The sequence below is a fragment of the Dermochelys coriacea genome, chromosome 1, assembly GCF_009764565.3.
Source record: "Dermochelys coriacea isolate rDerCor1 chromosome 1, rDerCor1.pri.v4, whole genome shotgun sequence".
NCBI classification, from domain to species: Eukaryota; Metazoa; Chordata; order Testudines; family Dermochelyidae; genus Dermochelys; species Dermochelys coriacea.
In genome coordinates, this window is record NC_050068.2 from 214,613,012 (window position 1) to 214,685,100 (window position 72,089).

The following is a 72,089-nucleotide window of genomic DNA, read 5'->3' on the forward strand; positions in this document are numbered from 1 at the left end:
TCCGTGTAGTTCCACGTGACGCCATTGCCACAGTTCAAGGCAACAGGACCCGTATTTCTCCCTCAGTGGTCCAACAAGGGCACCTGCTCTCAGGCTTGCAGCCCCTCAGCCGTTGCCTTTTTTGGTGGAGACCTATGTCTCATTCCCTTCTCACCAGGGTATTTCCAGGCTGCACAGTTTCCTGGCTTTACTGTGTTATTCCCCAAAAGAGACAGGCAGCCCAAGAACACCTGCTTGCTTTCTATTCAGCGATTGATAACAGTGATTGTCAACAGGTATGAGCACCACACAGTTCTTTCTATGCAAGCCTATTTTATTCTTAAGGTAAAAGCATTACAGAGAAAACATGAACAAGAATAAAAGAATCTACACATATGCTAATAAGCTCACCAGAATTCATCCCAACTGTAACATGGATTCTAGCAGTTGAAGAATCTTTCTTGGGCTTCCATGTGTTATGAAGTAACTTGTAACCCTCTGGTATATTCCCTGTAACTTTACATTCCATTCCTCCAGATATTCTAATCCCAGGTCTGCCATCCTCTTCAGGGAATGATATTTGTTTGAGTGGGACTCCTTGAAGAACAGTAAAAGTTCTGAAGTGAACAGCCTTTATTAATAACACCAGTCAGCGGATGAGGTAAGACAAGAATTCACGGTCAGCTCCTGGAATCTTATGCAGCACACCTTCCTTGGGCCAAGGCTAACTCACAGAATAATAGAATCACAGAAATATAGTCAAGAAATATTGCCAAGAAATCATCCACACTATACTGAGGCAGGACCATCTTAGACAGCTGTTTGTCTTACCATTATTTAAAATTGAGGCCTTAGCTTAAGAACAGGAGCTCAGACTGTCACAGTGAGAGAAGGCCCTTATACAGGTAGACAGTGATTTTTATTCTTTCTTTTATAGTTATAGAGGTATATAACTAGCTAAATGATAAACATATACCTAAATTCTTCAAGTATAGGCCTTTGCGGACAGGCCTGAATATGTATATCCTAACATTTGGGGGCAACTTTTTGTTTCAGAAAGTGGAGAAAGTAACCAGGAATATAAAGTAAAATATAAAATGTCTGACTAACCGGGAGGAATTACTTGCAAATCTGAAGGTGGAAAGTAACTTGTGTGAAAGGAATCATGAAGTGATAGATTTCAGCATTCTAAGGAACAGAATAAGGACAATGGATTTTTAAAAAGTCAACTTTAACAAATTCAGAGAACTGGTAGGTAAGACCCCAGGGGAAGAAAATCTAAGGGAAAAGGGAGTTTAGGAAAGCTGGCAGTTTCTCAAAGAGACAATATTAAAAGCACAAGAGCAAATTATCATGATGTGAAGGTGTCACCAATCCTTGCTGTGGTCTTTTGTGAATCTCTGTTGCCCCCTGACTGACTTTCTTTGGTTAGCCCCTGGCTTCTAATTAGGATGAATGGTCTGCTTCAGTTCCTTTGGGATGCACTTCTGGAGGCAGCTTGCTGCAGCAGTGTTACTCCTTTGCTGTCCCAAGCCTTTCTGCCTCCCTTCCTTCTCTGAGCTCTCTCCTTTTATAGCAGGCCCTGTTTTCCCTATTGTTTGCAGCTGTGGCTCTGTGCCTCCATGACTGGCAGTTGTGGTAGCTGCATGGGGGTGTGATCAGGCTGCTTCCCCTTAGGAAGGAGAGGCTCCCCTCCCCCTTCTGCCTGTTCTCAGTATGGGTTTTGTAGATCCCATTACAGAAGGAAAGATAGGAAGAAGCAAATATGGCCCCATCAAGTGCTCTTTAACAAACTGAATATAAAAAAGGAATCATACAAAAAATGGAACATGGAGAAACCGTGAAGGATGAGTACAAAAGAATGGCACAAGCATGTAGGAACAAAAACAGAGAGGTCAAGGCACAAAATGAATTATACCTAGCAAAGGACATAAAAGATAATAAAAAGGGTTTCTGTAAATACATTAGGTGCAAGAGAAAGATGAAGGAAAGTGTAGGTCCTCGGCTTAGCATAAAGGACAGCTAATAGCAGACGATATCAAGAAGGCTGAGGTGTTTAATGCCTATTTTGCCTCTGTCTTCATAAATAGATAATTTGTACCAAATACTTAAAAACAATTAATCTTAACAGCAAGGGGAAACAAACACAAGCCAAAACAGGGAAAGAGCAGGATAAATAATAGATAAGTTAGATGTATTCCAGTGAGCAGGGCCTGAGGAAATTCATCTTAGAGTACTTAAGGAACTAGCTGGAGCAATCTCAGAATCATTAGGAAATATCTTTCAGAACTCCAGGGGGAGTCCAGAGAACTGGAGAAGGGCAAACATAGTACTGATCTTTAAAAAGGGGAACAAATATGAGCCAACACTGTGATGGAATTAGAAAAAAGTCTAATATCATTTTTGGGTGTATTAACAGTAGTGTTGTATGTAAGACACCGGAGGTAACCGTCCCTCTGTATTCAGCACTGGTGAGGCCTAAGCTCCAGTGCTGAGTCCATTTCTGGGTGGCACATTTAGGAAAGAAGTGGACATATTGGAGGGAGTCCAGAGGAAAGCACCAAAAATGATAACCTGACCTAAGAGGAAAGGTTGAAAGGACTGGGCATGCTTAGTCTAGAGCAGGGGTTGGCAACCTTTGGCACGCGGCCCATCAGGGTAATCTGGTGGCGGGCCACGAGACATTCTGTTTATGTTGACCGTCTGCAAACATGCCCCCATGCAGCTCCCAGTGGCCCCGGTTCGCCGTTCCTGGCCAATGGGAGCTGCAGGAAGCAGCGGGCCACAGGGATGTGCTGGCTACTGTGTCCCGCATCTCCCATTGGCCGGGAACAGTAAATCACAGTCGCTGAGAGCTGCAGGGGGCTGTGCCTGCGGACGGTCAACATAAGCAAAATGTCTTGCGGCCTGCTAGCGGGTTACCCTGATGGGCTGCGTGCTGAAGTTTGCCAATCCCTGATCTAGAGAAAAGAAGACTGAGGGGCGACCAGATAAACAGTCTTCAGGTATGTTAAGGGCTGTTATAAAGAGGCTTGTGATCGACTACTTCTTGCCCTTTCTTCTGTGAACATGGAGAGCAATCAATTTAATCTGCAGCAAGGGACATTTGGGTTAGATATTAGGAAAAACTTTCTGACTATAAGGATAGTTAAGCACTGCAATAGGCTTCCATTCTTACCATGGGTAATTTACTGGTGTTGAGTGAGGTTATCATGCTGTCTACATAGTACAAGGGAGATCTGAATAACTTAAAGTCAAAATAATATAACAATATGATATACCCCTAAAAAGTAAATTGCAACATAGTTTTACAAATTAATATATTATACCTTTTAGGGACAGAAAAGGCCAAGTTCTACCCACAGTTATGCCATCAGGCAGAATGTCTATTATAATATTAGAACAACATGTTATGTTATATGTAACATGTCAAATATTTTTTCTTGTTAAAAGTCATCTTAAGTTAATACGCCGCCCCTCCCCCCACAAAACACTGAAAATCTTGACTCTCTAAAGAGTCACAAAATATAGCAATTGAAAATATCCTTATTTCCAACATCTGGGTTGAACACAGGTAATGTTTGCACTGACCACAAAGCAGAAAAATCCCATTTTCCAAGTTAGACTCCAAAGCAGAAAAATCAGATACTTAGGAAGAAAGTGCAAAGATCTGGAATCTTCAGAAGGAAGACAATGAAGATCTTACACTGTGGACAGGAAATTTGATGAGATGTGTTATGGCTCATGAGGCTGGAGCCAGTGATTTAGACCCCAAATTCATGATTCAGCAGGGGTCCACCAGAAAGTCTGTGTTTCATATTTGTTCTGGAAGCCCCTACACCCCTTCTGGCTCTTAGGTGATGTGGCCAGTTGGGGTTGTTATGCCAGAAGCTTGTCAGCTACAGTTGTCCCTGGAGACTCTGCAAAGGGGGTGTTTCCAGAGCATGGAGGACAAGCCAATGGAAGTGCCATTTTCATCATAGGTTTGGGTGTATGTGTGTGGGGGGGAGTGGGGTGGGCGGGGGGAGAGTATAAAAGAATTAATCTGGTGTCCATGCCCTGCCCCATAAAGACATAATTAGGTTTCTAAATAAGTGGCCTGATTTTCAGAGGAGCTAATCATTTGCAGTTCTTCACTGATTTACAGCCCATGAGATTTACTCTCCAGCAGTTACACAAGGAGTACGCCAGCACAGAGCCTGTCTCTCAATATCTACTTTGCTCAGACTCACAGTTGGCAGCCAAGACCCCCACTGCTATGCGCAAAGCCAAACAGAAGATCCCCAAAATCCCTGTTTCAGGATTCCCTCCTCACTCTGAACTCTAGGATACAGATGTGGAGACCTGTATGAAAGACCCCCTAAGCTTATTTCTACCAACTTAGGTTAAAACTTCCCCAAGGCACAAATTCTTTGCCCTTGGAAGGTACGCTGCCACCACCAAGTGATTTATACAAACTCAGGGAAAGGACCACTTGGAGTTCCTACTCCCCCCTAATATCCCCCAAAGCCCCCGCACCCCCTTTCCTGGGGAGGCATGAGAATAAACAAGATGAGCACAGACCAACCTTGGGTTTTTTTAGGACACACACACACAAAAAACCCCAATCAGTTTCTAAATGAAACAGAACTTTATTAGAAAGAAAAAAGGTAAAAGAAGCACCTCTGTAAAATTAGTATGGAAGATAATGTTACAGGGCAATCAGATTCAAAAACACAGAGGATTTCCCTCTGGGCCAAACTTTAAAGTTACAAAAAGAAAACCAGGAATACACCTTTCTCTCAGCACAGAGAAAATCACAAGCCAAAACAAAAATAAGCTAACACAATCCCTTGCTAGTACTTACTGATTCTAATGGAGTTGGATTGCTTGCTTCCTTGATCTGTGTCCAGCAAGCACACAGAACAGACAGACCAAAACCTAATGTTCTCATAGAGTTCAAGGAAGGTGTTAGACTATGGACAGTAAAACACCAGTAAATGTGGAGTCAGCAGCATGTAGCACACTGTACCTTTGCCCTGGGGGTTCGTAGCCCTTTGTATCCTCTTCTGCTCAGAAGCATTATGGCATTTCAGTTCTGTGTAGGTCACCATCTCCTAATTATTTCTAGTGGGTTATAGCATAGAAATAGTTAATTTCATTCATTGCACTTACAAGGTGGACAGCTCTAATTACAATCTATAGAGCTATAAAACTATCAATGTAGTATGGCATGGGGCATGGCAGGACGTTTGTATTAAAAGGTTTTGTCCCACTGTCCAATGGTCTGCAGTAGCCTGTCAGTGAACTGGGATCAACCAACATCTGTGAATTTAACACATGCATCTTATCACCTTTTTCCAATATCTGACCCAAAAGTGTTGTTACACTTAAAGTTATTCAAGTGACTTATATAACCTTTTGCACATACTATATAATCAGAATATTACAGTTAAAAAAGCTAAACATTGAAAGTTATGGAAATATCCAATTAAGACAACATACCTGCTTGTTTACCCTTGACTCATGCAATCTGCTAATGACACTCTTGAAATGTAAAATTTCCCTTTATATACTTCAAAACAAATTAAACGTGATTCACAACACCTATATGTAAACTCATTAAACGTATCCAGTGCTATTTCCTTGATTTAAAGCTTGTTTCTGCTCCCATTGAAGTCAATAGCTATACTCCAGTTGACTTAGTGGAAACAAGCCACTAGCTACTACATACTTCTAGATGGAGACCATTTTTTTCGTATTTTTAAAGAGCATTTTTAAATGTCATCTTCTTAAAAACTGATTGCTCAGCCTCTTGTATGCTCAGTGGAAATCCTCTGCAGCTCAGGAAAGCCTCTGCGGACAGGAATAATTTTAAGATTCTGGGATGGTAAATAATTGTGGAAAATTAAGTCATTACTTTTTGATGTTGACTGTCACAATCAGGCAAAGCAGAAAGAAAATGGTACTTTATTCAATTATGAGTAGGTTTCAGAAGGGAGAGAAGAATTCAGATATCATCTTCTTTACTCCTCCCACAGCAAGGCATGACTTAAAGTCCACATCTCCTTGAACACAGAACAAACCAGCAACATCCATTGACGAGGAATGTTTTGCAATAACATAATCACAGAGCTGTGTGCCAGAGCTCTAGAACTATAACTTCTTCTACCCAACACAGAATTACAATTTCATTTTCTTTTGGGGTGGAGGGAGGCTGGACATAGTCTGGCACCTAATGCTGGAGAACTCAAGGGTGAGGGGAAGTGGTTAGCTTTGCCAGTAACAAAATAGCCCCCAGTCAGACAATTTCTGGGTAATGCGGGAACTGGATTGTGGCCTCCTTTCCTTGCTGACAGCGATGGCTGTGCTGGGGGAAATGCTGACAGCACATGTCAAACATGCAACATTACAAAGGGTGCCCCTCTCTGCTCTCCTCTTAGGTTTCTAGCAGCTCTGGGTGTGATTCTCCACCTAGTTTATACCAGTGTAACTCTATTGACTTTAATAGGATCTGTGCTCTTAAATCATTTAGACACATTTGAAAATCTCACCCTTGTCTAATTATGGATTTAGGAGCAGAACTTTAGGCACCAATGCCTACAAGAACTGCCACTTGAAATGTGCACCTCCTCCACCTGCTCCTCCCCTTCAGTGATATCCTTTAGTACAATGCACACTAAGTCCCAGTACAGACAGAGTCCTGGGGCCACATTATGCTCTGAGATGCCATTACATCTGGCGTAATTCCATGGGAATCACTGGAGTTACTCCAGGTTTACATATTCCAAATGAGGTCAGAATGTGGACTCATGCTGGAGAGAATCATAGAAGTCAAAATGTCCGACCCATATTAATGCCATTTATTTCATCCTTTGGAAATTTGTGACGAGTATTATGCAGCAGACTGGAATGGGTAAGGGATCCCTAACTGTCACATGCCAGGGGAGAACAGGAAGCTCACAGGGTCACAGGGGAAAGGAGATTCTCTTTCCTTCTGGCTTGTTGAGTCAGGGAAGCCTGTGCGGATTATGAGCAGTGTTTTCAATTGAGATATTTTTCTCATTTTTGTTTGTTCCCATAGTTATAAAACATAAAGAAAGGGGATGAAAAGGGATTGGGCCTGGAGATTGCTTCCCTTCCCTGGCTGGTGAAACAGAGACCCTCTCCCCACCACTCTCGTGGTCGATACAACAATCCTGCACTGAACTCAGACTGGAGCTTATATTTTCATATGTTTATCATAGGATTCTATCTAGTACATTATCCAGTCTAATTTTAAATGTTAATTTAATAATGTCTTGTCTCTGAATTCCTTCCAAACTGCCCACCACTTTCTGCCCTTTTTTAAAGCCTTGTTTATCTAAATCCTTGGGTCAGGGACCATGGCCAGGTATGTTTCCTCGTGTGTTGTTGTAGGGAGAGTGAGGTCCCATCATGATGTCATTTTCCCCCTTTTATTTCTTCTTCCCACTTGCTGGAAAGCTCTTTTGCTGTGACCTGGGTCTGGGTCAAAGAGTTCTAATTGTGTAGTACTATCTCTGAGAGGTTTCTGTTGTACACAGTTCCTGGGGTAATCCTTGAGCTTGTGTGCATTTCCTCAGTAAGCCATTAACATTGTTTGGCCTTTTTTACTGTTGTATGTGAAAGGCTGCTTGTGGGTGTTTTCAACCTCACAACATGTTTCAAGAAGAACCGGAGTACTTGTGGCACCTTAGAGACTAACAAATTTATTAGAGCATAAGCTTTCGTGGGCTACCGCCCACTTCATTGGATGCATAGAATGGAACATATAGTAAGAAGATAGATAGATATATATATAGATATATATACATATAGAGAAGGTGGAAGTTGCCATACAAACTGTAAGAGGCTAATTAATTAAGACGAGCTATTATCAGCAAGAAAAAAAAACCTTTGTAGTGATAATCAAGATGGCCCATTTAGACAGTTGACAAGAAGGTGTGAGGATACTTAACATGGGGACATAGATTCAATAATGACCCAGCCACTCCCAGTCTCTTTTCAAACCCAAATTAATGGAATCTAGTTTGCATATTAATTCAAGCTCAGCAGTTTCTCATTGGAGTCTGGTTTTGAAGCGTTTCTGTTGCAAAATTGCCACCCTTAAGTCTTTTACTGAGTGGCCAGAGAGGTTGAAGTGTTCTCCTACTGGTTTTTGAATGTTATGATTCCTGATGTCAGATTTGTGTCCATTTATTTGTTTGCATAGAGACTGTCCGGTTTGGCCCATGTACATGGCAGAGGGGCATTGCTGGCACATGATGGCATATATCACATTGGTAGATGTGCAGGTGAACAAGCCCCTGATGGCATAGCTAATGTGATTAGGTCCTATACATAGCCAAACTTCATAACTTCACATACCATGATAGCAGATACAATCCAATGAGATATTAATGTCTGGAAGATCAAGACTTTTAGAATGATATCTCATAAGACACACTTTGTACAAAACATATCCTAAGTATATGACAGTGGTGAATATTAGGGTGCCAGGGTGTCACAATGGCCAAGCCACTTCAATTCTCTGGAAGGGAATGAAGTGGTTTGGGTACAAGAAAAACAATCCCCAGTCTTTGCCTGAATTATAACCAAATGTTTCTCCATTATCTTTTTTCCTTGATCCTTTGTCAGGGACCACAAGTCTTGAACCCTAGCCCACAGGGCTCTTAGTTACTAATCAGCCCTGATTTATCACACTGCAACCTCTTAACAGCTTCCAGAACAGCATCCAAACTCTGACAGAAGACTCCAGTCCTGGGATCTGATTGATGGATTGCCGGGAGTACTGATTGGTCCCCAGCCTCTATTTAACTCAAGCACAGGAACAGGATGTTGTCCATGTGGGTGAGTTCTCCTTGCTCAGGACTGCTTCCCCCTGCTCCTCCTGCCTGACACCTGACTCTCAGTTTTGCCCTCTGGGTTCCATTGGACTCTGACCTCCAGATATCTGACCTGGCCTCCTGCTTTCACAACTAGGTCAGAACACCCATGCCCCAGTCATAACTGCCTTTTTCCAATTTCCTTCTCAGATTTTTCCATTTGCTCCTGTCATAAATATAAAGGAAAGGGTAACCATGTTTCTGTATAGAGTGCTATAAAATCCCTCCTGGCCAGAGGCAAAATCCTTTCACCTGTAAAGGGTTAAGAAGCTAACCCTGGTGGCACCTGACACAAAATGGCGAATGAGGGGACAAGATTCTTTCAAATCTGGAGTGGGGGGGGGAAAGGGGTTTGGGCTGTCTGTGTGATGCTTTTGCTGGGAACAGATCAGGAATGCAAGCCTTCCAACTCCCGTAAAGTTAGTAAGTAATCTAGCTAGAAAATGCATTAGATTTTCTTTTGTTTAATGGCTTGTAAAATTCGCTGTGCTGGAGGGAATGTGTATTCTTGTTTTTGTGTCTTTTTGTAACTTAAGGTTTTGCCTAGAGAGATTCTCTATGTTTTGAATCTGATTACCCTCTAAAGTATTTACCATTCTGAGTTTATAGAGGTGATTCTTTTACCTTTTCTTTAAATAAAATTCTTTTTATAAGAACCTGATTGATTTTTCATTGTTCTTAAGATCCAAGGGTTTGGGTCTGTGTTCACCTGTACCAATTTTTGAGGATATTATTATCAAGCCTTCCCCAGGATAGGGGTATAGGGCTTGGGAGGATATTTTGGGGGAAGATGTCTCCAAGTGGTCTCTTTCCCTGTTCTTTCTTTAAAACGCTTGGTGGTGGCAGCATAGGGTTCAAGGACAAGGCAAAGTTTGTACCTTGGGGAGGTTTTTAACCTAAGCTGGTAAGAATAAGCTTAGGGGGTCTTTCATTCAGGTCCCCCATACCCTAGAGTTCAGAGTGGGGAAGGAACCTTGACAGCTCCCTTCAAACTTTTTCTGGACAAAAGGGGTTCAGAAATTACCATCCTTATCTATTCACATACTGGAACATTTGTAACAAAGTTCCTGCACTGGCTGGGTGAGTGCTGGCGTTTGGTCCAGGAAGCAGTTCTGAGAGGAGAATGCAAATGAGTTTGCAGCAGCACAAGCTTGGATGTTCTGTTTGTGTTGTATCCTATTGTGGTAATCAAGTCAGGCTGTGGACAGTCCCACAGCTATTATGTTGTGTTGGGAAAAGAGAAACTTAATCATGAAATGAATGAACATCTGAGGCTTAAATTGTCCAGTGGAGTTTGAGGGGAGAAGACTAATAGATTTCATTTATACTTTAGCTTTGGCAAAACATGAATGAAATTAGGTGCATGAGAACAGTAAGAAAGTGATCCCTCCATTTAGGAATCCCAGGAGAGAAGGTGGGTCAGAGCTCTTGGTTACCTCACTTACCTTCAGATATTTTTAAGAAAAGGGAACTTCATCCTCAAGGAATTGGGGAGGAGGAGGACTTTAGTAGTGGCTGCATTCCCCTTGTGGGCCAGTGGCTTGCCTATTGGACTACATGGCACTGTGCTGAAAGCAGAGGGCATGCTCCACATCTCACTAGATTGGGATAGTGATGCTCCCTTCTCCTTGGGTTTTGCAGTGAGGACTCACCAGACCCAGGAATGTGAAGTGTGTCAGGAGTAGCTGGTGTCTGAATGGGGAGTTGCTGGGGATCCCAGTCTTCTCTTCAATCAGAGGAGTGTAGCAGCATTGGCTGCCCCCCAAACAACCCCTGGAGGCCAGGGGTAGCTCTGTGATACCCCATTTTAGTTTCCTCAATAACTCAAAAAGAGGCTTTCACAAGTCCAACAACCCCTTCCTGGGGGCTGGTTAACATAAAATTCCAAATAAACCCAAAAAGTCGACCACCCAACCTTAAGATGGACACAACCCCTCTTCCCTGAGATACTCTCTCTTCCTCTGAGCTGCTGAAGAAGATTCATGGCCTGGCCTGTCTTCTTCCAGAAAGGAAAACAAAACTTCCAGATGGTCCTTTCTTTCAAGCCCCAACTCCCTTCCTCAGGGATCACTGCAGGAGACTTCACAGTCCCCCTTTGACTATCCAGAGGCTGGGTTTAATCACATGAGTTAAATCATTCTTTCCACATAGTGAGGCAAATCGGCTGTGACCTATCTTCATTTAGAAGCAGCAACTGCACTACCTGATGGAGTGAAAAGAATTGTTCCAGACAGGAGCTCCTTAACCACTTCCTCCTCTCTAAAAGGAGATCTGTCCCAATGTTGGCACCTCTCCTCTCCAGAGGGAGAGGTAAAGAAGGGTTTATTTTATATGTTCCCTATTCCCTGAAGGGGAAATCCAATCTTAGCTATATCCTTTTGAGCGAGCAGGTCCCTTTCTGTGGTATGTTTATACAGCATTTAGCATTAATATAATGTATCCCCATTTTGAAGATGAAGCACAGAATTAAATAATTTTCTTAAGGCCATGAGAAAGTGGCAGAGCAGGAAATTGAACTCCTTCCATTGCTCTAACCACTTGACACATTTGCTCTCATTAATCTAAAAGATTCCTCAGCCACTTGAACTGACCACTCTGACTAGCTGGTGAATGTTCCAAATGGGTGATATTTCTCCCCATAAACTGCTCCCCACATTGAATGGCCAAGTCCTGTTTCCTTCCATAACAAACTCATCAACAGTTTTTCTGTGACCAAAGTAAAGAAGGAAAAAATAAAGGTAAATTATACTAATAGTAAACATAGGGCAAGATCCTCAGCTGGTGTAAATTAATGTCTCAATCAAAATTTAGGGACATTGATTATTCCAAGATTTCTTTTTCTTCAGAGAACTTGCTAGAGTATGATTCCATCTTTTCTAGGTTTCTTCTTGTGCTGGTTAAACAGATTCCAACTAAGCACTTTTTTCTTACAAACACAATGATCATGATGTATGCAACCATAGGACTGGGCTTTGCCATCTTTCAAAACCACACAGTCCCCTTCATAGTAATTTTCACTGACTTGAAACCTGAAAGACACAGTTTACACTTAGTTGTGCAAATCACTTGGTGATGAGTGTTAACAGTGGGATCATTTGGAGCTGGGAGCCGGGGGCTTGTAGCTGGGAGCCGGGAGCTGTTTAACCATGTGAGATTGAGGTTGATGTTTATGAAAGTGAGGGACTAATAGCATGGCTAGCATCAGCTATAAAATATGCTGTGTTGTAAAAGTTACCCCCCCAAGCTCTGCCTTTGAAAATCAATTCTAAACTGTGGACCCTCTTGCACTCCAACCCCAGGGTACTTCTTGTGCCCACATTGCTAAGCCATGTCAAATGGTGTAGTCATTTTCTGGTGTAAATCCTTTGGGACTTGGATGAGCGATCACCAAACTCACTGTTCCTTCTGAAAAGGTTAGAAATTTCTGATCTTGGGCAGCAGAATTTCCTCTCTTTATTCGCCCCCCCACCCCGCACCCCTGACATCTGTGTACCAAATAGGGTAAGAAACAGAGAGAGATGAACTTTCTAAATGTGCTAGAGACTTACAAGCCAGTGGGAAGTGCTGCACCATCCTCCCACACCCAGGTCCCATTGACTGCATTACGGGATAATCCAATCCACAAGCGACATGACAATGATACCATGAAATCCTATATGGGAACAAATACTAATTATTTCACTTCAATTCCATCCTATGCCATTTCCTGTGTTAAAATGTCTAACCAACCACTCTTTTTTTTCCCCAAGAAATTTTCCAATAGATTTATTAAAAATCATGTTTCCCCCAAACATTTAAAGACACACCTACTTCCTGAAGAATATAAAAAAGGCCATACTGGGTCAGACCAAAGGTCCATCTAGCCCACTATCCTCTCTTCCGACAGTGGCCAAGGCCAAGTGCCCCAGAGGGAATGAGGAGAACAGGTATTCATCAAATGATTCATCCCCTGTCGTCCATTCCCGGCTTCTGGCAAACAGAGGTTAGGGGCACCAGCCCTGCCCACACTGGTTAATAGCCATTGATGGACCTATCTTCCATGAATTTATCTAGTTCTTTTTTGAACCCTGTTGTAGTCTTGGCCTTCACAATGTCCTCTGGCAAGGAGATCCAGAGGTTGACTGTGCGTTGTGTGAAAAAATACATCCTTTTGTTTGTTTTCAATCTGCTGCCTATTTATTTCATTTGGTGACCCCTAGTTCTTGTGTTATGAGGAGTAAATAACACTTCCTTATTTACTTTCTCCACACCAGTCATGATTTTATAGACCTCTATCATATCCCCCCTTAGTTGTCTCTTTTCCAAGCTGAAAAGTCCCAGTCTTATTAGTCTCTCCTAATATGGCAGCCGTTCCATACCCCTAATCATTTTTGTTGCCCTTCTCTGAACCTTTTCCATCTCCAACATATCTTTTTTGAGATGTGGGCAGACCCTGCATTTATATAGAGCACTGGTTCCCAAACTTGTTCTGCCGCTTGTGCAGGGAATACTCCTGGCGGGCCAGGCCGGTTTGTTCACCTGCCGTGTCCGCAGGTTCAGCTGATCGTGGCTCCCAGTGGCGGCCAGTATGTCCCTTGGCCCACACCATTTCCAGGAGCTCCCCTTGGCCTGGAGCAGCAAACCGCGGCAACAGGGACCCGCGATCAGCCGAACCTGTGGACGCAGCAGGTAAACAAACCAGCCCGGCCCGCCAGGGGCTTTCCCTGCACAACCGGCGGAACAAGTTTGGAAACCACTGATATAGAGGCATTATGATATTTTCTGTCTTATTCTCTATCCCTTTCTTAATGATTCCCAACATTCTGTTCACTTTTTCAGCTGCTGCAGCACATTGAGTGAATGTTTTCAGAGAACTATCCACAATGACTCCAAGATCTCTTTCTTGAGTGGTAAGAGCTAATTTAGACCCCTCATTTTATATGTATCATTGGGATTATGTTTTCCAATGTGCATTACTTCCAGCAGCTCCCATTGGCCTCAACATTGAATTTCATTTGCCATTTTGTTGCCCAGTCACCCAGTTTTGAGAGATCCTTTTGTAGCTCGTTGCAGTCTGCCTGGGACTTAACTATCTTGAGTAGTTTTGTATCATCTGCAAATTTTGCCACCTCACTGTTTACCCCTTTTTCCAGATCATTTATGAATATGTTGAATAGGACTGGTCCCAGTATAGACCCCTGGGGGACACCACTATTTACCTCTCTCCATTATGAAAGCTGACCATTTATTCCTACCCTTTGTTTCTTATCTTTTAACCTGTTACCAGTCCATGAGAGGACCTTGACTCTTATCCCATAATTGCTTACTTTGCTTAATAGCCTTTGGAGAGGGACCTTGCAAAAGGCTTTCTGAAAATCTAAATACCCCATATCCACTGGATCCCCCTGGTCCAAATGCTTGTTGACCCCCTCAAAGAATTCTAGTAGATTGGTGAGGCATGATTTACCTTAACAAAAACCATGTTGACTATTCCCCAACAAATTATGTTCATTTATGTGTCTGACAATTTTGTTCCTTACTATAGTTTCAACCAGTTTGCCAGGTACTGAAGTCAGGCTTACCGGCCTTAACTGCCAGGGTCACCTCTGGAGCCTTTTTTAAATGTTGGCCATCACAATAGCCGTCCTCCAGTCATTTGGTACAGAAGCTGATTTAAATGATAGGTTACTGACTATAGTTAGTAGTCCTGCAATTTCACATTTGAATTCCTTCGGAATGCTTGGGAGAATACCATAGGCGACTAGTAACTGCTGATAGTAAATGGTTTCAGAGAAGCAGCCGTGTTAGTCTGTATTCGCAAAAAAGAAAAGGAGTACTTGGGGCACCTCAGAGACTAACAAATTTATATGAGCATAAGCTTTCGTGTGCTACAGCTCACTTCATCGGATGCATTCGGTGGAAAATACGGTAGGGAGATTTATCCGATGAAGTGAGCTGTAGCTCATGAAAGCTTATGCTCAAATAAATTTGTTAGTCTCTAAGGTGCCACAAGTACTCCTTTTCTTTTTTACTGATAGTAAAGAGGCACAATTTAAAGGTTATGGTGGTATTGCATTGCCTCATACATGGTGCTTGCAGCATGGCCCAAAATTTAGCTCTAAGAGACCTTACAGGGACACTGTAAAACTGACTATACACAAAATGCTATCAATACATAAAATAAACAAACTGAAAAAAAAAGTAGAGGAGACGCTTCTCCCCTCCCCCCCATACCCCTTAATCTCTTTTGGTTTTTGTAATCTTTCTTGTTAACTTGTCACTATAGTAGATACAAAGTTTTCAGACAAAAATGTGATTTTCAAGTTGACATTGTGGATTTAGCTGTGATCCTACATTTCTGCCCACCTGGAGAGGAATGCAGGACTCCTAGACCTGTAGGGAATTCCAGACTGACTGTCACAGGCCTGGTGTAAAGCAGGACTTGGATGGTGGCCATCTTAATAAAAAGTGTAAGTACTTTTGCAACCCTGCTTTCAAGAAATATTACTCTACAGCCAACCTTAGGTCTTTCATATATATTGAAAACTTGACAAATCATTATCGATCAAGCAGTTTGTGCCCCAGGAAGACCCCAGAAGAAAGTATGTTTCCAGAATTGCTGCAAGTGATCTGGTCCATACACAAGCAGGGGACACAAACGTAATTTATTCCTGTCTCTCCCTATTTGGGAAATTGTGTTCTCCCTCAGACATAGAAAAACCTAAAAAGAGCATCTAGTGGAAAAATGTCTACAGAGATACTCCCTGCTCTTAGTAGAAGGAGGAATTTGTATAGTTTATTTTTAAGTTGGAACAATTACTACATATTTGTACCCCTATAATAGATACTTTGACAAGAGCAAAATAAAGCTGACAGGCATTCATGGAACACCACCTACGACTGGAAAATTACTCTTTAGAGCTCCTGAGATTAAATAAGAAACTGGGAGGTTCTATTGAGCTCAGGCGTGAAGGAACTCTCATGCTTAGTCTATCCTCCTGTAAATTGGAAGGGATAGCTAGATGCACAAAAGAACTCTGTTTGTGTAGCATAACTGTTTGATGCACTCTTATGGCTCTGTCATACACAGAACATAAGAGTGCATCAAACAATAGTTAAACATTATAGGCCTATATTTCTTCACACTAGTGGGGTGAGTCTATAACAGGGATTCCCAAACTTGGTGCATGACTTGTTCAGGGTAGCCCCTGGTGGGCCGCCAAATGCTTTGTTTACCTGAGCATCCACAGGTACGGCTGCTCGCAGCTCCCAGTGGCCATGGTTCGCTGTTCCTGGACAATGGGAACTGCGGGAAGTGGCGTAGGCTGGACCACCACTTCCCACAGCTCCCATTGGCCGGGAACAGTGAAGCATGGCCACTGGGAGCTGCGAGCAGCTGTACCTGCGGACACATAGGTAAACCAAGTGACTTCTGGCCTGCCAGGAGTTTTCTCTGATCAAGCCGTGAACCAAGTTTGGGAACCCTTGGTCTATAATGAGGTTGAGGACCCATACCTTAAAAGGTTCAAATGAGCAACATACTTGAACTTAATATAAAGACATAGCCTGGCGTTAACCATGAATATCCTGCTAACTCCTGAGTTTTTGACTTGTAATAAAAGGAATATTTCATTTGCAGAAAAAGTAAAAATAAACGGAATGATGAGGCAGCTGGTAACATACAATTAAATGCAGCACTGTAGTGCACTATTAGAAATTCAAAAAATAAATGCATATTTACCCACCTTTTCTGACCCTGCCTCCAGCATTCATATAAACAGTGAAACTCAGGATTTATTGTGAAGATGGCAGTTTAACAAGATGAACAACAGATGCTGCTTAGTTTACTAAGATTTTAATTTTTTAATTTTGTTTTTAGTTTTGCTTTATTTTTAATATGTAAGTTGGTTAGAGAATTCATATTGCATAGAGTTAATTTAATGGCTATTTTAAATGTGTATATATAAATATATATATATAAAACTGAACACCCTCAATTTTAAATCTAGATGGTCTCCAAAAATCTGTCATACTTGTTTCTAATAACAGTAACACAGAAATATAAGAATTGCCAAATTACCAGACTGGATCAGACCAGCGGTCAACCAAGTCCAGTATTCTGTCATCAACAGTGACCAGTACTAGATGCTTCAGAACAAGGTTCAAGAAATCCTGCAGTAATTAGTTATGGTGCAAGGTGCCTCAGGGAAAGTTTACTCCTATTGCCCAATAGTAGAGGTTAGTTTATGTCCTACAGCATGTTAAGGGTTTATATCCCTTCCAAAATTCCTCAGGGTATTTCATTTAACGTATAATTACTATTATAACTTGGATATTCTTACTATCCATAAATGTCTAATCCTTTTTGGACTCGTTCTCAGCTTCTGGCCTCAGTGAGATTGCAGTGAGTTCCACAAGCTAGTTTTGCATTGTGTGAAGATATAATTTCCTTTACAAGATTTGAATTTGCCTTTCGATTACATTTAATATCCCCTTGTTCCCACAGTATGAGAATGGGTGAACAGAAATGCCCAGTTTACCATCTCTGTACCATTCGTTGTTTTCTACACATTTATCAGGTCCTCTTTCATTCATCTCAGCTAGGATTTTCAAAGGAGCCTAGGAAAGTTGCATCTGATGAAGTGGGCTGTAGCCACGAAAGCTTATGCTCTAATAAATTTGTTAGTCTCTATGGTGCCACAACTACTCCTGTTCTTTTTAGGAAAGTTAGACACTGAAATCCCATTGAAGTTCAATGGGAGTTGGGCAGCTAAGTCCTGGGGCTCTTCTGAAAATCCTAGCACATCTCTCTGGTAAACATGCCAGTCTTTTTAATATCTTTACATATGAGAGCTTATCCATGCCTCGGATCAATCTCAGTACCCATGCCTGAACTCCCTCTATTTCTGCTTTATCCTTATCCAATCCGATCTATGCATAGTATTCCAGATGAGGTCATACCATTGTTTTATACATTGACAATATTTTACTCTCCATTTAGTCTCCATTGCACATGTATCCTAACATTTTGTTTGCTTTTTAACCTCTGTGGCTGCACAGTGAGTGCAGGTCTTTCCTGAGCTGGCTGCAGTAATGTTCTGCTCCTTTTCCAGTTAATACAGAATGCACTTAGGTATATGACTAGATGAAATTACTTCATGAATTATGAAAAAAAATTGGTATAAAGCTTGGCTAAAATATGAGTGTTTAAATACATATTAGATCAAAAGGTGATAGTGCACCTACTTTATACAATTTAATTGAGTTGTAGTAAGGGCATTTAAGTGTAGTTATGAACTAGCAGGCAAAGCAGTTACTTTTCTCAGGAGAAACCTTGCTATATCACAGTTAAAAAGGAAGGCAGCAGAGTCTTCTTCATGGCCTCTGCCAAAGATTTTGCTCCTTCATTATGTGCGGAATTGGGTCCTTGAATTGAAACCATATTATAAAGACACTGCAAATAGTACTCACACAAGTAATCAATGTACCAACATTATCTGCATTCCACATCAGTACTCTAATTGATTTCAGTAAGACTACTTGTGTAAATAACGTTGCACCTGTGTGGAAATGTTTGAAGGATTGGGCCCTAATCTACTAATTTAGAGAGTGCCACATTAGCAATCACAAAACTCTGGAATTGCTAACTTAATCAGCACTCATTCCTGAAGCATTTCCCACAGTCTGACTTGAGCCTGCCTTTAAAAATTCCACACATGCCTGGTAAATAAATGTTGGGGGGGAGACAAGCAAGTAAAATATTGCTTTCATTAAAATTTTGTAAATTCAGGTTAGTAGAATTTGTGTCTCCACTGTAAATTTTCATAACAATTTTGCAAGCATGACTCAAATGCAAAATGTACTCATAGTCAAGGAAGAATGAGTAACTTACACCAAGTTACCTTGATATCACTCATGTCAGTTACTCAGTTCCATACCCTTGCATAACAATTGCTTTTAAATGTTCTACAAGTGTTGGCTGCAGATATTGTTTTAAATGCCTGAAGAGCAATAATTGTTGCCTCAAAGAAGGAAATAACCTCCCGACAAATGGACCAAGACTTCCCCCTCCCCTTTAACTATATGCTCTAGTCATAAATATAAAGGGAAGGGTAACCACCTTTCTGCATGCAGAACTATAAAATCCCTCCTGGCCAGAGGTAAAACCCTTTCACCTGTAAAGGGTTAAGAAGCTAAGATAACCTCGCTGGCACCTGACCAAAATGACCAATGAGGAGACAAGATACTTTCAAAGCTGAAGCGTGGGGGGGAACAAAGAGTGTGTGTGTGTGTGTGCGTGTGCGTGTGCGTGCGCGTGCGCGCGCGTGCGTGCGTGCGTGCGCGATGCGATGTGATGCGATACGATGCTTTTGCCAGGAACAGATCAGGAATGCTCTTCATAACTCCTTAAGTTAGTAAGTAATCTAGTTAGAAAAGCGTTAGATTTCCTTTTGTTTAATGGCTGGTAAAATATGCTGTGCTGAATGGAATGTATATTCTTGGTTTTGTGTCTTTTTGTAACTTAAGGTTTTGCCTAGAGGGATTCTCTGTGTTTTAAATCTGATTATCCTGTAAGGTATTTACCATCCTGATTTTACAGAGGTGATTCTTTTACTTTTTCTTTTATTAAAATTCTTCTTTTAAGAACCTGATTGCTTTTTCATTGTTCTTAAGATCCAAGGGTTTGGGTCTGTGTTCACCTATGCAAATTGGTGAGGATTTTTATTAAGCCTTCCCCAGGAAAGGGGGTGTAGGGCTTGGGGGGGATATTTTGGGGGGGAAGACGTCTCCAAGTGGGCTCTTTCCCTGTTCTTTGTTTAACACGCTTGGTGGTGGCAGCATAGGGTTCAAGGACAAGGCAAAGTTTGTACCTTGGGGAAGTTTTTAACCTAAGCTGGTAAAGATAAGGGGGTCTTTCATGTAGGTCCCCATATCTGTACCTTAGAGTTCAGAGTGGGGAAGGAACTTTGGCAGTCTCCAAAATACGTGACCCAATTTTTCAAAAATGAAACTTATGGGTGTTTTGAAAAACTGAGCCACTTACTTAGGAACCTCAGTAAGGATCTAGGGCTCTGATCCTGTTCCCATTGAGATCAATGGCAATGGTATCCTGGAGTTCAGTGATGCAAGATAATGCAGTATGTGTCTAATTGAAGCACCCATTCTTTAAAGTATCATTCCTAATATTTTAATAAATACTCTGTTCTTCTATAGGACATTCTTCCAAAGTTTCACAGACAAGTTCATCATCACATGCCCTTCTTAACTAAGAATTATCCCCATTTTACAGATAGGGAAACTAAAGCAGAGATAAATTAAGTTGCATAAAGGAGGTCTGTGGCAAAATAATAGTAATATTTAGGTCCTATAAAGAGAAGCCAGTGTTTTAACCACAAGACCATCCTCCCTGACCTTTGAATTTCATATCAACACACAACAAACATTTGGAGGCTGCACTGGAGTTTTAGATGCTTACCAACTACTAGTAGGCTGGCCCAGATCATATGAAAAGTTTGGTTTCCTTTCATGAAATATGAGTCTGATTCTGCACTCATCCAATATATGGAACTCCGGCAGGGCCCTATTTAAAGTAAAATACCTGTTTCCTACCCTTATGGCTTTAAAGGAATGCTGTGCATTGCTAAAAGCACATTAGGGATTTCTGTCTAACTTATAGGGTGGCCGGAGGAACCCTGGCCAAGAAACCTCTCTCTCCCACAGAAATCCCCCATGGGTTTTTGCCTCCCTCAAACACCCCCCCATCTCTAGCCCCTGGGCCTGCTGCTCTCCCACCCCACCCAGATGCCCATCCAGGCCAGCCCCATGGCTCATTCTTCCCCCCCCCACGCCCAGACTCCCAGCCCTGAGCTATGCTGCCTCCCCATCCCCTCCATGATCCCCGTGAAAACTACGTGATCATCCCCAGTGTCCCCAGAGCCCCCCCCGCCTCCTTGCTCCCCTTCCTTCCTCCCTTGAGCCCTCCCATTTTGCCCTGTCACTGCAAGAAAGAAGCTCCCCTTCTTACTCACCAGCAGCAGCAGGAAGAGTGACTCCAGCGAGCTCAAGCAGGCAGGTACATACCTGAGCACAGCTGGTGGGCGGGACAGGACAGGGACAGCTTTCCCCCTGCCCCCTCGGGAATGTGCCCCTCTCTAGCGTCATCCCTGGTGAATACCATCTGGTCCTAGGGACTTATTACTGCTTACTTTATCAATTTGTTCCAAAACCTCCTCTAATGACACCTCAATCTGGGACCGTTCCTCAGATATGTCACCTAAAAAGAATGGCTCAGGTTTGGGAGTCTCCCTCACATCCTCAACCATGAAGACCGATGCAAAGAATTCAAGAGCTCACATTACAGCTACAGCCCTTCTACCTATGGATAACTGACAACTGGATTTGTTTCCTCTGGTTAATGATAAAAAGCAGCCACAGGACTTGAGCACTCTTGGCCTTTGCTGGTCATAGGAGAATGACATACCCATCTCTGTTATGTGGCAGTGGAAAGCACTGGTCTGCTGGACCTTTCACATAACATTGCCATTGATTCCTTCAGTCAGTTTTTAAATGTCTTTTATTACCTTCTCTAATTTAATGCATTGTCTCCCAAGTTTCCCTTGATACTGACCAAGAATATAATGCATAGGTGGTGTCATTTTATCAGTGGCAATATGAACATGCAATATAAAACCTACACCCATTGCTGCATTCATTCCTGGTTTTGTATCTACAGTAAGTGAAGAAGGAAAAGACATTACCAGTTCTTCCTTGTTTTCTATCTTAAGAAGTGTGGAGTCATGAGAAGAACAATAATCTTTACTTCCTTGCCATGTTTTCCATTCAGTTGAGAGGTGGTAACAGACTTCCCCATATAAGAACCAATTCTCTGGGCAAAGGTTGCATTTGTGGCCTTGAAAAAAGAAAAAAAAATTCCGTGCTCATGGCTGATGCTGATTAATACTGAATATTGTGTAACGTACTGGCTGTTCTGTGTCACCACTGCTCTACCATGAAGCCTCTTATCCCACTAAATATGCATGGGTGGGTGGGTGTGGGTGTGTACAACTGACTTCTCTTGGTTAGAATTAGACTTATATGTTCCCATTGCCATCCAGGAGCCCAAATGTCTGCACTGAAATTGTACAGCACCTCAGCCCAAGCTCCATGAGTTTGAGTTAGTTGACCTGGTCTTTTATCACAGTTGACCAGTTGACCTGGTCTTTTACCAGCAGGTCTTTTATCACAGTGTAGACATAATTTATAACTGCTAAATCCTTTCCGGCAGTACTATTGCCAAGCCAGTTATTCCCCCATTTGATTGTTCATTCCTAAATGTAGCACTCATATCTATATCACTATCTTAGTTTCCCAATGGTACCTAAGCACTCTGGAATGTAAGAGTTGTGGAATGTGGCCATGCCAAATCATTTTACTATTAAAAGAACAATTGTGGAGAAAGATATAAATGTCCCAAAGTAAGGGATACTTTGGATATACTAGACCTCTGACTCACATTAATAGAAATATTTTTGATATCAGTAGCTTGGGAAATCCGATGTACTTTCAAGGTTAGACACCGCATCAAAGTTTCTAGATGTGCCAGGGCTTCTAGGTCTGTAGACAACGTTGTGCTGCCTCCCCACATGCAGGGCATGCAGATTTTGTCATGCGATAATCTTATCCAGTGAAAAGTAGTCAATGGATTTACAAAATCCAGTGCAAGAATAATATCAAATTATAATGAGCTTCCCAACTTTGCTGTTTCATGGATGTGGTAAGGTAATGTGGTCAACAAGTCCTGGTGGACTGAAGCTTCTCCTGTGGTTCAGAACTCATATTGGCCAGACCAGTCACATTATTTTCTCCAAGAACTCTGGCTGTAGATTTTATGTTGACAACGTTCCCCACCCACCCCTCCTTTACCCAATTTTCAGATCTTCTTTTATCTCAATATTACTAGAGAGGATTTCCTTGGGAATTTGCCAGTGCTGCTCCATAATTCTCCAAACAATGATGGATAGAAAGATAAGTGATTGCTTCCTCCCAGAAAATGCATATGCCCCCGGATGTACTGAGTCCTTGTTGTCCCCATAGAGTGAAAGGTTGTAACAAAGTGTTAACAGATTTTCTCTCTCTCACTGAGGAAACTGGTCCAGTGGAAAAGATATTACTCACCCATCTTGTTTTGATGAAGTCTAGATAGATTAGCTTTACTGCATTTCCTTAGTCTAAAAAACAGCTATTTGATCAAGAAAGATCTCAGATTAGTCTGGTCCCACCACAATGGTTACCTCTGTCACGTGTCAGCTGCTGGAGAATCTCTGAGAGGTTTGCATTTTTGGCTTGGAGTAATTCTAGCTGCTGTGAGAGATTTTTCAGTGATGCACTTGCTAAATGTGATGCCTGAGTCACTTAAAAGCAGAATAAGAAAATACAATATTGCTCTTAAAAATACAGTCAGTATGCAAACTTTAGCATTATAGAGGAACGAGAAACAGAAGTTTATTTCATATTCTTTTTGCTGCCAAAAGGACTTTAAAACAACTGCAGCATTCTTAAAATCAAAATGTGTTATTTATTATGAAATATTTTTAATTAATCACTCTACCTGGGCCAATATTCTCTGCCAATGCCATCTGCTGCCCAGGAGCTGGTTACAGCTGCCCAGTTCTCCAGCTAGTTTTATGCCAGCCATGCAGCCTGTAGGGGTTTCTAAACTCCTTCAGTTGGGAAAGGCCCATAAGGGAACATCTGCCATCTAGGAACAGCTCACCTGCCCATGACACACCCCTTTATGCAGATTGCAAGGAAGAGCTATGATGGACACTACCCTATGCTAGTGGAATTCCCAGCTGGACAGATATAGGTAGTTCCCACTCCCTTTGTGTAGGTCAGAGGATCATTGTATAATAAAATATAACCATATTTATTTAGGGTGAAAGTCACCCCTCTGCATGTGCATTTCTACGTAGCACTGAACTATATTAAATAGTTTTATAAGGAGAAAGGCTCTTAGTTACACTGGAGCAAATCCAGAATCTCTCTCCTGTAGTCAGTGGCGTTAACTCCAAATTTGCATCAGTGCTGGTGAGTGCAGAATCTTCCCCTTAGACTTTTTCCTTGTAAATACTTACCCTGGATACCCAAGATCCCTGCAGTTACCAGCAATATCAGGCAGAGGATCCCCAAAATCAGTGCGGTGCATCGCCATTTGGAAGGCAAAGGGATGGATTCTAACAAAGAAAAGTGAGATGTGAACAGAAAGACAAGAATCTACTGTCACTCTGGAGTATATTTGGGTTGTATCTGTCTAAACTAGGAGGCCAAATAATTGCCAATGACCAAATATCAGTATATACCAACCCCACTCCCTATGCGATTTGGCTACGTTGCTCACCCTCCTCCCTCTCAGGGTGCTTCCGACCCAGTCTCATGCTTAGAAGTAAACAGGCCAATCACAACATACCATTTATTATTGTTTGTGCTAAAGCAGCAAAAGGAGGTCCCCAACCAAAATCAGAGCCCTACCATGCTAGGCCCTATACAAACACAAAGTAGGAGACATTCCATGCCCTGAAGATATTAGAATCTAAATTTAACAAAGGATGAGAGGGAAAACAGGTGAAGTGATTTGCCCAAGGTCATATATCAGGTCAGTGGCAGAGCTGGGAATATAACCCTAGTCTCCGATCGCCCAGCCTACTGGGCTATCTTCTGCACCACTCTTCTCTTTGTTTAATGCCCTTGTCTTCAGTACAGTTATAGTAAAAATAAATTTGGGCCATTAGCCAAATGAGTATGGGAGGTTGAAAATGCATATCTTTTTTTTAAAAGATGGAAATTTGGGTTTTCTACTGAATAGATGTAAAGTTCTTATTTTCCATGAAAAACTTCAACCTTTGTATCAAAAAACAGAACATTCAAAAACTGAAACATCATGGGGAGACTGGAAAATTCCCGACCAGTTCTAATATCAGCCAATGAAACATTTTTTTCCATTAGAAAGTGTCATTTAATTGAACCTGTTTACAAGAAAGGGTCAGTTCTGATGAATCTAACTAAACAGACAAATCTGAAAAAAGTTATGAAATTCTCAAAATAGGACATTTTGACATTTTCTAAACAAATAGATTCATTTTTTCCAATTAAAAATGACTGTTTGGAAATATATTTATTGTATACTAAAAAAGGTGAAACATTTTTAAAAAAGTCAAAGTGAAAACAAAATGTTCCAAGATTATTCAAATGAAATGTTATGTTTGAACAAATTAGATTTTTTTTTCTGGATTCTCAGTTGCAGAAATGTTTTCAGATTTTTACTTTGTCATCTTGTTTTGGGAGAGGAAAAATTTCAACATCTTGAAAACTCATGGGAAAACTGCCCAGATCTACTGAAAACCAAAAATATTCACCTGAAAAATTTGATGTAATATTATTGGCTGAAAATGGAAGTTTTCAATCTGAGAGTGTCGAAACATTTTGATTTGGTTTAACAAACCAAAATATTCTAATATAGGTTATCCAATTCAAAACTAAATATTTTGTTTTGATTTTCCTGTTGGAACCATTCTGTTTTTAGCTGAAAGTTTTCAGGCTTGAGGTTCTTGACAAAAAGTAGAAATTCTTCTGGAGTAAAAAAATTTCAGATGATCAACATATTATTTGTTGACAATCCTTACATTTAACATTGGTTACTTGATATGGGAAAAAACACACAGTCTTGGTTTTGACATGGCCCAAAATAAGAAAGTTATAATTGTACTTGAGAGACAATAAGGGAAAAGTTATGATTAACAATATTTTAATTATTTTGAAGCTTATTCTTCATTAGAAAATTAATACATAGCTCTTACAGATAGTTTGGGACACAATATAGCAAAACATGTAAATAGGGCTGGTTGTCTGTTGCGGTAAATAGAAAACATTCATGGAAATGAGTAAAAGATACAACATTTTCAAACTTTTATTTAATATTTAACCAATGCTGTAGTTTAAAACCAGTTTTTTTTTAAGTTATTCCCCTATACTCCATGATACATACAGAGAGCTTGCTTAGAACCAGGTTAAATAAGGTGACAGAGACCATCATTCCTTTTTTGAAGTGAAAAACCCAAGATATTTTAAAGATTTTGTCATGGAAATCATGGCCTTACCAAACAATACAACCTGGTTTAGATTATCATGTTCATTCAGCTAGTTTAATTGGAGCTTGAGAGTAGATTTTTTTTAAACACAAATCCAATGTGATTTATGCATTGAGGCAAAACAGGAGTGCTCCTAAGAGAAGGAAGGTCCTGTAACAGATCACCTCATTAACTACACAACTCAAATCTCCAGCCAAAGAGCCAATCAGCCCTGAATATTCAGATGACATAGATCACAAAGCACTAATTTTACTATGATATATAAGATTGTTCAAGAAGGACACCTTCATTTCATTCTACATCTCATCATACAAACTCGGACTTAAGAATCTCCATTTTCTCAACTTCCAGTTCTAGATCTGAGCTTTGCATTGTTTCTGAGCAATCAGATTGTGCGTATGGTGACACTAGTTTTCTTTACATTTCAGTTTCTTTCCTGAAGCACTGATGTGATTTTTCCAACATCTGAGTCCTTGTCTACACTAGAAAAGGTTTCCTGGTGTAGCTATACAGCAAATCCTCTTAGTGTAGATGTAGCCTAAACCAGTAAAAGAGTGGGTTTTTTTCAGAATTTATAACTGTTTCCCAAATGGAATAATCTGCACCGTCATATAGGATGATTGTCCTGGCCTGATTTTGTATTCTCTTGTCAGTTAAAAGATTTCATGTGCCCTTTTTTTGTTTGTTTGTGTTTTGGGTCTCCCCCCCCCACCCCCCACCCCCACACTTAGGACAGATTGGAGCACTCTACAATTCACACCCCCATAGTCCAGAATGAGGATTTGTGTTAGTATAAGGTAAGAAAAAAACCCATAAAAATACACTGTTATTTTGTGTGTATAAAATGATTCTCTAAAACCTTTTAGTAATAATTAGAATCATAGAATCATAGAATATCAGGGTTGGAAGGGACCCCAGAAGGTCATCTAGTCCAACCCCCTGCTCAAAGCAGGACCAAGTCCCAGTTAAATCATCCCAGCCAGGGCTTTGTCAAGCCTGACCTTAAAAACCTCTAAGGAAGGAGATTCTACCACCTCCCTAGGTAACGCATTCCAGTGTTTCACCACCCTCTTAGTGAAAAAGTTTTTCCTAATATCCAATCTAAACCTCCCCCATTGCAACTTGAGACCATTACTCCTCGTTCTGTCATCTGCTACCATTGAGAACAGTCTAGAGCCATCCTCTTTGAAACCCCCTTTCAGGTAGTTATTAGTTATAGCCAGCACTAGAACCTCTTTCGTTGATGCAGGGATGGCCAGTGGCAGGGTTTTTCTGTATCTCAGAGAGGTGGCAACCCTACTGGCATAGGACTTTTTTGCCAGTATAGCCCTAATAGTAGGGTTGTGATTTTTCCACATTCCTAACTGCTCTTGTTATGCCAGCCATACCTTTGGGCATAGACCAGGCCAAATTCTTTACTCCCAGACTGGTTACTGGGGCTGTTTAAAGACCAGAGTGCAACAAAACACTTAGAGGGCACACGATTGGGTAGAAGTCGCAGCAGCATGCAAAAAAGTTATAAGAACTGTAAAATGGTGCTGTGACATGGCATTTTAAAGGAATGTCAAATCTCAGAAACCCCTTTCCCAAATGCCCACAAATTTGGATCAATAGCCCTATGCACAGCCCTTGTAAGGCTCAGCAAATTTCAAGGCGATCTGCATGCACGTTCTGATTCTAGAGCATTTAGAAAAATTGGTTGTTAAACAGTTGACTAGTCTCAAGCTTAAGTATAGAATTGCTACCATTTCACTAAAATCCCTAGCAAATATCTTAACACCAGAAGCATCAGGAGCTTTAGGCTGTGTGATACCTTTGTTTGTTCCTGAAGGTTCATGGGTGAAGGCTGGATTCCTAAAACGAAAATTTAAAATGGTGTATCCATCCTCATCCTCCATATCCACTTCTTTGCTGCCGCCACCTTCTGAGATATAATACCATGGACAGACACACAGTAAAATTGCCTGTTAGACCAGGACCAGCAGTGACCTACAGAGGAAATGTTATGGTGTTTGAAGATAGAAACTGAAACCATACATGGGAAGTTCAGGCTGGTCATTTGAGATGTCCTTCTTTTAGCAAAATGTTAAGAGCAAAGGGACTTTTTTCTTTACAAGTTAAAGTTACACTGTTAAGATTAACAGCTCTAAAATCCAACCTCTGTTTTTCTTAAGAATTGCATGCAAGTTCTCTTTCTCCAAGTTTAATGCTGTGCTCACCACCATAGCATTTGATCAGCAATAGAGCTGTTAAGCAATTTAAAAAATTAATCACGCTTAATTGTGAGATTAATCTCACTGTTAAACAATAATAGAATACCATTTATTTAAATATTTTTGATGATTTATACATTTTCATATGTATTGATTTCAGTTACAACACAGAATGCAAACTGTAAACTGTTCACTTTATATTTATTTTTGATTACAAGTATTTGCACTGTAAAAAAAAACAAAAGAAATTTTATTTTTCAACTCACCTCACACAAGGACCATAGTGCGATCTCTTTGTCGTGAAAGTTGAACTTACAAAAATAGAATTATGAACAAAAAAACTGCATTCAAAAATAAAACAATGTAAAATTTTAGAGCCTGCAACTCCACTCATTTCTACTTCTTGTTCAGCCAATCGCTCAGATAAACAAATTTGTTTACATTTGCAGGATATGATGCTGCCCTCTTCTTGTTTACAAAGTCACCTGAAAGTGAGAACAGGCATTTCATGGCACTGTTGTAGCCGGCATTGCAAGATATTTGCATGCCAAATGCGCTAAAGAGTCATATGTCACTTCATGCTTTAACCACCATTCCAGGGGACATGGGTCCATGCTGATGATGGGTTCTACTCAATAACAATCCAAAGCAGAGCAGACTGATGCATATTCATTTTCATCGTCCAAGTCAGATGCCACCAGCAGAAGGTTGATTTTCTTTCTTGGTGGTTTGAATTCTGTAGTTTACACATCAGTGTTGCTCTTTTAAGATTTCTGAAAGCATACTCCACGCCTCGTCCCTCAGATTTGGGAAGGCACTTCAGATTCTTAAACCTTGGGTCGAGTGCTGTAGCTATCTTTAGAAATCTCACACTGGTATCTTCTTTGTGTTTTGTCAGATCTGCAGTGAGAGTGTTCTTACAATGAACAACATACTCTGGGTCATCATCCGAGACAGCTGTAACATGAAATCTATGACAAGATGCGGGTAAAACAGAGTGAAATACAGTTCTCCCCCAAGGAGTTGAGTCCAGGGCCGGCTCTAGTCACCAGCTAAGGAAGCTGGTGCCTGGGGCAGCAAATCAGAAGGGGCGGCACTCTGGCCATTCTTGGGGCAGGACTTGGATTCTTGGCGGCCCTTCAGCGGCAGCTTTTTCATTTTCCCTTCCTCGGTGGCACTTCGGCGGCGGCACTTCAGTTTATTTTTTCTTCTTCGGCTGCCACTTTTTTTTTTTTTTGCTTTGCTGCTTGGGGGCGGCAAAAAAGGTAGTGCCGGCCCTGAATTCAGTCACAACTTTAATTCACAGATTTTTTTTTAAAGAGCGTCATCAGCATGGAAGCATGTTCTTTGGAATGGCAGCCGAAGCATGAAGGGGCATATGAATATTTAGCATTTCTGGCACGTAAATACCTTGCAATGCCAGCTACAAAAGTGCCATGTAATTCCTGTTCTCACTCTCTGATGACATTGTAAATAAGAAGAGGGCAGCATTATCTTCTGTAAATGTAAACAAGCTTGTTTGTCTTAGCAATTGGCTGAACAAGAAATAGGACCGAATGGACTTGTAGGCTCTGAAGTTTTACATTGTTTTGTTTTGGAGTGCAGTTATGTAACAAAAAAAATATATTTATAAGTTGCACTTGCACAACAAAGAGATTGCATTACAGTACTTGTATGAGGTGAATGGAAAATACTATTTCTTTTGTTTATCATTTTTACAGTGCAAATATTTGTAATAAAAATAACATACACTTAGATTTCAATTACAACACAGAATTGTAACACAGTCAACCTTTGGAACTCCTTGCCAGAGGATGTTGTGGAGGCCAAGTATAAAACAGGGTTCAAAAATGAACTAGATATGTTAATGAAGGATAGGTCCATCAATGGCCTTTTAGTGGGGATGGATAGGGATGGTGTCCCTAGCCTCTGTTTGCAAGAAGCTGGGAATGGGTGACAGGATCACTTGGTGATTACCTCATTACGTTCATTTCCTCGGGGGCATCTGGCATTGGCCACTATCAGAAGACAGGATATTGGGCTAGATGGGCCTTTGGTCTGACCCAGTATGGCCATTCTTATGTTCTTAGAATACAATATTTATGAAAATGTAGAAAAAACATCCAAAATATTTAATACATTTCAATTGGTGTTCTGTTGTTTAACAGTGTGATTTAAACTGTGATTAATCACACATATATGCTCGCACTGTCCTCCTTCCCCCATAATAGGCTATAACCTGGTTATGAGGATACTCACTTCTGATCCAGGAGACAGGTTCAAGTCCCTTTTCTGAATTAGACAAATCAGGGACTTGAATCTGGATCTCACATAACCCAGGTAACCACAGGGCTATTGGCCATTCTGGGGAAACTCATGCTCTCTCTCATCAGATGTTCCTTCCTAGACATGACAAACTTCCCTGCAAAGGTTTTATGAAAAATAATAAGTTTCCATTACCATGGAAAACTTATGCTGAAATATTCCCAACCTGTTCTAACTATAAAAGAGTAAGAAATCCCCTTAAACTGATAGGCTACTTGTACCTTGGGTCCATGTGTGAAGGAGTAGTCAGTATTTGCAGTTTAGGATATACAGAAACAAAAGGAAAAGAATAATAGACTCTACAAGCTCTTCCTTGCTGTCTATCTTCAGAAGTCTGGAACCAAGGGAAAAGCAGTCCACTTTATGTGCAAGCCAAGGTTTTATTTGGTAACAGTCCTTTCCATGCTGTATCCAGTTCTTTGGGTAAAGTGTGCACTCTTCTGCTTCAGAAGAAAATACCTATTTAGGTATATCAGGTAGATCAGATTTCTGTGTTGCTGAGTGTGATGCAATTTGAGACCGGGGTCTTCTGATCCACAAACCCTCCTGAGACCTGCTTGGAAAACTGTTCATTTCTCATATTTTACTTTTCAACTTTTCCATTTGCAACATAATTATAACTAGTGAAGAGCTGAGAGTGGGCCATTTTCTTTATACCCCAAGAGTAATTTTTGAAGTTTGTTTTGTTGTATTCTGGATGCTATGGGTAAGGATGAAGCTGACTGATGCAGGGCTAATTAATTAGTTAACCTCCTGACGGACCCCATACCAGAGTCCTTGCAAGAAATGCACATGGACGCAGACACCATAAGTATACGGGAATATGCATAAGGGGCATCCAGGCTACAGTATGCTGCTCTCTCAGAGAAATAGTACATGTTTACAGCATATCAGAAGTTTGGCAAATTCTGCCAAAGACATTTTGCCTATAAGTGAAAAACTATGGTAACTGATATATTAAGTTAGCAACAATGATAAACAGGGATCCTAGTGACCCGTTTGCCATGGGAAAATGCAGAATTTTCATTTTTATAGAGAATCTTTAGGTTTTACATTTTGTAAAAAATAAAAACATATATTAACTACAGTGGATCCCTGTTTGTCCGATCTAATTGGGACTGGGACTGGAGCCAGATCGGATAAGCAAAAATTCAAATAATCTGGAGACTGAGGAAAGAGCTTCAGCCCCCGGGCAGGGATGTGCTCGCTGCCACTTCCCGCAGCTCCTATTGGCCGGAACGGTGAACCACGGCCACTGGGAGGTGCAGTGGTCCATGCCTGTGGAGAGTCAACATAAACAAAATGTCTAGGGGCCCGCCAGCGGATTACCCCGATGGGCCATGTGCCGAAGGTTGTCGACCCCTGTTATAGAGTCAAATCTCCAATAGAAGGAGTAACAAAAAATCACTAAAGAAAAACCTTTACTAAATTGCTCTCTCTCTCTCTCTCTCTCTCTCTCTCTCTCTCTCTCTCTCTCTCTCACTTTTTACACACATAAGTTTATTTCTAACCAGACATGGCAAACCCATGAAAAAAACGCAGAAATTGGACTTGGTTTTGATTTAATTGGCTTGTGAGTTGAGTGTTGCCTTGTTTTTGGCTTTTAGCTTCTGCTTGCACTCCCCTGCCCCTGCTTGCTGGAAGCCAATCAAAAAAAGAAGTAACAAGCTACAAGTCAAATAAAGGCAAGGGGCACCTGGTTCAAGTCCCCCATCTCTGCAGAGGTGGGGAAAAAGGGCTTGAGCAAGGGATCTCCCATTTCTCAAGAGAGTACTCCAATCACTGAGTTATGGGCTATTCTGATGTGAAGGAAGGTCCCTCTGTTACCTGGGGTTCTTTCAACCCAAATCTCTTGGTAACTTTCTGCGAGGTGGTGTCAGTAAATAAATCAATGGAGACACGGCCATCCCACCAATAGATAGCTGGCACAAACAGGACAATACAAGAGTGCTCTCCCTTAAAGCTATACTTTACTTAGTCTCAAGCACTTACACACATCCACAACAGATTAGTAAAACACTCCAAAAATCCAAGATTCATATTTACTCAGGCTCTTGAGGAGGTCTCAGGTGGATAACTGCAGGCATCTAGAGGCCAGCCAGCCGTCTGCTGGGGAACTTGAGAAGTATTCAATTGTCCATCAACCTCAGATTTCCTCCTCTTTTTATATCCAGCTTGTTAGTATTGCATAGCTTGTTCATTATCAGAATAGCTGACTAGAACCTAAGTTAAGTGTGGAGACGTCCAACCTGCCAGGTGGACAGTTTCCCATTTATCAGGCAGGGAATTTTCTATCAGTTAACCAGCTATATAGCAATAGCTAACTATTGCCAGACTTTCCATCTTGAAAAACCACATGCTTTAGGGAAACAATTCAAGTCAGGAGGGCACAGAGTCATGTTTACTCTAGATCACTCACTTCCTCCTCCCCTCCTGGTCTGTTAGTTGTGCTAAGGTTTCAGAAAGGCCTCATTTTAGGTGCTTTCAGCAATAAGCATAACAATTGGTATTCCAGCTGCTGGCAGTGGTTTAAACACGTTACTGGGCTCTGGGCTATCAAAAATCTGCTCCTACACCTCATTCTCTTGTGCTGAAGCTCTTTAACTGTGGCAAAATAATGAACAAGAAATTGGAGCAGGGGGTTTGGACCCAATGTTTCTCACCCCCTATGTGAGTCCCCTTACCACAGGACTACAGTCATTCTCACACTCTTGTGTTGGCCCAATGGTATCTTCACTATTTAGACAAAGTTGGAACGGTTTCAACAGGAGATAACGGGGGAGCTCTATATCAGCATATTCCACAGCTCTGGTTAGAGCACTTGCCCCAGAACTGGGAGACCACCTGTTCAAACCTTTTCTCCCACTTTGCCAAAGGGAGGAATTGAATGTGGATCTCCCACATCCCAGTGAGCACTCTGATCCTTGGGCTAAAAGTTATAAGGTCTTTTCCTCTAACCATTTGGTGTGAAATGAGGCAGGCACCTGACTCATTTTAACAAGAAATTACTTAGGCACCTAATCCACCTGACTACAGGAGAGGAGTTCCTATGTGTGGATCCAGGGCCGGCTCTACAGTTTCTGTAGCAGTGAAAATACTGCCGCCGTGGGCGGCAAAAGGAAGAAGCTGCCACTGATTTGCCGCCACGGTGGGCGGAACACAGAAACTGCCGCCGAATAGCCGCTGCGGCCGGAGGAACTGCCGCCCCTTTCTAACTGCTGCCCCAAGCACCTGCTTGGAACGCTGGGGCCTGGAGCCGGTCCTGTGTGGATCGCTAGCAGAGAAAGGCACCTCTCTGAAGCCAGGATTTAAGCATCTATCTCTGTGAGAGGGGCAGAACTTAGCACACACCCCTCTTATCAACATCTCCCATTGGGGAGCTTAGGCTGCTCCCTGCCTACCATGCTGTCTTCCATAGATTGCATTCTAAGGTGTCTGTCTCTCCCTATTCATTGTACTAGTTGCAACTAGGGAGCTTAGTTGCCTGGCTCAGGCTTTATGGATCCCAGTGTTGTTTCTGTGGTTTTTCTAGGCACTTTAAAGTTTGGTGCTATGGTGCTCAGCATCACAGCACCTAAGTCCCTTTGTGGATCTGGACATGTGTGTCTCAGTGTCCTGTCTGTAAAATGGGGGTAATGATGCTGGTCTCACACTGGGAGATCAGAGACATGGTGATTGTTGCAGAGGTTTTCTAGATTGAGTGCTGGCTTTTTAAGGGTTAGACAGAATTGTGTTCTTTCAATTCCTGGAAATATTTGCCTGTTTTCCACTCAAGGTGTGGAGGAAATCCAAGCCAGGATCTATATGAAATAAATCAATAGCAATCAGTTCACCCCTGTACATGCTTTACTTTCTTTGTCCCCACCCCCACTCTCTTTCATTCAACTCATCTTTGTCCAAGGAGTCAGGGTCTGAGACAAGTACATACATTTTTTGTTTATTTGAATGATTCCTTTGGGTGGATCATTAGCAGTAAGAATCAAATCTAGGATGAGTGGATCTTAATCCATGAGCCTCTAGCGTCTAACCTAAAAGACTCAGCTCTGTTTGTCCAGGTCATAGCAGGATCATCAATCTCTAGCTGGACTAGCCACTACCAGAGGGGGACAGAACCACATTGGGCAATCATGGCTTACACTTGGACTTCTTTAAAGTTATCATGGGGAACTCTGCCTTGATGGATTCTTCTCTCCATTTGAAGCCAAAGGAAGGGCTGGGTAAGAGACCACATTCTCCAGTAAGAGCTCTCTTCCAATTTCATCAGAGCAATCGTTCTCAGGCTATTTACCATTGTGGGCTGCATATACAGCTCTCTCTGTGTTACATGGGCCACATCCACATTATACACACACACACACACACACACACAGAGTCATAAATATAAAGGGAAGGCTAACCACCTTTAAATCCCTCCTGGCCAGAGGAAAAAACCCTTTCACCTGTAAAGGGTCAAGAAACTAAAGATAACCTCGCTGGCAACTGACCAAAATGAACAACGAGGAGACAAAATACTTTCAAAGCTGGAGGGGGGGGGAAAACAAAGGGTTCTCTCTGTCTTAGTGTTTTTCTTTTTGCCGGGACCAAAGCAGGAATGCAGGTCAGAACTCCTGTAAACGGTTAATAAGCAATCTAGTTAGATATGCATTAGATTCGGTTTTGTTTAAATGGCTGATAAAATAAGTTGTGCTGAATGGAATGTACATTCCTGTATTTGTGTCTTTTTGTAACTTAAGGTATTGCCTAGAGGGATTCTCTATGTTTTGAATCTGATTACCCTGTAAGGTATTTGCTATCCTGATTTTACAGAGGTGATTCTTTTACTTTTTCTTTAATTAAAATTCTTCTTTTAAGAACCTGATTGCTTTTCATTGTTCTTAAGATCCAAGGGTTTGGGTCTGTGTTCACCTATGCAAATTGGTGAGGATTTTTATCAAGCCTTCCCCAGGAAAGGGGGTGTAGGGCTTGGGAGGATTTTGGGAGAAAAGACATTTCCAAGTGGGCTCTTTCCCTGATATATATTTGTTAGATGCTTGGTGGTGGCAGCAATAAAGTCTAGGGACAAAAGGTAAAATAGTTTGTACCTTGGGGAAGTTTTAACCTAAGCTGGTAAAAATAAGCTTAGGGGGGTTTTCATGCAGGTCCCCACATCTCTACCCTAGAGTTCAGAGTGGGGAAGGAACCTTCACACACACACACACACACACACACACACACACACCCTCTATAGTCCTGAGGATGTCACATGAGCGCAGCTGTGTGCTGATTGGGTTGCAAGTGGCCCAAAGGCCATGGGTTGAGAACCACTACATCAGAGTAAGCTCTCTAGTAAGAAGTGATCTAAATCTGCTCCACGGTTTCCTTTCTGATTGTTATTCGGTGGCATAATGATATAGGGGACATGGAGTTAAAGAAGACCTCTCAAAGCCAAAGTAGTAATTACCAAAGAATTAGAAAATTGTGTCAGTTGTTTAATAGTAAGTCATCAAATATGGACATCATAGGTAAAAAAAAATATTCTTGGCACAGGACAAGAAAAAAACACAATTAGAAGCAAAAAAAAAAGTTTTTGTATAAAAAATGATATCTTGGCAACAGGAGATAGAAGAGTTCTCCATGTGAGACGGGTGAATCCTGGGGACAGTAGCCTCAAGCTGACTCTACAGCAGGGTCACATTCTGCAGGCTGGTCTGGATTTTGGAACAGATGAACAGTAGCAGCAGCAAAGGCCAAGAACAGGAGGCTGGTTGGTGAAATGGAGTGTGATTATTGTTCCTCCTACTGAAAGAGGAGCCATCTCCTTCTATAATAGCTTACAAGCACTTTCTGTGAGCACAGCAGAGAATTTTAACAGCTTAGTAGGGACCCTGTTCTGTTTTGTGCTCTGCTGAAACAGGACCACAATGCTCAAAACTTAAATAACTTATGTCGGAGTTGGATGACTTAAATTGGGTTCCATACTCAGCACCATACAAGATGGAGCCTTATAAATACAGGCAACAGTAGTAACTGGATCCTCCAAAATAGGACCTCATACTTTCTATGTTCATTCTTGTGCCATTACAGAAGACTTTAGCTAAACAGACCCTTTTCACACATACAGAAGTTTAGGTTTTCACAAGAATAGCCCCAGGCTTTTCCATTTTTCAGTGTTGCACAATATGGACCATGGTAACTTCTCAGACTTGAAAACCTAGGATGAAGAGACATTTTACTGTCAGCCAGACAAGTCACATATCAAAAACCATAGATAGTTACCAAGATAACACAGGTATAACTGTGATAAGCAGAGTAGCTTTTAAAAAACATGGAAGTGAGGTTATGAGAACAGTAAACTAGTTATGTTGACAAGAGTGAAGTACAGGGCAGAGGGATGCTAATGCCCCTTATTCCTGACCTCCAGCATCCACAGTTATTTAGGCCCTGGTAGTCAACAGTGCTTTTTCCAACACTTCATAGACCTGACCTGCACAACCTTTCAGTGTTCAGCTCAGAAATAATGTAGAAAATTATTAAGTGGAATTGTACCTACAATTGTTTTTTTTTCCTTAGAAATTATTGGCAGCTGAAAAAACAAAAAACAAATAAACCAATACCTGTTTCCTGAACCTCAGAACGACAGTTGGGAAGGGAGGGAGAAATCAGGAAAAAAGTCAAAGTTGTTTCCATTTTACGGGGCTCAAAGCCAATCCATTTGGGGGTTTTCCAAATTGTTGGTGAAGTTATCAGAATGCTTCTTCAAAAAAATTTCAGTGAATGGGACATTAAAAAAGCATAAGCAAAAAGCCCCCCTATTTCCATAGAAAGTTTAGATTAAAAGTATCAGAAAAAGCAAACTGTTTTCAAAGACAGGTGTTTTGCAACAAAAATTGTTTTAAAAGGCCATTTTGGATTAAAAGTTTTTCTTTCAGCCAGTTCTGTCCAGGACATATTCCACCCTTCTCAGCTACGAGGCCCCAACTGGGAGGCAGGATGATTTATGCTACATTGCAGTCCTGATCCAGTGAATCACACACACACACACTTCTGAGGTCAGACTTCAGAAGTGGCTCTCCCCTTGGTGTTTGCATCCTGTAAAAATTCTGCAATAAATACACAGGGAAATAGTAGCAAAGTCTTACACATCAGTGGTGAGTGCAGTACCATCTTCCCATTGCCAGTAGCCTTTTGTGTCATTATACCATAATCCCATCCAGTAAGGAGACCCTGTCAGTGGTTTTATGAAGTCCTTGGAGGAGAAAAAAAAGAGAGAGACCAAAATATGGTAGAACTGGTAGAAATTTGCCTGATAATTTTTTCCATTAAATATGCAGTTTCATCAAAATCAAAATGTTTCCCACAGATTCTTCAATACTCGCTTCATTTTTTTTCATTTTCCATTTTAGTTTTTGAAACTGGAAAAGTTTGGTTTTTGATTATTAATTTCCAGATTTTTATCTCCCCTCCCCCCCATCTCTACTCTTTTCCCCTCATCACTTTCTTTTTTTTCCCTTTCCTCCCACCATGTAAAAAGTGGGGAAGAAGTGAGAGGGAGAGAGAAAGCGAGGGGGAGAAGCAATGAAAATCTTCCCCCCTACAGTGCCACCCATTTTGGGGGGATTTACTCCCCACTTTTCAAGTTGGAAAATAGATTGAGGTTGGGGTGGGGAGCAGAAAACCTATAAAACCAAGACACTGAAAAATGATTTTTGTTGTGGTTAAAAAAATATCAAACTAACATTTTAATTTAAAAATAAATCATTTTCTTTCACAGAAAAATTTCAATGAAAGTTTCAAAACAAAATAATTTTATTCAAAAACAGGTGTTAACAGGGGAGTTTGAGTGGGAGTTCTGTTGGAGTAGAAGGTATTTGTATTTGGTTTTGTATTTGTAGTATTTGTGTGTGTAGAGGCTTGTAGGGGCTTTGTGCTGGCAGAGAAGCTGAGCCCTGATTAGGGGGCGGGGCTTCTCTGACTAGGGGTCCTATAAAGGTAGCCAGCCAGTCAGACAGTGGCACAGGAGCTAGCAAACATAGGAGTTTGTATTGTGGTGCTTGTTTGGGGTTTCTTTTTGCTGTGGGTGGTGGTCTTTTGGTGTGGCTTGTGTTTCCCAGATTAACAGGATTTAGGTGGGAAGGCTATGACAGATACGAAGGCAGCTGTGGGAATGACTCGTGCAGTGGAAGACACAATGAGGATGACTGGATGTGGAAGCTGTGGTATGTACATGATCCTGGAGGGGGGACCTGGTAAGACTTTTTTCTGCATGAAATGCCTTCTGATAGAGCTGATGGAGGAAAAGATCTGAGGTTTGGAGATGCAGGTGGAAAGTCTCGTTGAGTTTAGGAAGGGGTTTGAGCAGATGATGGAGCAAAGACATGAGGTATCTGAAGGGAAAAGCTCAGACTTACAGATGGAAGCAGGGCTGGGGAATTTTGAGGGGAGACTGGGTGAGGAAAGTGGTCAGTGGAAGCATGTGACTAAAAGAACCAGGCAGAGGAAAAGACGGGCTAGTGAAGGAGAAATAGAGCTAAGGAACAGGTTTGCAGAGTTGGAAAATGAAGAAGGGGCTCAGCCGGTAGTTGCTGAAGGTGGAAGGGTAAGGGAGAAGAGAAGAGAGGCTAGTCCTATAGGAAAAGGGGAAGAGTCAAGGGAGACTAGACCAAATATGAGCCCCAGGAGGATACAGGATGGGTTGAAGATTATAAGGGAAAATAGGAGTGGAAAGAACTTGCAGCCAGACGGAACAGGGGAGAAACTGGAGAATAGCACCGTCACCAGGAAAAGGCAAGTCTATGTGATGGGGGACTCTTTATTGAGAAGAATAGACAGACCTGTAACTAGAGCTGATCCAGAGAATAGAAGGGTGTGCTGTCTTCCAGGTGCTAAGATACGGGATGTAGACCTGAGGTTGAAAAGGATCCTAAAGGGAGTGGGAAAGAATCCCCGAATTATCCTTCATGTGGGAAAAAATGATACTTTCCAGCGAGAATCTAGCCGTATTAAGGGAGACTATGCTAGGCTGGGGAAGATGCTTAAGGAAATTGAGGCTCAGGTGATCTTTAGTGGGATTCTGCCTGTTCCTAGAGAAAGGCAACAAAGGTGTGACAAGATTATGACTGTCAACAGATTGCTTAGGCAGTGGTGCTATAAAGGAGGGCTTTGGGATGTATGGCCACTGGGAGGCATTCATGGACAGAGGACAGTTCTCTTGGGATGGACTTCATCTGAGTAGGGAAGGAAATAGACTTCTAGGATGGAGGCTGGCACAACTGATTAAGAGAGCTTTAAACTAGGAATTTGGGGGAGATGGTTGGGAGATGTCCAGGTAATCTCCACGCCAGATTTTAGCATTGAGAGGGAAGGAGGTGAAGTAAGACAGGATACAGCCGTGGGTAGGAGAATGTATATAAGGAGCAAGGGCAGTGTGAATACCAGTCTAATAGGTTATACTGGCTGTAGAATGACTGTGCCTAATAGGGTACAAAATGTGAGCGAGGCCAAACAGCAAAAATTAAGATGTGTGTACACCAATGCGAGGAGCCTAGGTAACAAAATGGAGGAACTAGAGCTACTGGTGCAGGAAGTGAAACCAGATATTATAGGGATAACAGAAACATGGTGGAATAGTAGTCATGACTGGACTACAGGTATTGAAGGGTATGTGCTGTTTAGGAAAGACAGAAATAAAGGTAAAGATGGTGGAGTAGCATTGTATATCAATGATGAGGTAGAATGTAAAGAAATAAGAAGCGATGCAATGGATAAGACAGAGTCCGTCTGGGCAAAAATGACATTGGGGAAGATAACTAGTAGAGCCTCTCTTACGATAGTGCTGGGGTGTGCTATAGACCTCCGGGATATAATTTGGATATGGATAGAGCCCTTTTTAATGTTTTTAATAAAGTAAATACTAATGGAAACTGTGTGATCATGGGAGACTTTAACTTCCCAGATATAGACTGGAGGACCAGTGCTTGTAATAATAATAGGGCTCATATTTTCCTAGATGCGATAGCTGATGGATTCCTTCATCAAGTAGAAAAGGAGTACTAGTGGCACCTTAGAGACTAACAAATTTATTAGAGCATAAGCTTTCGTGAGCTACAGCTCACTTCATCGGATGCATCCGATGAAGTGAGCTGTAGCTCACGAAAGCTTATGCTCTAATAAATTTGTTAGTCTCTAAGGTGCCACAAGTACTCCTTTTCTTTTTGCGAATACAGACTAACACGGCTGCTACTCTGAAACCTTCATCAAGTAGTTGCTGAACCGACTAGAGGGGATGCCATTTTAGATTTGGTTTTGGTGAGTAGTGAGGACTTCTTAGAAGAAATGGTTATAGGGGATAATCTTGGTTTAAGTGATCATGAGCTAATTCAGTTCAAACTGAATGAAAGGATTAACAAAAATAAATCTGCAACTAGGGTTTTTGATTTCAAAAGGGCTGACTTTCAAAAATTAAGGAAATTAGTTAGGGAAGTGGATTAGACTGAAGAATTTATGGATCTAAAGGTAGAGAAGGCCTGGGATTAATTTAAATCAAAGCTGCAGAAGCTATCAGAAGCCTGTATCCAAAGAAAGGGGGAAAAATTCATAGTCAGGAGTTGTAGACCAAGCTGGATGGGCAAGTATCTTAGAGAGGTGATTAAGAAGAAGCAGAAAGCATACAGGGAGTAGAAGATCGGAGGGATCAGCAAGGAAAGCTACTTAATTGAGGTCAGAATATGTAGGGATAAAGTGAGACAGGCTAAAAGTTGAGTAGAGTTGCACCTTGCAAACGGAATTAAAACCAATAGTAAAAGGTTCTATAATCATATAAATAAAAAGAAAACTAAGAAAGAAGAAGTGGGGCTGCTAAACACTGAGGATGGAGTGGAGGTTAAAGATAATCTAGGCATGGCCCAATATCTAAACAAACACTTTGCCTCAGTCTTTAATAAGTCTAAAGAGGATCTTAGGGATAATGGTAGCATGACAAATGGGAATGAGGATATGGAGGCAGATATTACCATATCTGAGGTAGAAGCGAAACTGAAACAGCTTAATGGGACTAAATCGGGGGGCCCAGATAATCTTCATCCAAGAATATTAAAGGAATTGGCACCTGAAATTGCAAGCCCATTAGCAAGAATTTTTAATGAATCTGTAAACTCAGGAGTTGTACCGAATGACTGGAGAATTGCTAATATAGTTCCTATTTTTAAGAAAGGAAAAAAAGTGATCCGGGTAACTACAGGCCAGTTAGTTTGACATCTGTAGTATGCAAGGTCCTGGAAAAAATTTTGAAGGAGAAATTAGTTAAGGACATTGAAGTCAATGGTAAATGGGACAAAATACAACATGGTTTTACAAAAGGTAGGTCGTGCCAAACCAGCCTGATCTCCTTCTTTGAGAAAGTAACAGAATTTTTAGACAAAGGAAATGCAGTGAATCTAATTTACCTAGATTTCAGTAAGGCGTTTGATACCGTGACACATGGGGAATTATTAGTTAAATTGGAAAAGATGGGGATCAATATGAACATCGAAAGGTGGATAAGGAATTGGTTAAAGGGGAGACTACAATGGGTCCTACTGAAAGGTGAACTGTCAGACTGGAGGGAGGTTACCAGTGGAGTTCCTCAGGGATCAGTTTTGGGACCAATCGTATTTAATCTTTTTATTACTGACCTCGGCACAAAAAGTGGGAGTGTGCTAATACAGTTTGCAGAAGATACAAAGCTGGGAGGTATTACCAATTCAGAGAAGGATCGGGATATTATACATGAGGATCTGGATGACCTTGTAAACTGGAGTAGTTGTAATAGGATGAAATTTAATAGTGAGAAGTGTAAGATTATGCATTTAGGGATTAATAACAAGAATTTTAGTTATAAGCTGGGGACTCATCAATTAAAAGTAACTGAAGAGGAGAAGGACCTTGGAGTATTGGTTGATCATAGGATGACTATGATCGGTCAATGTTATATGGCTGTGAAAAAAGCTAATGCGGTTTTGGGATGAATCAGGAGAGGTATTTCCAGTAGGGATAAGGAGGTTTTAGTACCATTATACAAGGCACTCGTGAGACCTCACCTGGAATACTGTGTGCAGTTCTGGTCTCCCATGTTTAAAAAGGATGAATTCAAACTGGAGCAGGTACAGAGAAGGGCTACTAGGATGATCCGAGGAATGGAAAACTTGTCTTATGAAAGGAGACTCAAGGAGCTTGGCTTGTTTAGCCTAACTAAAAGAAGGTTGAGGGGAGATATGATTGCTCTCTATAAATATATCAGAAGGATAAATGAAGGAGAGGGAGAGGAATTATTTAAGCTCAGTACCAATGTGGGCACGAACAAATGGGTATAAACTGGCTACCAGGAAGTTTAGACTTGAAATTAGACGAAGGTTTCTAACGACCAGAGGAGTGAAGTTTTGGAATAGCCTTCCAAGGGAAGCAGTGGGGGCAAAAGATCTACTTGGCTTTAAGATTCAACTCGATATGTTTATGGAGGAGATGGTATGATGGAACAACATGATTTTGGTAATTAATTGATCTTTAAATATTCAGGGTAAATAGGCCTAATCCCCTGAGATGGGATATTAGATGGATGGGATCTGAGTTACCCAGGAAAGAATTTTCTGTAGTATCTGGCTGGTGAATCTTGCCTATATGCTCAGGATTTAGCTGATCGCCATATTTGGGGTCGGGAAGGAATTTTCCTCCAGGGCAGATTGGAAGAGGCCCTGGAGGTTTTTTGCCTTCCTCTGTAGCATGGGGCACGGGTCACTTGAGGGAGGCTTCTCTGCTCCTTGAAGTCTTTAAACCACGATTTGAGGATTTCAATAGCTCAGACATGGGTGAGGTTTTTCATAGGAGTGGGTGGGTGAGATTCTGTGGTCTGCATTGTGCAGGAGGTCGGACTAGATGATCAGAATGGTCCCTTCTGACCTTAGTATCGATGAATCTATAAAAATCTGGAAATAAATTTTTACCATCTCTTAAAAAAACAACACAACTCAGTCCCCTGCTTCTTTCCGTCCTATAGTTATATGGATTTGAAGGAAAGGAATATGGCTAATATTCTATGTAGGTCCGACTGCCAGCTGGCTAATCACAGAATTCCTTACACCCAGAAAAGGGGCCATAATGTGGGGGGTTTTGTTTTATAAAGACACTTTTCCCTAGTATACCTCCCCTCCTCTCCATGAAAGAATACAATAAAGGTACAGTGATTCCAACGGAGGGGGCTGCATGGGAGCCCTTTGGTAACCAAATCTATGCTCCAGAGAGTTGAGGGACATGAGCCATTCCCTCCCTTAGGAGCAGTGTACACTGTGGATGTGCCATTAATAGCCAACTAGCTCTGAGGGGTCAGATCATAATTGAAACAGATTCCTAGATTGCTAACACATTACCAGAGATAATATGGGCTTGTATATACAAACACTTAGTTCACTGCAAGCTGGGATGTAAAACCTATCCCACACTAGCCTGCTGAGCAGAAAGTGTCCATATGGAACCTGCTGCCATGCACTCAGAATTGCCTTGTGCACTTTAATCTACTCCTCTTTCAAAGCAGGCTTAATCAAACACACTTTGGAATGAATGAGCCAGCTCTACTATCCACAAGGGCAGTGTGAGTGTAACCCCTGCAAATGTTCCTCCACCCTTCTGGCTCTCTAGCATAGCAAAACATATTAACCCCCAAATTACAAAGCTCTGCCCATTCCCATCCACAAACAAGAATCCTTAAGTGCAGTGCTTTTAACTTGAGTTGTCTGGTCTGCCAGGGTGCATAGGCTAAAGCTTGAGTTAACACAACTCATCTGCTGCTAACATGATGACTCTGTAATGTGGATGCAGGCTAGCTCCACTTGTGTACTGCTAGTGGGAAGGCATTAGAGAACAATTATCCCCATGTGCCTAGAAAGGACAGACAAGTTCTCCCACAATTCACTGGGAAAGAACTCAGAGCAACTCAGCATACTGCAGTGCTAAGAATCATGGGATACACCCCCAGAAGTCTTGGTGGTACATATAGGGGAGTTCAGTGCTAGTGTGAACACAGCAGCTCCAGAGTTATTTCACACTGTGTCTGCTCTCACCCCAGTTAGGCTAACTCAAGAGAATAACACAAGTGTAGATAACTTGTGTTAAAACTGCAGTGAAGCCATACTCTCAATTCCTTTAACTGCTTAAATCAGTGATCATTCTAAATTCTTTCCACTTCTCCAATATACAAAGTTAGCTAAGGGTCCCTTTGGAATTGAGGATACAGCTGGTATGGATGAGGGACTCATATTATGCAAATGTCCATATCATGAGTAGAAAAGGTACTGTTATCAAGACAAATCTTATTTTCCAAGGCTATCAAGGAGGGATGAATGGAGAGTGATAAGTTAATAGCCCTGAGGGGTTAGAACAATTTCATTGACAGGTTTGAGAGTAGCAGCCGTGTTAGTCTGTATCCGCAAAAAGAAAAGGAGTGCTTGTGGCACCTTAGAGACTAACAAATTTATTAGAGCTGTAGCTCAAGTGAGCTATAGCTCACGAAAGTTTATGCTCAAATACATTTGTTAGTCTCTAAGGTGCCACAAGCACTCCTTTTCCTTTGACAATTTTATTGTTTGTATCAGTCAAATTTGTAGATTTGGTATGTATTTTCCCCATAAAATCATATGGCAATCAGACACATCAATACATAGTATAACCTCTTCCTCTCCCATCTTTGACAAATCAGTTATTTGTAGTTTGGGATATACAGGAATTCAAAAGAAATGAAATAGACTCTACCAGCTCTTCCTTGCTGTCTATCTTCAGCAGTCTGGAGCCCAGGGAAGAGCAATATTCTTTACACACAGACCAAGATTTTATTCCAGATGAAAGTTCATAACAGTCCTTCCCATGCTGTATCCAGTTCTTTGGACAAAAGATGCACTTGTCTCCTTCATGAGAAAATATATGTGTAGATCAGTGTATATGTGTATACATATATATGTGTAGGTCAGATCTGAGTGAGAGTCAGTTAGACATTGGTTTCTCTTTCCAACAAATCCACCTGAGAGCTAATACTGATATTTCACCCTCTGACTCTACAATGTCTAGTATAAATAGTCAAAAATACCAATTTATTTTCCTTGGAAATTTTAAAAATCATTTTTCAAAGTTTCCTGAGAATTTTTTTTATTCCCTCTCCCACATCCCCCTTCTCTCCCACATTTTTAGTGTCAAAAATATTAAAAGGGAAAATGAGTGGGTAAATGAAGAGATAGCAAGATAACAAGGGAAATTATTGCACATTAAAAAATTTATAATTTTTCATAAAAAAATGAAACATTTGAAATCTGTAATTCTGAGAAAACTGTTAACAGTGAGAGCACCTAGGTGAGGTAACATGTTTTATTGGACCAACTTCTGTTGGCGAAAGACAAGCTTTCGAGTTACACAGCTTCTTCTTCATCTAAATAGCAGCTCGTTGTAGCTTGAAACCTTGTATCTTTCACCAAAAGGAGTTGGTCCAATAAAAGACTATGGGCAGCACGTATAAGATGTTAAACCTCCGCAAAATAAAAAAAGGCTGGCCATGCAGGGAGCAAATGCCAGATGCAGGTGACCTCCCTTTGGAGGTGCATTGGCCTGCCACCTTTGCACCCTGTGAGCAGGAGAGCTGAAAGCTACCTAGAAGGGGTAGGGGTGGGGGTGGGGAAACCAGCACCATGTCCCTATCCCCCTGATCTGCCCCTCCTCTGCTGGGGGGAGGGTTGAGTGGCTTGAAGCCGTCACTGCACTCCCAGTGCTGCACTGCCCACCTGCCTTCCCCCACCCTTCAGCTGCAGTGTTTCCCCTCCGGCCCATGTGCATGTGGACCTGGGCGCATGTGCTCTCCCTCAGAGGTCCTTCCCCTTCCTACATCAGCATGCACTGGGCTGGTGGGCCTTCTCGTCCCTCTACCTGCCTTTCCACACACCCCCAGTGCAGTTCTCTGTCTTCACACCCATAGTTTGGTCATGTCCTGCATCTTGGCTGTTCTCTGTTCCTCCCCATAGTCCCCCTATGGGATCTCCTCCCTCCTGCAGTTGTTGCTGGTTCCCCTAACACACCCACCTGCCCCCAGTTCTTTGTTGCTCCCTGAGCGAGTGGCAGGTGGGTCTTTGGGGGGAGGAGGAAGCCTGGGCATGGCTTGGGGGAAGGGCAGAGGGGGACAGGGCCATGGTCTGGGTGCCAGTGGGCCCCCCACTTCTAGGGAGCTTCTGGCTCTCCTGGGTGTAGCCTCCCCAAATGAAAGACTCATGTGCCACTATGTAAAAGATGTTACCTCATCGACCTTGTCATTGTAATATCTTGGGACCAACACAGCAACATTACTGCAAACAGTTAAAAAGAGATTTCAGAGTAGCAGCATCAAATGCATCCGATGAAGTGAGCTGTAGCTCACGAAAGCTTATGCTCTAATAAATTTGCTAGTCTCTAAGGTGCCACAAGTACTCCTTTTCTTTTTAGTTAAAAAGAGAGGCAATTATCCATCACAAAATGGTGGAGGGAAATTTTTTATCAACTTTAGTTATTAGTACTTAGCTAAGATTGTGTCATTTTCTTTGGAAAATTGCTTAGCACACGATACACCGGGAACAGGTACAGTCTAGACACCATATGTGCTCATGTACTTGATGTAACAGGCAGACAGCACTCTCAAGATGTCTGCTACTCTCTTACAGGGGTGGTTCATGCTTACAGTATGGACAGTGTCCTCCCAACCTGTCAATCTTATTATGATACAGACAGACTCACCACAGATGACCTGAAAATAAAGCGTTGTGCCTGACATATTAGGTTAGTAATAATGACAGCTGAGATTTACACTGCAATTTCCAAACAAAGACCCCAAATTGCTCATTACATTTTTATAATGGGACAATGAGTTGAAATAACTGTTAAAGAACACAGACGTGCTATATTTGAGAATGAGAATTTGCTTATGTGAGACTGTAAAGAGTAAATTGGATCTAATTAGGCACAAGGTAGTTAGTCAATATTTTTTAGCCAAATGTTAACCTGGTAGGATACTAGAACAATATTCCTGTTTATCAGATTTGGGGGAAATGGGTCTGATTTTGTGGCCTGAGACCTCAGGAGTTGTTTTCCTAGCCCATGTGAAAGACACTCCCTCCAGATCACAGTGCTCCCTACAACACTGCTTAAATACAAAAACAGTCCCTACCCCATAATGCACAAGAAAGGGGTGGAAAGTTAATGGGAGGATGTAACCATGAGAAACTTCTCCCACCCCCTCCAGCTATCAGACAAGTATGTTCAGCTATGCCAGGTCTCTTCCAAGCAGGTTTGTTCTTTTGCAAAGTGAGTAAACAAACAGAAAATTATCTTTTAACTCACTCTTTGTTCTCTGGCTTTTGGACCACCCCTGAGCCTCCAGCACCTTGCACTAGGCAGCTTCCCAGCTCTAGTCAGCTCAGTTCCCTTCTTGGAGCAGTAGACTCAGGGCTGCCTCCCTGAGCACTTAGTCCTTTGCTTTGGGACTCACCGCAGGAGCTAGCTTCACGCTACCCTGGCTTTCCATCCATAGGCACTGCTTAGCCCAATCACTCTCTCTTTTGCTTGGCCTTTAGCAGTCCTTTATAGTCCCTTCTAACTGGCTGGATTAGGCTCATCTACTGTGACACAGGGGCACTAGGCCCGGTCTATTGACTGGGACCAGCTACTCTGTGACAGGAGAACAAAGAGGAGGCCTCCTGTGGCTATGGGAAGTGAAGAGAAGCAGTTGGGTGTGCTGGAAGGGGAGGAGTGAGGGGCTAAAGCAGAAAAAGTGGAAGTTTAAATTGTCCACACCCCCAGAATGACAGGCTGCCCTTTCAAGTTTTCATTCCCTATCTAGTGAGAGAGACAAACTGTGAATTGGTCGGTATGCTAAGAGTATGTAAGGCAAGTTGTAGAGCTGGTTTGAAATTATCCATTGAAATGTGTGATGGAAAATTCCCCCAAAATCAGTTTACTCTGGGAACTGTTGAATTTGCTGAAATTGCATGTGCAAATAGCTGACTGAAGCACACAGAGGCTTGCTGCATTAAGAGTCCCAGTTCAGCAAAGTTGAACATGTTACAACGTTCTTAGGCCTGATCTACAATTAGAAAATTAAGTTAGTTTAACTATGTCACTCAGGGGTATGAAAAATCCACATCCCTGAGCAGCATCCCTACACAGCTAAAGGTCAGTGGAAGAACCTAGCTACCATCTCTCTGGGAGGTGGATTACCTCTACTGATGGGAGAACCCCTCTCATTGGCATAGGCAGTGTCTTCATTGAAGAACTACAGTGGCACAGCTGTAGCATTTTAAGTGTAGACATACCCTTAGTTATTTTGGCCCCAATGCAGCAAAGCTCCTAAGCACATGCTTACATTGCACTGAAATTAATGGGACTGACCCACATGTTCAAGTGCTTTGTTTAATAAGGGCCATAATGACTGAGAAACTATTTGCAACAAACTCGTATTGCTTGTGACTAGAAATCCATCATTTGGATGCTACTCTCCAGAGGTGAACAGCTGGTGAGTTAATTCCCATTATGCCCCTCAATCTCTCTGTTTATTACCAGCTGATGTTGATTAAGAATCATATTCTGTGTTGAGATAGGATTTAATGTTCCTGTATGGAGTAGGTAGAAAAATATTAATTGAATAATTAATTCAAGAGTTTTTATAATATTTTAAAAAAGCAACCCAGATTTTTCTTCATTTTCATCCAGATTTCTTCCTGCAACACATAATGGGATGAGTCTCTGCTGGCAAAATACCATTGACTTCAATAGAGTTATGCCAACAGAAAATGTAGGCCCTTATGTAATCAACTGTTCGGCCCTTTTCTTGAAGAAAGTGTACACAAGGAGCACATTGACAGATTCTCCTTGTTCCAATACAAAAGTAAAGCATTGTAATTAATCTAAAATGTCACCATGGGGACTACAGAAGTGCTGGAAGCTATTAGAATCAGATCCTGGTGTAGATGCTGCTCTCTTTTGCCACTCTGGTAGTGCAAGAGGGTGGAAACTGTCTTCTAGGGATATCCTTGGAGTGAGGGAGTCCTCTGCTGGCAAACACCATGTTCAAGCCCTGGCATGGGGTATGTATTTTGAGAGAGAGTGGGAGGGGCCACAGAATCCATGGTACCCTTAACACCCCTAAGACTGGGGCCTGTGTAAAACCAGCACCAGGATTAGAAGCTGTAACTGGCTCCTGATCACCACCATAAGAGACTTGGGGGTTAGGTAATTTGGGTTATATTTCTCTGGTTAGAAAATGTACTCATTAGCGCTAGTTGATTTTTTTTAAAAAAATTGAATTTCAAAAAATGAGAGAAATTTAGAAACAAAAAATAACTAATTTTTCTACTGTTTTCATGCCATTTCAGAACTTCTGTTGAAAATTACCAAGACTAAAGCTAAATAAAAGGAACACAGTTGTCTGCCAAAGGCAAGGTCCTGTACCTTTTGACTGCAAAGTCTTCAAGAAATTAATATTCTGGGTTTGAAGATGATCTCTCTCCCTTGTGAGGTTTTCTAGGATTTCCTGTAGCTCACGAGTTTCGTTTTCCAAGATAATTTGCTGGCAGGTAAGATTTTCCAGAATTCCCTGCTGCTGGCTGAAGTTTTGCTGCCATCTGCAAACTAGATGGAAAAAGAGAAAGTAACATCCCAATGGCTTGCAAGATAGAAGAACAAGAGATATAAGTTTATTATTTGCAGTTCCAATTATTTTTGATGTCAAAAAAATAATTTAAAAAATTACACTAATAAGATTCTTCTTTCATTTTAAAAATCTTTTTAATGTTCAAGGCCTGTTCAAGGAAATCTGGGGTCTCCTGTGAAGCCATATGCTTGGTTGCCCTGAATGGAAAGGCCAATGTTCAGTGTGCAATCTCCCCTGACACAGCTACCCCAGACTTCCATACCTTGCCATTTATGGGAAGAATAGGAAATGATTTCAGACATGCTGTGTCTATTTGTGGAGAGAGTTCGGGAATACTGGATAAAAATTTCCTTTTAAGTAGGCAAAGCTGACAAGCAACAACATGCCCCAATAAGGGCCATGATAAAGGGGGAGCCATCCCAGTTCCATGGGGGCTCAAATTGTTACCACAGAGTTCTGTCACCATAAAGATTTTCATACTACACAGTACGGAGTTGCATAGCATGATCAGTGATTAGGACACTAATATTTTCTGGTTTCAGAGTAGCAGCCGTGTTAGTCTGTATTCGCAAAAAGAAAAAGAGTACTTGTGGCACCTTAGAGACTAACAAATTTATTTGAGCATAAGCTTTCATGAGCTACAACTCACTTCATGATGTGATAATGCATCCGATGAAGAGAGCTGTAGTTCACAAAAGCTTATGCTCAAATAAATTTGTTAGTCTCTAAGGTGCCACAAGTACTCCTTTTCTTTTTGCTAATATTTTCTGTCTCTTAGATGGGATCTCCAGGGACGCCGTGCCACTCTAGGTTTAGTGGCTTTGTCTGAATTGGCCTTCTGTAAATGTAGTGTTACTGAAAGATGATAAACTGCCAACCTGAATTGCAGGGGTCATCATTGTTTATCCATGGCACAGGTAAAGTACCGACACTGCCGGCTTCACTACAATGCTCCATGGATGTGCCTCCTCTTTGTTTTGGAGAGAACACCATTTGATATGAGAGATGAGTTGTTTCTATGACCTATTCACATTTTAGTCTTCCTGCAGAGACTGTGAAGCATGGAAATAATCACCTCCAGCTATGGTGCTGGTTGATGAGATGGACACCTGGTCACTGATATCCGCCTGTTGTGTATAGTCTTATATTTGGACTGTAAGCTTGTTGGGGCAGAGGCTGTCTTTTTTGTTATATAGTTGTATAGCAGCTCACAAAATGAAGTGGGGCCTCTGGGTGCTACTGCAATGCTAATAATACATAATTCATTTCACATCCAATTGCCAGCAGATGGCAACAATTTGTGCTTTTAATCTCTGAGTGACCTGGATTTGAATTTATGACCCAGAGATTAAAATCTATTTCATTACCAGTGTCATAAAGTAATGGGAGAGATGAGTTTCAGCACAACTGAAATATCAGGCCCAAGGTGTATCAAATTGGTCACTCAAAAACTGAGGCCCTCAAAATCAATGGCCGCTTTGAAAACTTGGGTTTTAGTGTCTTCTCTATAGTACTTACCCAGAGCACCCAAGACCCCTGATGTTATCAGCAAAGCCAGGCAGAGGATTCCAAAGATTACTGCAAAGGGCCTCCACAGAGGAGAAGGAGAATCTAACACAGAGAGCAAGAACAAAGACAAGCAAACTAAGTCCCTCTCCTGAGACTCAGGGGTCAGACTGGGGCTTCTCCAGACTGTGGCAGATTCTCAAAGCCAGAACCCACCCAGCAATTCCCACAGAATATCAGACCAATAGTCCATCTAGTCCACTGTCTTGTCTTCAGGAGTGGCCCATATCAGTTCTTCAGAGGACAGTGTAAGTTCCTAGTAATGGACAACTATGGAATAGCCTGCCCATACAGGAAGTTTCTTCCTAACCCCCAGCAGCTGGCTTATGCTGTGAAGCATTGAGGTGGAAGTGAAATACAGCAACCTGCAAAATAAGAGCTTCTTTTGATTAGATGCTCAATAATTCTGACAACCAATGACTGGTTGGAGAAAACAGACTTCCTTTTTGGCTGGCAAGTCTGTGAACTCTCCATCTGCATGATTATTTCCTGAATTTGGATCCCAAGTCTCCCAGTAACATGACATTAGCAAGCACAATAGAGAGCAAACATAGAACTTTCCAATTCCTGAAATACCCCACTAGAAACAATTGACAGATAGTGGATGAAGAACTTTGACTATGGTCAGTATGGCCATACCACAACAAAGGCCTCCTCTCCAGCTCCAGCTTCCCACGCCCATGTGTCACTGCCCATTTGGAGTAGCAGTGGCAGGACAATCCACTCCCTTCTCAGACAGACAGGTCACCAGCAAAGGCCCCCTTCTCTTTAGAGTAAAACGTGGCTGCAGAGGGAGTTCCTAATGTTCACCCCAGCAACTAGGGTGCATCTGCTTAGATGGGCTGTCCAGCCCTGCCTCATTCTTTCTTTTCTGGCACATGTAGACTCCGCGGCAGGTGTGGGGTTGGAGTGTATCTTCCAAGAGCAGTGGACCTTGAAGTTAACACCCCATTGAAATGAATAGGGCAGCTCACACTTCTCAGAGCCATTGTTTCAAGTTCTTTGCAGATTCAGGCAGGTATAAGTGCATTGATTATGGCCAATTCACATTTTTAAGCCTTTTTCTTTTTTCACAAACATAAGGGCTAGAATATTTTTTTAATTAAAGCTGGGATTCTACTGTAATCACATGACTCCAGGAGATGGGGTCCTAGGCATGGGCCTCTAGTGCCTATGTCTTAATATGGTCCTAAGTAAAACTCCAGCATGTATAGAGTCAATAGCTTGTAATGCAAGGTACCTTTGTTCTTGGTGATCTCAGCTCTCTGTCTGCTTTGCTGTTGAGTAGGAGTGTGAAATTTCAGTTCTGAGTAGGTCACCTCCCGTTCGCTCATTCTGGGGGGATATAGGATAGAAAATTTAGACTTTTCTTTGGTGGACTGGGTGATGGGGTTGAATGAGGAATTGACCTGACAGAGCTGTGTATTTCTGCCACAGAAAGCAAACAAATAAATAAATCACAATCCTTATTATGCCCTAATAGATTGGTCTATGGAAGCCAGAATATTGGGATGAGTTAAAATTTCATATTGAGCAGGGAGTTCAGTAGATACTTCTTATCATTTTTATCTGCTTCCAGAAAATTTAGTTAAGCTGCAAAGAAAAGTTGTTAGAACATATCAATAGCTAAAGCCAAACAAACCTTATGAAAACTGAAAAAAAGCAACTGGATTTCCTGCAACACCCCACCAAAAAACACAACTGTAAAGGATGATCGCACTCTCTAAAAATGGCACTTACCCAACCAATTCATTCTGTTGTGTGTATTTACCTGCTGTTTTTATTACCAATAAAAGGTTTCACACTTTTTACTCCTGCTCTCCCTGCAGACCCAAAACAGCTCAGATGGGTTTTTCCTCATGCCACAATAGTCAACAAACTCAGGCTTTGAGTGAAAGGGCAAGAAAACTATACCAAAAATGCCTAGCCCATGTTCTTCACAATTCATATCTAAGGACTGTCAGCAAGATTTCAGGTGCTCATATTTTGTATAGAAATAAAATATTTGTCTTGATTTCATTTTGTTGGGCCCTATTTCTATATTTCTAACGCTTTTATTGACTTCTCTGACTCCTCTAAAGCTCAGAACACCTTTTCTTTTAATATCATTTGAAATTGTTATTAACATGCTAGTTACACCCTCTTCCACATAAATAATGAGAGAACTTATCACCGATTTCTTGTACCCCCCACCCCATTAGTTGCATATACCACATTCCATTTATTAGCTTTTGTTCCTGGTCCCTCAGCAAGCTTTCAGTCCAAGAGACAATGCTGATTTCTAAGACAACTTGAATTAACTTTACAATAAGATTTCTTGAGACTTTTTACCAAAGAGTTTTCTGAAATCAATATATGTATTCCATTCCTTTCCTTTCCTGGTTGGTGGTGATCTTGTATATTTGTAATAGAATGACATAGAACACACAGCAATAAATGCAGAAGCAAAATGCTACAGGGACTGCCCAAAATATTACATCCCAAATGTGTGTGTCACTTGTACGAAGTTTTACCAGAGTTAAAAAATATATAAGTTATAAATGCATTGAATCCAATTAACACTCATATCATGAACAGGACAGGAGAGGTAAATCATAGCTACGCCAATTATCTACCTTAACAAGGAAAACCAAAGACCACTTGGTGGCAATACCTGTGTATATGTCCAGAGGTCTGCTAAGTGGATTTCTAGAATAGAACTTTAAGAGGTGCACTTGTGTAGTCAGTCCTACATAGATGTCCTCAGGGAAAGAAGAGAGTTCAGAGTCTATCCTCTGAGAATATGGTCAATGTGAGCAGAGAGAGAGGGAGAATTCTTTACTCTGCGATGTTCCAGCTGTATCTGAACAGGAAACTCTCACTGTGCTAAGGTGAAGTGCGCTGCCCCCGCACAAGGTGCTCAGAACAAAGGCACTTTCAGTTGTTTGAATAACTAATAAGGCCGATGGTGTTAATTTCAAAGCCTGGTTGGAGCCACTGAGATGCTTGAACTTCTGCAGTAAGCAACTGTGTTTACCAAAGACTTAGCTGATGTCCAAACATGTTTTAGAATACAGTTTTACTCATCCTCAGGATGGGCTCTTTGCCAATCTGTTCTCTAAAACAGGAATTCTGTAACATACTGACTGCACAGGAGGAGAGAGGGGAACCACTCTGCTGCTTCATCTTTTGAATTTTTCCTAGTCTCTCAACCCTCAGAACCCTCCATATAAGAACCCTATAACAAAAGCTCTAATTTCCACGGGCACAGCAACATTTTCACTAGAAGAACCAGTAGGAGCAGCACTGGCGTCAGCAAAATCACAATCGACATCAGAAAAGCCTTTGAAACTAATGGCTTCAGTATCAGCAGCCTCATTGTCTCTTTTATTCCTTTTACTAGTCACTTTAATGCCTAGGTCAAGAGCAGAAACAGGCGCAGGACAAAGACAGTCTCTGACTTGGGTCTGTGGGTAAATGGTGGGAAATGACGCTAGAACGTGACATGGGAATAAAAGCAGGAACCAGGGGTGAGAGTAACATAGAAGACTTCCTGGAACAGGGCCTGGCTCCGAGCCCCCAAAAGGGGCGGGGCCTCGGGCAGAAGGGGCGGGGATTTGGGGTCAGCCTCTCTCAGCCAGCCCTTCTGCGCTGCCCAGCCTGCACTGCCTGGGGCTCCAGGAGTGATTTAAAGGGCCTGGGGCTCTGGCTGCTGCCGCAGTAGAAGCACCTTTTAAATTGCCAGGCCCTGGGGCAGCTGCCCCTTTTGTCTCCTCCCCCCTTCCCCCGTTGGCAGCCCATCAGGGTGGGACAAAAGGAGCAGCAACATAAAAGCGCTGCTGTGGCAGCACTTTAACGTTGGCTGCGTAAGGGCCTGGACCAGCTGCCACTTCTGACCGATACGCTGTACCAGCCCATTTTCACCTCTGGCAGAAATCCAACCCAGCCTCCACACTGCTCTTAAAATGGAGGAATCTTAGAGTTCGGCCTTGTCTGCTCTACACAGTTTTGTCAGCAAAAGGCAACTTTTGTTGATAAAACTGGAGGAGTACACACTACAATGCTCCTGCCACTGACAAAACTCTCCTGCTTTGCCAAAATAATAAAGCCACCTCGATGAGAGGCATGGAGCTTTTTGCAGCAAAGTTAGATCGACAAAACATCAGTGTAGACACTGCATGTGTTACATCACCATAACTGGCCTCTAGGAGGTATCTCACAATGCCTAACATGACCGCTCTGCTCACTGATTTGAACTCCGCTGCCCGGCATCCTGGGCATGAAGAGATCCCATAGGTATTGCCCAGCTAAGCATGCCAGCTCCCAGAAGCAAACGTATGCCTGCCTGGAGGGGGTGGATCTCCTTGGTCTGTGGGGAGAGGAGGCTGTGGGAGAACTCAGAGGGAATCACAGAATTTAAACATTAATGCAGAATCCTGCTCTCCCTGGCACTAGGCCCACAGTGGCAGGCAGCCTGCTGCTGGGTGGGGGGAAAGAGACCCCTGCTGTCCTGGCTATGTATAGCCAGGGAAAGAGGTAGGAGCTGATGTTAGGGTGTCCCTCTGCCCCCGCTGGTGTACCGGTCTCTGCTGAGCTGGGGTGATGGGATGGGGGACACCAGCTGTACGTGCACCAGCTTCTGCCTCAGGATTGGTTGTTTTCGGCTGTTGTCCAAACTTAATGAGACAGTGTGCTGATACACTCACTCTACCCCGCACACTCACTCTATCTCTGTCTCTCTCAAACACACACACTCATTGTCACACACTCTCCCCTCCATACACATACACTTCTGTGGGCTTTTTGTGTTATTGTTCAGAGCTGTCAGTTTGGTCATATTACCGAATGCTACTTTAAAAAGTGATTTAAAATGTGTTACTTTTTGGGCACACACAGCAATCATTGCAAGGTTCATAGCATGGTGCAAACAAAGAATGCCAGGCTCAGCACACAACAGCAACACACATTACTGTGCCTCAGTGTTAATATGCTCCTTCAAGGCAAGCCCCAGGCAAGTAGCCCCGCATTGGGCTCCTGTTACAGCCTTGTGTTCATTACTGAACAGCAGTGCAGGATCCATGCTTTCAGACAGAGATGGCTGGGTTGCAGGTTACCAGGACAGGTGAAAAGTGTCTGGCAATCTAGTAGGATGCCCATGGAATGGTGGGATTGAGAAGCCTTCATCATGTGATGTTGTACTTGCCCCATAAGGCATTGCAAACTGTCACTGTGCCTCAGTGGTTCCCAGCCGAGAATACCAGATTCAGGACAAACCACTGAAAAATAGGGCACACCCACCCCAAACGGGTGATTATTCTTCCATAAAATATACCAGGCCAGTAACAAAAGTAAACTTCTATGTCACCACACTGGTGAACAAGAATTCAGAAATGCAGCCTCCTTAGGTATCCCAGCCTTTGTTTCACCACCCAGACACTGGACTTAATGACGAGTGGCTATTTAAAACCAATTGAATCAAACAAAGGGTTCTTCTAATCCCAAGAGATCACCCACACTGCCAGGCCAATATATAACTCAGATCTTACCCAATAATCATGTTGTTGCCAATCCTTTAGGATCTAATATATAAAGGTTTATTTATAAGAGAAAAGAAAGAGGATAAAGTTATAATGGTCAAGGAAAACAAATGCATACACTCATTGCAAAGTTCTTGTATCAGCTTTGAAGCAATGATGGAATAAACAGCTGGCTTGTAATGTCTCCGGTAACTTAACTTCAAAAAGATTGGAAGGTCCTCAGTCCATTGGTTGGAATGCTCCTTTTAGAGTAAGTCCATAGTCCAGAGCAGGAAAGAGGCAAAATAGAGACGCTTCAAGGGCCTTTTATAATTTCTCTCATGTGGAGGCAATGCTCTCAGTCTTAGTTTGTGGGAAAGTACTGGTACAATATAGAGTCCAGGGTCACATGAGCAAGTCACATGCCCTTGCGTGCTTTGATGAGTCATAGAGGCAGCCATTACCCCTATTCTGGCTAAGGTGTCCACAGGAAGGCTCACTGAGCGGGGATAAGCTTCTTCTTTGGTTCACTGTGTTCGGTAATGGGCCATCAACTTGAATAGTTCAGTCACAATGTACTGGTTAAATTGGATGTAAACTACCTGGTGGGTGTTACCCTAAGAGCAAACACATCTGAAGAGTGAGCTCTCAAAACTGGAGTCTCTCATACAAAACCAACCTTCCACACAAACTTCCACATGGCTGGACTTTACAAAAATGAGACAAGCCATTTACAATGCACACTTTACTTCTCTACAGAGGAAAAAGAACAGTAAGCTATCTAAATTCTTACATGCCACAGGGGGCTACAATGGTGGTACCCTTAAACTCACCCAACGATATTGTTAATCTATCCAACTGCACACTTAGCCCAGCAGGAGAGTCTGTCTCGGAGTCTCTCTTTCTGCCCCACCACCCCCACACACATGATACAGTTCTGCAGTGATCTGGAAGCCTACTTTCGCCATCTCCAACTCAAGGAAATATTTTCAACACACCACTGAACAGAGCACTGACCCACAGAAACCCTCCTACCAACATGACAAGAAGAGGAATTCTGTGTGGACTCCTCTTGAGGGTTGAAATGACAGACTCGACTTCTACATAGAGTGCTTCCGCAGATGTGCACAGGCTGAAATAGTGAACAAACAGCATCACTTGCCCCAGAACCTCAGCCATACAGAATGCAACGCTGTCCACAGCCTCAGAAACAACTCTGACATTATAATCAAAGGGGCTGACAAAGGAGGTGCAGTAGTCATCATAAACAGGTCGGATTATGAACAGGAGGCTGTCAGGCAGAATACCAGCAGCACATTCTATAGGCCACTATCTTCCAATCCCACTGAGGAGTACCAAAAGAAACTACACAATCTGCTCAAGAAACTCCCTGCTATAGCACAAGAAAAAATCTACACAGACACACCCTAGAGCCCCAACCAGGGGTATTCTATCTGCTACCCAAGATCCATAAACCTGGAAATCCTGGATGCCCCATCATCTCAGGCATGGGCACACTTACAGCAGGATTATCTGGCTATTTGGGTTCTGTCCTAAGACCAAACTCTACCAGCACCCACAGCTAACTTCGAGACACCACCAACTTCCTGAGGAAACTAAAATGCATAGATGATCTTCCTGAAAACACTATCCTGGCCACCATGGATGTAGAAGCTCTTTACACCAATATTCCACATGAGAATGGACTACAAGCTGTGAGGAAGAGTATCCCTGATGAGGCCATGGCATACCTGGTGGCTGAGATTTGTGACTTTGTTCTCATCCAGAACTATTTCAGATTTGGTGACAATTTATACCTTCAAGTCAGCGGCACTGCTATGGGTACCCACATGGCCCCACAGTATGCTAACATTTTTATGACTGACTTAGAACAACGCTTCCTCAGCTCTTGTCCCCTAGCACCCCTCCTCTATTTGCACTACATTGATGACATCTTCATCGTATGGACCCACGGGAAGGAGGCCTTTGAAGTATTCCACCTGGATTTCAACAATTTCCACCCCACCATCAACCTCAGCCTGGTCCAGTCCACACAAGAGATCCACTTCCTGGACTCTACAGTGCAAATAAGTGATGGTCACATAAACACCACCCTATACTGGAAATCTACTGACTGCTATACTTACCTACATGCCTCTAGCTTCCATCCAGGACACATTCACACGGTCCATTGTCTACAGCCAAGACCTAAGATACAACCGCATTTGCTCCAATCTCTCAGACAGAGACAAACACCTACAAGATCTTTATCAAGCATTCTTAAAACTACAATTCCCACCTGGGGAAGTGAGGAAACAGATTGACAGAATGAGATGGGTACCCAGAAGTTACCTACTACAGGACAGGCCCAACAAGGAAAATAACAACACCACTGGCCATCACGTACAGGCCCCAGCTAAAACCTCTTCAGCACATCATCAGTGATCTACAACCTATCCTGGAAAATAATCCCTCACTCTCACAGACCTTCGGAGGCAGGCTAGTCCTTGCTTACAGACAGCCCCCCAACCTGAAGCAAATACTCACCAGCAACTACATTCCACACCACAGAAACACTAACCCAGGAACCTATCCCTGTAACAAACCCCATTGCCTACTCTGTCCCCATATCTACTCTAGTGACACGATCAGAGGTCCCAACAACATAAGCCACACCATCAGGGGCTCATTCACCTGCACATCTACTAATGTGATATATGCCATCATGTGCCAGCAATGCCCCTCTGCTATGTACATTGGCCAAACCGGACAGTCTCTATGTAAAAGAATAAATGGACACAAATCAGACATCAGGAATGGTAACATACAAAAGGCAGTAGGAGAACACGTCAATCTCCCTCGACATTCAATAACAGATTTAAAAGTAGACATCCTTCAACAAAAAAACTTCAAAAACAAACTTCAAAGAGAAACTGCAGAGCTACAACTGATTTGCAAACTCAACACCATTAATTTGGGCTTGAATAGGGACTGGTAGTGGCTGGCTCACTACTAAAGCAATTTTCTCTGTCTTGGTATTGACACCTCCTCATCAATTCTTGGGAGTAGACCACATCCACCCTGATGGAATTGGCCTTGTCAACTCTAGTTCTCCACTTGTAAGGTAACTCCCTTCTCTTCATGTGCCAGTGTATGTATACCTGTATCTGTAATTTTCACTCCATGCATCTGAAGAAGCGGGGTTTTTTACCCACAAAAGTTTATGCCCAAATAAATCTGTTAGTCTTTAAGGTGCCACTGGACTCCTCATTGTTTTTTTTAAAGGCTTGGAACTTTTTCCAAAACTCAAACTCAAGCCAATCTTTTGGTTACACCAGTGACTGTAATTACACAGTACACAGGGTGCCAGTGATGTGTAATTACACTGTGGTTATGTTTTCAACTAGTTACCCTGCTATATAACAGGCAGTTAATAACATCACTGAAATATCTATTACCCCTTTGGTTTCATATGTAATATATACATGTTAGACTACAGTTCCATTAACTACCGTGCATTGCATTTACTTTGCTAGGCTCTTATTAATTACTGACAGGTACAGGTATCATAAAAAACAAGCTGTGTTACTATAGTCACTGACTTAGAAAGTGTAACCAAACATTGATTCTGATCAAGTGCCATTTCTTTCATTTAATGTGGCAGTTCCTCAACTTCCTGATTTCAGCTAGAAAAGTAAATAAAGGGAGACAGGTTACTTAAGGAGTTCCCCGCCTGGTGCAGGAAACTCCCCAATAAACCGTGTACCTGGGAGAATTCCAGGCCAGAAATGTCTAGGCGTGATAATGATCTCATGTTTATGTAACCTCCCTGATAAATTACTGGCTGCCCTACTAGGCAAGCACTGCTTTTTGCACAGATTCTCCAGTAACTCTCAAAAGGATTGTGGTGACTTCTGGTGCAAGTGTCCTCCTCCAAAAATAGATTAAATCTCAGGTCTTAAACAAACTGGGGCCTCTCTAGAACATTTATCATGAAGTATTACTATAAATAATGGTAACTAGTTGAGTAAAGAGTGCATGTTGTTCATTTAATGCATCATCACTGCTTTTCTAGTTTGTTCACTTCAGGCTTCACCCAAAAACTCACTGAAGTCAATAGAAAGAAGCCCACTGACTGCAACTGGCTTGGATCATAGCCATGCTTACTAATGCACCTGTCAGAAATTAATAAGAGGACATTAATACAAAGCTGTGAGATTACATAGTATTGGAGGGCTAGGTCCACAAAAAGACATAGGCCAAGATTTTTAACACCTAACTGATGTTGGGGACACCGGGGATGGCCACTAGGTAACTCAAGGGGATGGAAGACCACGAGTGTCGATGGAGCCCCCTCGCTCTAGGCCCAGATGGCCCCCCCTTCCCTTTTCTCCCTGGAGATACTCACAGCCTTCACGGTGAGAAATTTGCAACAGTGTATTGCAGGCGCAGACTGGCTGGAGCAAGATTAGGTCAAGCAGGACAGGAATGTTAGATATTGCTGAACAAACAACTCTATATATGGGGGAATAGATGATAAGAAGAAAAACGGGAACTGGTCGGTATACCGGATTGGCTATATGGATACTTAGGGCAGCTTGCTATTGGATAAGCATGCTAAAGAATGAACATATAATATATGTGTAACTGCTTGCACTGGTGTGCAGGATTTGAGATTGTTGTCTCCCTGTACCACTTGAAGCTTCAAATAAACTTTTCTACTTCTCCACCCCGTTGTGATTATTGGGGAATGCACACCGGGCAACGAATCCAGCTGTTGCCTGCCTCGGACATTTTGTGCCAGCAACACTGATTTAGTAGTCTAAATCTCATTTAAAAAGGGACTTAGGTATTTAGGTGTCTAAATACCATCAACTCTCAATGGAGTGTAGACTCCTAAGTGCTGAGAGCAGTAATGCTTAAATAACTTTACAAATCTAGGCCCTAGACACCCACCTACTGTTTTAAGTACCTAAGTCCAACATTTAGATCCCACTGAGATCCTCAAAAGCCCTGCTCAGCTGCCTCCTAATTCTGTAGGTTCCTAAAGTCATTTCACAGATGTGATTTAGGCCACACCCCTCTCCTCGGCATTTCCTACTGGTTATCTCCCCAATCAGTGTGTTACCTTTTTTGGATCCCATTCTCAAGTGCCTAACTCTCCCTACACATTGCATAGAGAGCCTGGACATCTAACTTGACAATGTGGATTCCACTAGTTGGCAAAGAACCTTAAGAGTTTACTGCTGCAACACTGAGAATTGTGGTGTCTTAGGCTGTGTCTACACTCTGGAGACAGCCTACACTGAGAGAAAGAGTTTTTCGGTCAGTATGGGAACACCTCTCCCTGAACGAAGTTGGCTACATTGACAGAACCATTCTTTCATTGATATAGCTACATCTACACTGGCGAATATGTCAACGTAGCTATGTTGGTCAGTGGCGTGGTTTTTCACACTCCTGACCAAAGTAGTGATGTTTACCTACATTTTAAGTGTAGACAAAGCTTAGATTCTTTAATAGATCTAGTCCAGGGACTTTTCCCAATTATTTCTGTTCTATGAAGATTTTAAGGTCAGTATTTTCAAATTTGGTTTCTTAAAGTTGGGCTCCTAACCAAGTGGTCTGACTTTCAGTAGTGCACTCATAGCTCTTCTTCTCTTTAAGCTTTGGATTCAATTTTTTCAGAGCATTTTAAAGACTAAAAGTCAAAGTGATCAAAATTTGTTCTTTGAAAAGGTTTTAAATTACAAAACCCATTTCAAACAGTACAAACATTTTTCATAAAAATTTAATATCATTCAAAATTTCTCATTTAAAAATGAAATGTGTCATTTTAAAGTGAATTGAAAACGTTTGGTTTTCATTATTAATTTCCTTCCCTCTTATTGTCCCTCTTTATTCACTGGAAGTGCTGGTCAAGGGGAGAATGAAAACCTGTGGGGGGAATCATTTTTTCATTTCAAAAGAAAACTGAATTTTGTTTAAATAAACAAAAATAAAAAAAATCCATGATACCAAAAAAAATTGGGATCATTATTTCATTTCCTTCAAATTGTTTTGCAGAAGATAATTGTTATTTTGACCAGATATAATTAACAAAGGAGAGAGAGGGAGAGAATTACTTCTATTTTAGATTATTTGACTTAGAATTAACATTACCCATTGTTTTCTAAAGTGATTTGACTTTCCTCTTGGTGAAAACATAATAAGCAAAGTGGATGTAGTTTTTATTCAATTCTACAAAAGAAGATCAAGTTTTTGTTCCCATCATCCCATGACATAGTATATACAGTAACTATATAAAACTGAAATAAACCATGAAACTAGTCTGAGAACATAGAATCACATAGTGTATCTATCGGAAAGAAAAGAAACAGAATTTTTTTTCAGTTTCCACTCTTCTGGGTTATCAATATTAATATCATTATTTGTAGCAGGCAACAAAGGCAGTTCAATTGACAGTCAACAGGAAAATGTTTAGTGGTAATCTATAATTGGCGTAACTGTACAGAGTTTGTACAAAATGGGTGCAGAGGTTTCCCAGCCCCCCATTGAAGTGAGATGTTCCGCTAAGATAGTGGCTACCGAGTGGGTTTGACTCTAGAGAATTCCGTTGCAAGAGGTGTCACAGCTTAACAAATGTGTTATCTTGCTTGACCCCCGTTCTGCAAAAAAATAGCTGCAGTGAAAGAGCAGCAGCTCAGTTTCTCACAGACACTAATACACAGCCTCACGGTGGTCACTGAAAAGCTTAACTAGATCAGTTTAAATGTTACAGATATCAAGGACAGTATCTGCAAATCAAGAATACAGACTAACACGGCTGCTACTCTGAAACTACATAATGTGCAATTGTTCAAGTTCATATGTGAATTTAAGACCTTCTCTGCACACAGACTTGTGCCAGTGTATTTAAAGGGGATGGACTAGAGGACAGTGCACATCAGGGACCCTGCCTGCAGCCTCAGGCCCAGCACTAACATCAGTCTGCTGTAGAGCTCTGCATGGGGACACACTCTGCAGCTGAGGATACCTGAGGCCTGGCTCCAGCCCCCAATTTAACATCATTGCCTTTGCCAGGCTGTTCTGTAACCTTGCAAGAGGGACACTTGGCTGCTGCTCTTTCTGGGTTACTCTATAGCCCTACAGGGAGATGAGTCCTGCTAGCTCTGTCGGGGAAACACCAAGACCTGGTTCCACCCTCTAGTGACATCACTGCTGACCCAAAACGCAGCTCTGGGTGCCACCTGCTGCTGCAGAGTGACCATGAGGCCTAGCTCCAAACTCAGTATTAATCTCTCTGTTGGGCTGGTAAATAGCGCAGCAGGAAGAGAGACATAAATGGGTGCTGCTGCTGTGCTGATGCTGCTCCTGAAGAACCGGGAGGCCTATCTTAATACTCTAGCCCTGGCAACCTAGTCATGCTGCTCTACAGCCCTGAAAGGAGACACACTCTGTACTGTAGCTACTGATTTGCTCTCATGGCTGCCCTCTCATTGCAGATATTAATTCCCTCACACCCTTATTGTGGACAATGAGATGCTGCTACTAGAGCTGCCTATATCTCCCTCCCACATGCCCAAGGCTATGCGAAAGGAAGGGACAGAGACACTCCACTCTGGGGGAAATGCTATTTGGGCTGCTTGTCACCCACTCTGTGTCCTCTTGCAACACAGACAAGAAGTCCGTGCTCCACACAGGGACTGAACTGTTACAGGAGTGATCTATATCTCTATATATGTAAATAGTTAAGAGGTAATATGCCAGTATATGGCACTCCAGCATCTGTTTCAGAGTTCCTAGGCTCTATGTATTAGCAATAACCATTTGTTTTTGTACACTGAAAATGGCTTCCTTTGTGCAGCACTTAACACCTAAGGTTCAGCCCGGCCTAAGCAGTCATGGAATGGAACTGCTTGCTGACTACACTACATGCACCCTCTTGCCAACCCTACTCATCTATATGAGGTACCTATATGATCCCCATTACAGTAGTATCTGAGCTCCTCATAACATTAAATGTATTTAGCCTTACAACACCCCAGTATGGTAAGGAAGCACTTTTACACAGAGCTGGTCAAAAAATTTCCGGCAAAACACATTTCTGTCAGAAAATGAGGATTCAACAGAATCAAAACATTCAGTGAGAACATGTTGATTCCATCAATACTTTTGACAGAAAACCAGCAGGTAAGTAGGTAGGAAGCTGGCCAGTTTGCCTGACTCATTTCCTCCAGCTTCCCCACCAATCTCCCTCCCCAAATTCTATAGCTCCTTGTCAACCTACTTGGTAGGAAGCTTGGGAGACAGGGCTCCTTGGGCTTTTTGAGCTACCTGGAAGGGAGATTGGGATCCCGGGTTCCTTTGGCTTCCAGGCTCCCTGGCAACCCACCTGGCCCCCACCTGGGGAGTTTGGTAGTCAGCTCCCTCGACTGGCTGGATTCCCAGGCTCTCCCACTGCCCAGGAAGTTAGCTCTCAAACTCCTTGGGCTGCTGGCTGCCTTCTCACACTGCCTGTCTGCTCAGGCAGCGGGATTCAGGATGATTTATTTTTTTTAATGAAATTTTTCATAGGATAGAACCTTGTTTCTCAGCCAGCCCTACTTTTATGCTGTTCTACACATCCTGCAGATTTACATTTTAAAGCCTATGGGTGAGCTAAGTTTTAACTCAACCTGCTAACTCATGTGTAAACTGCAAACTGCCTTGCCTTCATTAAGATTTTACCTCATGTTAGTTAACTCAAGTTAAGGACACACCTTTTTATTTCCCCAGTAAAGACAAGGCCTTTCTCATTATGCTTTTTTGCTAAAACAGTGCAGGAGCTTCCACCTCCCTCTATGGCATGTCATACAGAAACAATGAGATGCAGACACCACAATATTGTTAAATATGAAGCCTGCCATTTATATACAAGTATTGTGTAGCTGGAATAACTACCCTTCACTACCCAGAGGGGTTGTTCCAGTGTGGCTCTCAGCTGACCCCAGTGGACCCAATGTACTCTTAATTCTGTACTCTTACGCTTGCCAATGGACCCTGACTAGAAGCCACCATCCCAATCTACTCCCATCTTCCACACCAGAGGTAGGAGAGAGCAGATAAGGGGAGACACAAGCTGCATGAGACAGAGAGGCACACCCCCTCACCATGCAGTGCAGTGTTCAGGGCCAATGCCCACAGAGCCCATTAGGTTACAGGACCCTTCGCTGGACCCTTTCTAACCCATCAACTGTACAGGGATCTGCCACAGGGGAAAACAGCAATCAGCTTGACATCCACCCTCAGCCTGCTGGATAACTAGAAAGGAACTCCACTCACCATTTGAGGTCCTCCAAGAAAACATCTGCCCCCACATCAGAGAAGTGCACTCCATCCTTTGAAAGAATTCTGGAACATCATACTTAGTTCCCATGTGGGAAATGAAGGTACCCTGCCCCCTATCATTTTAATATAAGTACCAGCTTCCCCATTTCATGTCTTTCCCAATTTGGTCAATCTTAGTCTCGTGTCCCTTAGAAGCATCTCTGACAACGTGACAGCATGGCTAAGTGAATGGGAGCAGACCGACTCCCAACACATTATTATGAGGGGAAAATCATCACTGGTGCAGCTGACCATTGGGATCTTAGCTGTTGTCCTATGCCCTACTTGAACATGATCATTAAACATCTAAATGTGAAGTGAGAAAATTAATTAAACTGAATTGGTACCCTGGAAACTACAGAAAAGTAGTAAAAGTGGAAACATGGAAAAATTGCTAAGGAGGAGTACAAAAGACTAGTGCAAGCATGCAGGGACAAAACCAGAAAGACTAGGGCACAAAATGAGTTACACCTACCAAGGGATATAAAAGGCAATAAGAAGATGTTCTTTAACTACATTGGGGCAAGAGAAAGTTGAAGAAAAATGGTGATTCTCTACTTAGCAGGGAAGGAGATCTAATAACTAAAGATCTCAAGAAGGGTCAGGTGTTTAATGCCTAATTTGCTTCAGTCTTCACTAAAAAGGCTAATGGTGACCAGACACTCCATGCAATTAATATTAACAACAAGGGTGAAGGAATGCAAGCCAAATCAGGGAAAGAACAGGTTAAAGAGGATTTAGTTAGATGTTTTCAAGTCAGCAGAGCCTGATAAAATTCATCCTAGAGTACTTAAAGCAATCTCATAATTGTTAGCAATTATCTTCAAGACCTCATGGAGGATGGACGAGTTCCCAGAAGAATAGAGAATGGCAAACCTATCTTTAAAAGGGGAACAAAGAGGACCCAGGGAAATACAGACCAGTAAGCCTAACTGTGATATCTGCAAAGATAATGGAACAAATGATTAAATAATCAGTTTATAAACACCTGAAGGGTTTTAGGTTTATAAGGAATAGTCAGCATGGATTTGTCTAGTACAGATCCTGCCAAACTAACCTAATTTCCCTATTTGACAGAGTTGCTGATCCAGAGGGGAAGCAGTAGGCATGATCTATCTTGATATTAGTAAGTCTGTTGCTATAGTCTCATATAATATTCTCATAAGCAAACTAGGAAAAAGTGATCTAGATAAAATTATTAGAAAATGGGTGTGACATACCAGGGTACAATTCAGACCAGTGCGGGGCTGTGTTACACTTCTCCTGCAATCTCTGGTGCCCTACAATATTTTGCTGTAGTAGCTCACATCTGGGCCAGTCACAAACAGCTGTCCAGCATACAAGTCATATTGTGAATGTTTGTGTGTAGCTGCAGCCTGCCAGATACATTTTGGTTACATTCTGGCTCTCACCAGCCTGGGTTATACTGCAGGGAGACCTCAACACACTCCCAGTCCTGGATTTCCCCCGAGAATTGTATGTCTTGTAGTGCCCATCCCTCTCCTGGACAGTCCAAATATATTAAATCCATTATTCCTTTCAGGGAATAATATGCCTCAGTCTTTAATAAGGCTAAAGAGAATCTTAGGGATATTGGTAGCATGACAAATGGGAATGAGGATATGGAGGTAGATATTACCATATCTGAGGTAGAAGCGAAACTGAAACAGCTTAATGGGACTAAATCGGGGGGCCCAGATAATCTTCATCCAAGAATATTAAAGGAATTGGCACCTGAAATTGCAAGCCCATTAGCAAGAATTTTTAATGAATCTGTAAACTCAGGAGTAGTACCGAATAACTGGAGAATTGCTAATATAGTTCCTATTTTTAAGAAAGGAAAAAAAAGTGATCCGGGTAACTACAGGGCAGTTAGTTTGACATCTGTAGTATGCAAGGTCCTGGAAAAAATTTTGAAGGAGAAATTAGTTAAGGACATTGAAGTCAATGGTAAATGGGACAAAATACAACATGGTTTTACAAAAGGTAGATTGTGCCAAACCAACCTAATCTCCTTTTTTGAAAAGGTAACAGATTTTTTAGATAAAGGAAATGCAGTGGATCTAATTTACCTAGATTTCAGTAAGGCGTTTGATATCATGCCACATGGGGAATTGTTAGTTAAATTGGAGAAGATGGGGATCAATATGAACATCGAAAGGTGGATAAGGAATTGGTTAAAGGGGAGACTACAACGGGTCCTACTGAAAGGCGAACTCTCAGGTTGGAGGGAGGTTACTAGTGGATTTCCTCAGGGATCGGTTTTGGGACCAATCTTATTTAATCTTTTTATTACTGACCTGGGCACAAAAACTGGGAGTGTGCTAATAAAATTTGCAGATGATACAAAGCTGGGAGGTATTGCCAATTCGGAGAAGGATAGGGATATTATACAGGAGGATCTGGATGACCTTGTAAACTGGAGTAATAGTAATAGGATGAAATGTAATAGTGAGAAGTGTAAGGTTATGCATTTAGGGATTAATAACAAGAATTTTAGTTATAAATTGGGGACGCATCAATTAGAAGTAAAGGAAGAGGAGAAGGACCTTGGAGTATTGGTTGATCATAGGATGACTATGAGCTGCCAATGTGATATGGCTGTGAAAAAAGCTAATGCGGTTTTGGGATGCATATGGAGAGGCATTTCCAGTAGGGATAAGGAGGTTTTAGTACCATTATACAAGGCACTGGTGAGACCTCACCTAGAATACTGTGTGCAGTTCTGGTCTCCCATGTTTAAAAAGGATGAATTCAAACTGGAGCAGGTACAGAGAAGGGCTACTAGGATGATCCGAGGAATGGGAAACTTGTCTTATGAAAGGAGACTCAAGGAGCTTGGCTTGTTTAGCCTAACTAAAAGAAGGTTGAGGGGAGATCTGATTGCTCTCTATAAATATATCAAAGGGATAAATACAGGAGAGGGAGAGGAATTATTTCAGCTCAGCACCAATGTGGACACAAGAACAAATGGGTATAAACTGGCCACCAGGAAGTTTAGACTTGAAATCAGACGAAGGTTTTTAACTATCAGAGGAGTGAAGTTTTGGAATAACCTTCCAAGGGAAGCAGTGGGGGCAAAAGATCTACTTGGCTTTAAGATTAAACTCGATAAGTTTATGGAGGAGATGGTATGATGGAACAACATGATTTTGGTAATTAATTGATCTTTAAATATTCAGGGTAAATAGGCCAAATCCCATGAGATGGGATATTAGATGGATGGGATCTGAGTTATCCAGGAAAGAATTTTCTGTAATATCTGGCTGGTGAATCTTGCCCATATGCTCAGGGTTTAGCTGATTGCCATGGGGAATAGTTGACTTGAGGGAGGCTTCTCTGCTCCTTGAAGTCTTTAAACCATGATTTAAGGACTTCAATAGCTCAGACATAGGTGAGGTTTTTCATAGGAGTGGGTGGGTGAGATTCTGTGGCCTGCACTGTGCAGGAGGTCGGACTAGATGATCAGAATGGTCCCTTCTGACCTTAGTATCTATGAATCTATGCCAGTTTATTACCTCAAATAGAGTTACTCAGACACCTTATCTTAAACACATTGAATTAGATAAAACAATAAAACAATTTATTAACTACAAAGAGTGAGTTTTAAGCAATGAGTCCATAAAATTCAGAAATGGTTACAAGAAAAATAAAGATAAAATGCTTACCAGTGCCTAGTTTAACAAACTATATTGGATTTTAAGCAAAGTTTCTTACCACATGCTTCCAACAGCATTACTGACCAAACTTTCAAGTCAGGATCCCTCCCCCAGAGTCCAGCAGCTTTTTTCTTTGTCTTTTCAGGTGCAGAGAATGAGATGGGCAGCGAGGCGAGGGTGTCTTTTTTCCCCCTCCTTTTTATAGTTTCAGTCATGCTCTTGAAAAACATTTCCAGCTGAGAACCAGGATCCAAACAGTCTGTGTGGAAGGATGTTCCCTGCAGTTTTTTTCACCTGTGAGAGCTTTCTCTTGTCCCCCCCTTCCTCTTTTCTGCTTTATGATGCTGTTTACTGTTTAAATGCAAAATATGAGAAGCATACATCCCGTTGTTTAGGACAGACCTGTTTGCCGGATTCTGCCTGGGGAGACTGTGCGGTTTGGAACATGTACTAATAACAACGTACAGGGAAATCTTATAACTTCACATACAGTGTTACTACTACATATATTTCACCATGGCAACTCTGACCAAGTTATGAGTTTTCAAATGATATCTCACAAGGTATACCTTGTACAAAGATTATTACAATTGTGTTCAAGATGTGAATACAGGGGCGTAGTCTGTCATAATGGGTCCACAGCTGATTGAGACTGTACTCAAAAAGTAGTTATCAATGGTTTGCTGTTAAATTGGGAAGACCTATCTAGTGGAGGTCTCACAGCGGTCAGTCCTGGGTCTGTTACTGTTCAATATTTTCATTAATTACTTGGATCATGGAGTGGAGAGTACGCTTATCAAATTTGTGGATAACACCATGCTGGGAGGGGTTGCAAGCACTTTGAAGGAAAGGATTGGAATTCAAAATGACATTGACAAATTGAAGAATTGGTCTGAAATCAAGAAGATGAAGTTCAATAAAGACAAATGCAGAGTAATACACTTAGGAAGGAAAAATCAAATGCACAACTACAAAATGAGGTAAGTAACTGGCAAGGTGATAATACTGCTAAAAAGGACCTGGGGTTATAGTGGATCACAAATTGAATATGAGTCAACAATGTGATGCAGTTGCAAAACAGGCTAATATCATTGTGGGGTGTATTAACAGGATAATAATTTGAAAGATACAAAGGTAATTGTTCTTCTCCACTTAGCACTGTTGAAGCCTCAGCTATAGTGCAGAGTCAAATTCTGAGTACCACACTTTAGGAAAGATGTGCACTAATTGGTGAGAATTCAGACAAAGGCAACAAAAATTCTGAGAGGTTTAGATAAACTTACCTATGAAGAAAAGTTTTAAAAAACTGACCATGTTTAGTTGTGAGAAAAGAAGACTGAGAAAGGGACTAATCATAGTCTTCAAATATGTTAAGGGCTGTTACAAAGAGACTAGTAATCAATTGTTCTCCATGTCCACTAAAGGTAGGACAAGAAATAATGGACTTAATCTGCAGCAAGAGAGATTTAGGTTACATATTAGGAAAAACTTTCTAACTATAAGAGTAGTTAAATTCTGGAATAGGCTGCCAAGAGAGGTTATGGAATCCTCATCATTGGAAATTTTTAAGAACAGGTTGGACAAACACCTCTCATGGATGATCTAGGTTTACTTAGTCCTGCCTCCATGCAGGTGCCTGGACTTGATTACCTCTAGAGGTCTCTTCCAAAGCTACATTTCTATGATTTTATAAATGTAGCAATATATCCATGAAATAAATATATTTATAGTAATTTATAGGAATCAAAAATATATTTATAGTAATTTATAGGAATCAAAAATGGGAACATAATGTATTCATGGATTTACCCTTTG

General features: G+C 41.8%; 2 protein-coding genes across 2 annotated transcripts; both read right to left on the reverse strand.

The window, feature by feature from the left end:
- Positions 1-10,575: 10,575 nt before the first annotated feature.
- On the reverse strand, positions 10,576-27,995 carry LOC119854526 (natural killer cells antigen CD94-like). Its single transcript, XM_043513748.1, has 5 exons — positions 27,801-27,995; positions 23,978-24,076; positions 21,602-21,753; positions 12,413-12,516; positions 10,576-11,893 (listed from the first exon to the last, which is right to left on the reverse strand). The coding sequence occupies exons 1-5, from the start codon at positions 27,883-27,885 to the stop codon at positions 11,719-11,721; spliced, it is 615 nt and encodes a 204-aa protein (XP_043369683.1). The 5' UTR covers positions 27,886-27,995; the 3' UTR covers positions 10,576-11,718.
- A 7,883-nt stretch (positions 27,996-35,878) lies between these two features.
- Positions 35,879-54,590, reverse strand: LOC119854583 (oxidized low-density lipoprotein receptor 1-like). Its single transcript, XM_043513754.1, has 7 exons — positions 54,405-54,590; positions 52,992-53,086; positions 51,704-51,796; positions 49,984-50,163; positions 45,280-45,431; positions 37,644-37,750; positions 35,879-36,715 (listed from the first exon to the last, which is right to left on the reverse strand). Exons 2-7 carry the CDS (start codon positions 53,083-53,085, stop codon positions 36,595-36,597), a joined length of 747 nt encoding a protein of 248 aa, XP_043369689.1. The 5' UTR covers position 53,086; positions 54,405-54,590; the 3' UTR covers positions 35,879-36,594.
- Between the last annotated feature and the right edge of the window lie 17,499 nt (positions 54,591-72,089).

Bases quoted from the DNA above. Each gene is read 5' to 3' on its own strand.
- LOC119854526 (XM_043513748.1), bottom strand. From the start codon at position 27,885: ATGGAGGATGAGGATGGATACACCATTTTAAATTTTCGTTTTAGGAAT. The intron at 21,754-23,977 runs GTAAGTATTTAC...TCTTTTTTCAAG, and splicing joins AGGGATCTTGGGTATCCAGG to GCCACAAATGCAACCTTTGC. The intron at 11,894-12,412 runs GTAAGTCTCTAG...TGTGTCTTTCAG, and splicing joins GCAGCACTTCCCACTGGCTT to GTTTCAAGTCAGTGAAAATT.
- LOC119854583 (XM_043513754.1), bottom strand. From the start codon at position 53,085: ATGAGCGAACGGGAGGTGACCTACTCAGAACTGAAATTTCACACTCCT. The intron at 51,797-52,991 runs GTACCTTGCATT...TCTCTGTGTTAG, and splicing joins TGAGATCACCAAGAACAAAG to ATTCTCCTTCTCCTCTGTGG. The intron at 37,751-45,279 runs GTAGAGTCTATT...TTCTCCTCCAAG, and splicing joins TAGACAGCAAGGAAGAGCTG to GACTTCATAAAACCACTGAC.